Source organism: Emys orbicularis, chromosome 1, assembly GCF_028017835.1.
Source record: "Emys orbicularis isolate rEmyOrb1 chromosome 1, rEmyOrb1.hap1, whole genome shotgun sequence".
In the NCBI taxonomy this organism is placed as follows: Eukaryota; Metazoa; Chordata; order Testudines; family Emydidae; genus Emys; species Emys orbicularis.
Genome location: NC_088683.1, coordinates 84837276 through 84909364, shown reverse-complemented (window position 1 = coordinate 84909364; position 72089 = coordinate 84837276).

Sequence of the window (72089 nt, the reverse complement as noted above, 5' to 3'; positions counted from 1 at the left end):
GGAGTACTTGTGGCACCTTAGAGACTAACAAATTTATTTGAGCATAAGCTTTCGTGGGCTAAAAAAAAGCTTGTGCTCAAATAAATTTGTTAGTCTCTAAGGTGCCACAAGTACTCCTGTTCTTTTTGCGGATACAGACTAACACGGCTGCTACTCTGAAATTAGAACATACAGTTAATCATTTTGGCAGTATTTCAAATATCATTGCAATTTTTTATTCGCTATTCATTAAATCACATGATTGATTTTTTGCCATGTGCGTCACTAAGTTTACATGAATGGCAAGGAACTTGCTCCTTCAGAATTTACGCTGAAATTTGCATGAAGAAAGTGTGTGAGACTTTTCCAAGTATCACACAGTATGTCAACATACCCTCTAGAAAGCTTGGATATATTTCCTATTGTGGTTTGATTTAAAAAAAAAAAGCTATAAAGAAGCCCTGTGTCTCTGTAATTATCTTCATGTATTCCTTCACCATGTGCTTTTGGTTACTAGTTTATACTTAGACACCCACACTCAGCAGTAAGATTAGTTATTTCAATATTCCTTCCCAGCAGAATCCTTTTATAATCCTTGTTGTTTTCCAGTAAAATATCCAGTCTTAATCCACTGAGACACAGCTTCTATCTGATTTTCTTCCCCACTGTACCATTAAATGTTTGCAAGGCAAGTTCAGTGCTGGTTGCAGTTAGACGTGCAATTTTATTTCCCAGCCAAGGCACTATTTTTTGGTACTATCAAAATCAGAAACTGTACAAGGCTGTTGCCCAGCTTCTGGTCCTGCTTTCCCAATGCCCAACTATCAATGGGAGCTCACTGAGTCTTAGGCAGCATCAAGAACCCCTTCCTTTAGCCTTCCTGCCACAGACATCAGTAGTAAGCACTGAGGCATTATTCATTTCCATCTGCATCTGCCATTTCCATCACAGACCAATGTTAATTTTGGATGTGGTGATGGAGAGGTTACTGATCTCCTTACTGATTGATCAGTTAATCTTCGGTTTGTCTGCCTCATTAATGCTAACTTTAAAAACAAAACATAATGGGCACTTAGATTTTAATAATTAAAACATAAGTTAGACCAAGATCTTCAAAATGGGTGCCTAAAGTGAAGCTTCTAAGGACATATATAGGCAACTAAATAGGGGGCCTGGTTTCAGTGCAGCTGCTGGGTGCTCAAAGCCTTTGAAAATCAGGCATATATTCAGATTCTGAAATATGGGCTTAGTAGTGTTAACTTTAGGCTCCTATTTTGGAAAATCTTGCCCTAAGGAAAGAGAAACTTAAGGTAAAACTACAGAGATCTTGACTTGAGATAACATCAGCACTGTGGTTTATATGCAAATTCTTGTTTTCAATCAATTTTTTGTAGAGACAGTGGGTATTTCAGTTTTGAAATTGTCCTCTTGTTTTCATTTAAAAAATCCTTCCATGTACTTGAATTTAATGGAAGAAATTCACCCCCCGTCTAGAGGGCCAGTCTAGTGCTATGAACTACTTAAGTTCCACTTCACTACCTAAAATAGGGCTTGAGTGAACTTTAAGTAGTGCACAGGTCTTGTGCTGGCCCTCTGCACAAGGGTGAATTTCACTCTGCAGGAATAATTTAATGTTGGCACCTAAAGCATAACTTTTTGCAATGACACTCTTGTTGTTTGGTTCTGGCTTCCCACCCTTCTGTTCTTGCTGTGAGGGAATATTTTGTATATTTGACAGTATTAAGAACTCGTATCAGTGTGTGGGGGGGAAATTAAATAGTAAAGATGCAGTTTATACTTAGCTGTACTATGACTTTCAGCTCTCTTTCCTTCAAGGAAAATGGCAATTCCCAGCAAATTGCATTATCATGCACTATTACGGTGGAAAGTGATTCTTTTTAATCATCACCCAATGAATAAATCACTCTCAAATGCAGATGGGATAATTAAAGCAGAACAATACTGTCTTTTGCTCCCCAGGGTTTACCAATATCACTGCAGGCTTTTGTTCCCATCTATTGTACTAACTCTGAAGTAAAGAAATTTATCTGTAACAAAAACTTGTAATCATGGGCTTTCTATTTTGTACTTCCTTACAAGAGCTTGTTCATTGGAATAATAGAAGCTAAAAAGGACATACTAGCATTGAAAACAGCTCATCATTTTTTCTAATAGGCAATATAGTTGTAAGAAAGGTTTTGGGTTAGACCCTAAATTAACACAGTCAATTGGAGTTTTCCCACCACCTTGAATGGGCTTTTGTTTATCCCCTTAGCATGTAAACTCCTGAGGGTCTACACTTGGCATTATATCATGCAAGTCAATGGCATATTAAATAAACACCAATAATATCAACACAAACTGAAATTCAACTGCAGTTGAACAAGTGAAGTTGTATTGGTTTAAAGAAGAAAGTCATAAATTGTATGTACTATATATATTGCAAATTGTCTAAGGACTGTAAAATGGTAGGACAGTTTTACCTAGCATCACAATTTAAAATTCTGTTCAGCGATTAGGTAATGGACATTCATAGTGAATGGATTTATATGGATTTAGATCCTAGCGCTGTGAAAAGCCAGAGCAAATGTGCCTTACACAGAAGTTTTCTACTGGGGGCCAAAGGGGATTAGTATAGCTGTTGCTAGAGTCCAATTCTGCACCAAATGACTTAACTATTCAAGGATCAGGCCTCTAGAGCAGTGGTTTTCAACCTGTGGTCCACAGATCCCTGGGGAATCCAAGCACCCACGCCCTGAGATGCAGCCTTCTCATTTATCATGACTTTTAAAAAAATTAAATCCTTACACCTGTGACTTTTACTGTGTCTGCTCCATGATTTTTGCCTTTTTTTTTTTTTTTTTTTTAATGCTGTGACAAATCTGCAGCCCTGGTAGGTCAGTAGGTTTGTATTGTATTACTGTGGTACCCAAGAGCCTCAGTCATCAACCAGGACCTCATTGTGCTAGGCACTCTACAAACATGGAACAAAAACTCCTTCAACCTTTCTTTTGCTGCCCCAGTTTGACAATGTCAAAATAAAACTAAAAACCTCCAAATCTTATAGAGAACATACAACATTTTTAAAAGCCTATCGAAACATTTTTAGGCTAACACCGATATTAAACGTATATTATCATGTCCCCACAAACTTCTGAGTTCTTTCCAGCTATATCTGAAACAGAAAAAGCGTTTGCTGGCACTTAATTCACTGACCCATGAAAAATGAGTTGTGGTTTTACCTAGTCTGTTGTAGTTTAATGGCCTAAATGTAGCCACCCACATGTTTCATGAATCTACCCTGTCATTTTAGATACAGTATTGTATATTTCAATAGCTTCCTGGATATGATCATTTTTCTTGTTAAGTATTTTCACTGACACTTTTATTTTTTTCCCCTTCACTTTTTTCTTCTTTTAGACTAAGCCCTCTCATTCACCTTTAGTTATTCTCATTCAGTAATCATTAGAAGAAACGGCGTAAGGATGGCAGAATCAGAACATAAGAATGGCCATAGTGGGTCAGACCAAAGGTCCATCTAGCCCAGTATCCTGTTTTCCTACAGTGGCCAATGCCATGTGCCCCAGAGGGAATGAAAAGAACAGGTAATCATTAAGTGATCCATTCCCTATAGCCCATTCTCAGCTTCTGGCAAACAGAGGCTAGGGACACCATCCCTGCCCATCCTGGCTAATAGCCATTGATGGACCTATCCTCCATGAATTTATCCAGTTCTTTTTTGAACCCTGTTATAGTCTTGGCCTTCACAACATCCTCTGGCAGAGAGTTCCACAGACGACTGACTGCGTTGTGTGAAAAAATACTTACTTTTGTTTGTTTTAAACCTGCTGCCTATTAATTTCATTTGGTGACCCTTAGTTCTTGTGTTATAAGAAGGAGTAAATAACGCTTCCTTATTTACTTTCTCCACACCAGTCATGATTTTATAGACCTCTATCATATCCCCTCTTAGTCGTCTCTTTTCCAAGCTAAAAAGTCCCATACGGAAGCCGTTCCATACCCCTAATAATTTTTGTTGCCCTTTTCTGAACTTTTTCCAATTCCAATATATCTTTTTTGAGATGGGGCAACCACATCTGCATGCAGTATTCAGGATTACCGTGGATTTATATAGAGGCAGTATGATATTTTCTGTCTTATTATTTATCCCTTTCTTAACGATTCCCAACATTCTGTTAGCTTTTTTGCCTGCAGCTGCACATTGAGTGGATATTTTCAGAGAACTATCTGCAATGACTCCAAGAGCTCTTTCTTGAGTGGCAACAGCTCATTTAGACCCCATCATTCTATATGTATAAGTTGGGATTATGTTTTCCAATGTGCATTAACTTGCATTTATCAACATTGAATTTCATCTGCCATTTTGATGCCCAGTCACCTAGTTTTGAGAAATCCTTTTGTAGCTCTTTGCAGTCTGCCTGGGACTTAACTATCTTGAGCAATTTTGTATCATCTGCAACTTTTGCCACCTTACTGTTTACCCCGTTTTCAAGATCATGTATGAATATGTTGAATAGGACTGGTCCCTGTACAGACCCCTGGGGGACACCACTATTTACCCTTCTCCATTCTGAAAACTGACCATTTATTCCTACCCTTTGTTTCTTATCTTTTAACCAGGTACCAATCCATTAGAGGACCTCCCCTCTAATACCATGACAGCTTACTTTCCTTAAGAGCCTTTGGTGAGGGACCTTGCCAAAGGCTTTCTGAAAATCTAAGTACACTAATCCACTGGAACCCCCTTGTCCACATGCTTGTTGACCCCCCTCAAAAAATTCTAGTAGATTGGTGAGGCATGATTTCCCTTTACAAAAACCATGTTGACTCTTTCCCAACAAATTATGTTCATCTATGTGTCTGACAATTCTGTTCTTTACTATAGTTTCAACCAGTTTGCTCGGTACTGAAGAGAGGCTTACCAGCCTGTAATTGCCGGGAACACCTCTGGAGCCCTTTTTAAAAATTAGTGTCACATTAGCTATTAGTCATTTGGTACAGAAGCTGATGTAAATGATAGGTTACTCACATTTGAGTTCCTTCAGAACTCTTGGTGAATACCATTTGGTCGTGGTAATTTATTACTGTTTAGTTTATCAATTTGTTCCGAAACCTCCTCTAATGACACCTCAATCTGGGAGAGTTCCTCAGATTTGTCACCTAAAAAGAATGTCTCAGGTTTGTGAATCTCCCACACATCCTCAGCTGTGAAGACCGATGCAAAGAATTCATTTAATTTCTCTGCAATGGCCATATCGTCCTTGAGTGCTCCTTTAGCATCTTGATTGTCCAGTGGCCCCACTGGTTGTTTAGCAGGCTTCCTGCTTCTCGTGTACTTAAAAAAAAATTTTTTGCTAGTACTTTTTGAGTCTTTGGCTAGCTGTTCTTCAAATTCTTTTTTGGCCTTCCTAATTATATTTTTACACTTAGTTTGCCAGAGTTTATGCTCCTTTCTATTTTCCTCACTAGGATTTAACTTCCACCTTTTAAAGGATGACTTTTTGTCTCTCACTGCTTCTTTTACTTTGTTGCCTGTAATATTTGTCTAATAACTACCCTCCATGCATCAGGCACAAAATTTAGTGAGCTTTGTAGCTTGCCTTGATTGCTAAATCCGGGCTCTGTTGTACAGGCACGTGGAACACATTTCACAGTAAAAGACTCTCTATAGACAATAGCTTACTACCAGCCCTTGCCTGTATAAATAAGTCTGGTGGTATTAGCTCATGTGATGGCTCCTCTAATGATATCAGGTGGGGGGGATTCCTCTGTCAGTCAGATCCCAAACCATTCAGGGCTTTCATCAGCACCAGCAACTTAAACCCCAGCTAGAAGGGAGGTCAGAATTCCATTTAAATGGAGGGTGACGGGAGGGGGAAATAAAAACTGGACCTCAGAGAGAAGTTAAAACCTGACTATTAACAAGCGACATGCAGTACTCAAATTCTATCACTATAACAAATGGTCATGCCAGGATCTGGGCACAGACTCAGAAAGCATAACCATGGCCAGGTTGTCCCCATTCCCTTCTACTGAGATTTGCATACATAGTGGTCTCCATGTACCGATCTCCCCTTCCACATGGAACTGGGGGCTCAGCTACCTTTCTAGCACTGCCCCCCAAACCTACTTGGACCCAGCAAAGGCCTGTCCATGTGGTTTGGGGACCACACTGGGTGAAGCAGTGTAGACTGGGTGGCGCAAGAGGCAGGAAAAGGATTTAGGTGATAGGCCCTTCAACCCCCCCCACCACCCCGACCTCACTCTTGGCCAAAAGGAACATACTTAGGAAAGGTAGAAGGATCCAGACTGTATTGTATTCTCTGTATAGCCACTCCTGATGGGACTGGGGGCTGCTGCAGCCTAGGGACATCCCACTGTTTACCAGAGCTGTTGCAGAGGCACATAGTCTCAACATAGATGGCCTTGGCCTCCTGTTAGACTTGAAGGTAGGCTCCACACCCTTTTCTAGGGGTAAATGTCACCACCACCTCCTCCTCTCCCCCCACCAAATGATGTGGTAGAATCGCTGTGAGGAAATTCTCTTGAGGCATAATCTCTCCTGGTGTTTCCTCAAGGCAGGGCAGCTCCACATGGGCCCCTGTGCTGTGCTTCCTTCAAATTGTGTGATCTAGCCCGCAGCAGGGTGCAGCAGATTCTAGTCCTCTCACCTTGGCCTTGTGGTGCTGGCCCACGTGAAGACGGCTGGGACTTTATCCCATTCCTCCCTGTCTTTAAGTAGGTTCTGTGCTGCTGCCAACCTTAGATTCCCCCAAAACTTGCTGTACAGAAGTGGAAGGAACAGGATTGCACTGGCCACTGCCCACAAGAAGAAGGGGGAGTTGGTGGGAAGGGCTGCTGCACCCTTTCCTTCCCTGCAACACTAGGCAAAATATTATGCATAATTCAGAAGAGGTAGGAAGCAATACTACATGTTTTGTTCTGTGCAGCAGAGCATCCAATTGCCCATGTGCAAGTCTAGCGTTATGAGTGTTCTTAGTCATATTAAATTAATCTGAAATATGGGCAAATAGATGATTTTAACATCATCATACAGTTCCTTTCCTTGTAATATAGCAGCAAATGCTAGTGTGTGATTCAGTGATAAAAACCACATAGTGGAAAATTGCAAAGCTAACTGAAAATTGAAAGTATGTCACGTAGAAAAAATATTATTTACCATGTGGGTACATCTTTCATTTCTTGGTCATTTGAGTGATTTTTAAAGCATGAAATTCTGTGTTTATTTTTACTTTCTATTTTTGTGATGGGTTTCCCTTCCCTCTGTCAAGCATCTGAGCATGTTTTTCTCTTTCTCTCCCCTTGATGCAACTGGGTGGTCCAGATGAGGTCTTTCTACCTTTCCCCTCTGCCTAAGCCTTATAGCTGATTTCTCTGTTACTCTACAGTTATATGTGGCTGAGAACACAGGGCTTACCTTTTGCCCTGAAGGCAAACATGTATTTCTTATCTGGGACATTAATTATGGAACTTGGCTGGCACTAAGAAGTGAGGTGTCACTGATCACAAGGCATCACTGGAAATTAAACATGTCACTTTTGTAACTCATTTGAGCTTAATTGATCCAGTGAGCAAAGTATCACATCCTTGTCTTCCATGTGGCACTGCAACATTTCATGAATTTTAGCACAAATGATCATTCATCTGCAAAAACTTACTGTATATGTATTCAGTGTTTGATGGCCATTATTCAGTGTGTGATCTTCTGCTTTAGATGTTTGTCATCCAATCAGGGAAAAGAAACAATTCCATGCGACTTACCACACAGTGCAAATGATGAATAGCAAATAGCCGGAGTCAGGTATTAGCAAATAACACACAAACTGAAAATAATTTGTCCAGGTATTTGACTTGGCATACAGATAATGAATACATTTGAAGAAAATAAGGATGTTTGTGAACAATTTGCTACCATAAGTGAGGCTAAATTTGTAGCACATACAATTCATAATGAATATTTCCACTAGCTCTAATTAGAAACTTAATGTCAACTGATTTTTGCCCATGTGAGAAATCAATGTGAATTTAAGTGGTAGGAGTACTACTATACCTGGGCTGTGAGGAGGTGGGCAGAAGGGGAGAAGCATCTAAGGGCCAGATCCTTCACTGATGTAAATCAGGATAGATTGGTGTAGCTCCACTGATGTCAATGGACCTACCCCAATCTACAGAACCTGAGTATCTAGGCCTGTGTTCAGAGAGATTTGAACTTTCAAACAAAAATAGTGCTTTATTAGTAGAAATTAACCAAGCTAAGAAAAGCTGGGCATATGTGGGATGAAATAGGCAAATGCTTTGGAGGCAAAAGAATCTGATTAAAGTATACAAAAACCTGTAGGAGAACACTTCAACCTCCCTGGCCACACAATAGCAGATGTAAAGGTAGCCATATTACAGCAAAAAAACGTCAGGACCAGACTCCAAAGAGAAACTGCTGAGCTCCAGTTTATTTGCAAATTTGACACCATCAGATCAGGATTAAACAAAGACTGTGAATGGCTATCCAACTACAGAAGCAGTTTCTCCTCCCTTGGTGTTCACACCTCAACTGCTAGCAGAGCACCTCACCCTCCCTGATTGAACTAACCTCGTTATCTCCATACTGATTTATACCTGCCTCTGGAGATTTCCATTACTTGCATCTGAAGAAGTGAGGTTCTTACCCACGAAAGCTTATGCTCCCAATACTTCTGTTAGTCTTAAAGGTGCCACAGGACCCTTTGTTGCTTTTTACTGATTAAAGTATGTAAAGTAGTGATCACCAAGGCTGTAAGTGAAGACAAAGCAGTTTTGTCCTGAAATCGCTTAATGAAGGCAGGGCTGACTAAACAGAAGCATTGGTTTTCAGTGACCTTTAATAAAGAAAAGGCTGTCTGTCTGTCATTATGCAAATTGAAGAACATCTGTTCCATGAAACTCTGTTAATAATGCCTGAGGTCAGTATAGTACTAGAGGAAAAACTGTTTTGACAATGGTTCACAGAAAATACTTGTATTAACCAGCCAGCTTTCTCCTCTAGTCCTCCTACTCTCCCTAACTCAGTACTAGGGCACAGATCCTCAGCTGGTATAAATTGATGTAGCACAATGGATCTTGTTCTTCAGAATGCAACACAACGTGGTAAGAATTGTCAAAGTCTAAAAGGTAAATTAAATCTACAAGTATGTTACCAGAGCATTACTATTTCATTAATAAGGAAATCACAATCCAGATGGCATCTGATCTGGGATGCAAGGTGAAGTATTTATAGCAAAACTGAAATGTTTCCATATAATCCACACATAAGAAGTAGCAAACTTTGTTTTAATGAGGATGCTGCCACTGGCTAGCATGGGATTGCAGTTTATTAAATGAAAGCAAAAGACATCCAGTAATTGTTTTGCAGTTACTTTCATTGTATCTGTTTTGATACTTGATAAACATCAGCAAATGCCTATTAAAATCTATTGCTGTAATAGGTTAGCAAAAAAGCAACTGAATTATAAAATCTAGATTATGGCGTTGAGCACTGTGGCGTACTGGGGGATTTGAATAGTCACTGGGCCAGAGAACGAGTGAGAGTGACTGTAGCCTGGTGGCTAGGGCATTCAGCTGGGAGCGAGGAGGCCTACATTTGAATCCCTGATCTGGAGCAGGAACTTTAACCCAGCTCTCTCTCCTCCTCATGTGTGTCCTAACTACTAAGCTATTGAGTATAAGATGGGTGGCTGCTGCTTCTCCTCCTCAGCTTTTGGGAATCTAGCCCTTCATTTCCTTTGCTCTCTTTCAAAATAAGAGGTTTCATTTGTCCCAAAACAAACATTTTTCCAACTTTTTTTTAAAATTACCTGAAATTTTTAAAAAATCTGTTGCAGTTTGACCCAAATGTTCCCTCCCCCCCCCCCAGAACTGCCAGCAAACTGAAAAATGAACTGTGAATAGCTATTCTGTGGTCTCTGCATTGTAGCTTTCTTGTTTGTCAGCCGTAATATCTGATTTAGGTCCTAGAAACCTGTACAAAGGTGTATGGAATGACAGCTCCATTTTCGATTCCAGCTGAATACTGTTATAGGTGGTGATGTTTTTTGCCTCGGGCATAGTATCCATTTTATGAGCTATAAGTAATGTACTTTGGAAAAGTGTAGGTCAGGAAATTGTTGGAAGTTTGCAAAAACTGTAATGGTGCCAGAGAAGAGGATGAGTGGCCAGGTTTTCAAAAGGGCTTCGCACCTTTTGAGATCTATGGGAGCTGCTGGTTGCTATTTTCTTTTGAAAATCTGACCCTAAGTTGTCCAAGAAGCAGGATGTGAATACCTAAGCACACTAGAACCATTGAGTCATAAACCAGCAGGGTTTACTTAATGTAATGTATTTATTTCAATTTTTTTTCCAGAAATGCCTATCTAGACTGTACAAGAACCCAAGGAAAAACCACACCTATTGCAGATCCCTTATGCCACCAGAACTGTTGCACAATAATATTAACAGCCCCAATCAAAGCTTAGAACTTCTCCACATACAGTAAACAAAGGCTCACAGTAAACTAGCTTAGTGCCCTCAGCCCACCCGACCTGAAAAATGATGAGGCTTGCCACATGCTATCAAGGCCAGCATATTGGGGCTCTGTCAGAGAAAGGGGAGAAGTCAGTTCCAGAGTCAATGACTCCTCACAGAAGGCTCTTGACAATGTGCTTTTCATCTTTTTAACCGAGACGGGGCATACTAACTTAAGCACCTTCAGTTATTGCAACTGCCGTGGTATCTCACAGGGAGAGAGATGGTCTCTCGGATAGCCAGGACCCAAACAACTTAACACCTTCACTTCTACCTGGGAACTAACTGGCAGCCAGTGCTAATCGTAAGGCACCAGTGTGTAATAGGCTTTCTGCATCCATACCCACTTAACTCTGAGCACGAAACCGGAGTAATCAGGCTTTATAAGGGGAGGCATGAATTTCAGCAATAACTTTACACAGAGCACACTCTCAGCCATGCCATTCATGAGATGGAACAATTGTTACATAAAAGGTACCATCCATGGCATTCATTACTAATTATTGAACTAGATGCTGGGGTTCATTGATCTGCATGCAACACGGGGATGAAGTGACATAAAGCTCTCCTTTAAGCCCAATCAAGGATCCAAAACCCCACAGCCAGTGATTACTGCAATGTGGGGTGGGGAGGAGGGACGGGGTCTGTGTGTCGTGGCCACCTCCGCTTTACTCCAGGCACATCCCTTCACTTTCACCAAGGACAGTTGGGTCAGTGTAGAAGTCTCCATTCCAAAACTGTGCCCTTGGAGGATTCTCCTTGCTCTAGAGGAATCTTCCTAGGGCTGGCCCGCCAGCAATTAGACACAAAGTGGGGCCTTGCACCACAGAATCTGGCCAGCTACCATGTCTTGATGAAAGTACTGCTAGCCAAGTTTTTGCGGATAGCAAACAGGGATTGAGTAACTTTTCTCTGTAGTGGTTGTAATCACAATCTGGTAGGCATCCAATATGACTTTTCCTCCACTGTGCAGTTTTGGAGGTGGGAGGAGTAGGGATTGCTGTTGGTTTGTGATCTAGCTATTTTTTAGTAAAATATTTCTTCATGAACTAATTTAACCCCTGGCAGAGAGCTCAGCATGCTTTGGCTTGGGAAACTTGCATTTCTTTATTTATGAATATCAAGGATCTCTTTTTCTCTTACAAATATGTTTTCACTTCAGTTATTATTTAAATAAGCCTACCACCAATCCTATACACTTCCATACTGTGTGTTTGCAATTTGTAGTAAGGCACAGGGGGAAAATCGCAGAATAAAATCAAGGCTATGCTTTGATGTAATTATCTTGCTCGTATTTTTAAAAATAAACTATACACTAGATTAAAGATATAGCTGTAGATGTATAATTCAGTTCAGAATAGGTGAAGCTACTGCTCTAAATTACAGATCAGCAGCTTCATAGTTAAAGTTGCAACTGAGTTTCCATGATCCTAACTTTTCTCTGTCTTCCAGAATTCACATAAGTCATATCAGCCTCAAAACTGGTGTTAGGTCTAGAGCCCCAGGAGATTTTTTTTCTGCCAAATGTGACATGAACTGGACAAGCAGTTCCTGAATTCACACCTAATGGATAACACAGCAAGAGTTTCTTATTTCCTCAAGCTGTCGTCACAAAGTGAGAATTACACTGAGGTGGTCAGTTTTTTGTATTTTTTTTTTTAATTGAAGAAAATCTTTTTGCAGAAACATTTACCATCCCTTACTCCTCCTTTCTTCCATTAATGGAATAATGGAAAAAGGGGGTGGAGGGACCAAAAAAAAAAAAAGAGAATTTTCTAAACCAAAAATTCACCACAAACTTCAAACGAATTAAAAATTATTTTAGAAATTTGTGGAGCAAAAACAATATTGAATTTTAAAAAATGTCTCAATCTCTTTAACTTTTCAACCAGCTCTACAATTAATACAGTTGAAGTAACTTGTTTGAGAAATGCAATCTTAACTCTATCATTTTGAAAAAAATAGAAATACAGGAAATGAAATATTATTGAAAGGCAATATACACTCATCAGTAATATATGCCTGTGGCCTTACGTTCATTTTAACGATGTTTTTTGTGTGATTATTATATAATGCATCAGAAATGACTTCTCATTTATTATTTTAATTACTATGATTAACTTAGCTTCCTTCTTCAAAGGTCTAATTCTGCATCTTTTTCTTTCTTTCTTTTTAAATCCCTAGGGAACTATATTCAAATCTGAAGCATGCCAGAACAAAACAGATAAATTATGTCATTGACACATTTATTATTGGTTGCACATCAAGTTTGCATTCTGTGGTGGATATGTCCACATCATGGAAGTAAATAAACTTGTTTGGTCAGGCAGTCTGTACGGAGTGAATAACACACTCCCTTAACTGATTTTTTTCTATCTGAAGACTGAGGGAGACAGGGGAGGGATCATTTATTTATACTATGATTCATATTTTAAAGGCATCATTTATTTACACTGTTGATGTAGGTTTTTTTTTACCAGCTTTGTATTACAGTTGACCATACTTCCAAATAGCACAGGGCTGTGTATATTCCAAAGACAAAGCACCAATAGTCACATGACTGTTAGTGCTACATACCCTGCACAACATACCCTGCACAAACATGCAGCAGGATTTCAGAACATCAGAGCTAAATAATACTTCATGCATAATTCACACTTCCAGTCCCTGCATGCTTTATGCACTGATGAATTGCTGGGCTGAGCTGAGGTAATTCCGAATGAACTAAAAAGCAAATTATGGAATGTGTGCATTGTAACATTTTTCATTTTTTGCCAGTCTAGATTCTGAAATTAATTACTCTGAGGCTGATTCTGAAGAATAGTTTAAGCTTTCATGATACATCACCCACTGCAAAGTGATATTCTGAGGTGTCCATAAACTCAGATGTGGGCTTATGCAGCATGAAAACTTGACTAATTTTCTTCACCTTTGGCTATTTACCCCACACTTTCCCTGAGAGGGTTAATGCAGACTGAGAAGACAGCTAATTAACCTAACAGGCTACAGCTGAGGGGAATCAGGTGGCCAAGTAATCCCCTGGTTGAGTGAGGGAGATCAGTTTAGGAGGCATGAGCTGGGTTGGTGCTATAAAGGCAGTAAGGTCTAAAAGGGAACATATCTTGACTGCTGGCTAAAGGGTCCCTGAGCTGGAACACAGAATAGAGGGCAGGTCCAGGTTCTCCTGCCAACCACTGAGGTAGTGGCATCGTGGGGCAGTGAATGGGAAGACTTCCTGAAGCCTCTAGTGTGGAGCAAGACTTTGAAATCCTTTGGTTCCCCATAAGGGGAAAATATTTAGAGTGATCTGGCTGGAGAGCCAAGTCATGAAGAGGGAGCAACAGCTTGTGGAGCGAGTGAGGGGCTGCTGACCCAGAGAGTGAGGCAGAGAGATGGTGTGCAACTATGGGAAGGGGCATTGACCTCTCAAGCTATTCCCCAGAGTGACCAAGAAGAGGCCGTATCCTAGCAGTGAGTGCAGCACCCTGTCACAGTGAGCTATAAAATGATTAAATGCAATATTAAGCCTTAGCAAAATGCACAATTTTTACAGATACTTAGAAAAAGACATGGAAACTTGGAATTGATCCTGCTACCTTATTACCCCTAAAACTTCCATTCATTTCAGTGGGAGTTTTAAGTGTTCAAGGCATTCAGACTCAGGCTCCTGGTGTATTAAGTGCACTAAAAGAATAATTATGGGTCTGCCAGCATTTCCATTATCTGCATATGAGAGCAAGGGAGCAGACCGTTGTTTTCAATGAAATTGGCTTTAATCGGCTTTACTCACACAAATAAGGGTTTGTTGGATGCAGGCCTAAGCAAACACTTCTATCATTCTCATGGTTTTCCATGAAGCAGCTGCTTTTATACTTGGGGCACAATCTGAGGGGAAATAATGACATGAGTACTGCATTGTAAGACAAAACAGGATGCAGATCACACATATGATGTGCAATCTTACATACAACATGCAGCATCAGCACCTTTTTAGAAGCCTTCCGTTAACTTCACACCAAAAGTAGCTGATGACAACATCGGAGAAAAAGCAATAATGCTATAAAAGGGAGCAACTGTGAAATGAACATCTTGCCTTTGTTCAGTATGTTATCATCTGAATGCCCCTGAGAGCATCTCAAGTTTCTTAAAAGAAACAATTCAAGCGTTCACTAAGAGTGTGATTCAGAACCAATTAAAGTAAATGGAAAGATTCATTGATTTCATTTGGCATTGGACAGAGCTCTAAGGCTTCCATTTCATTAAATGGGAAGAGGGTTGGGCCCTAAGATCTGCTCTTCCCTATAACTTGCAGCTATATACTCCCTTGCCCTACTGGCAATGCTGTAGCAATTCCTGATAGGCCCTCAAACTACAATGATGTTGCTACAGAATTGCACTGTATATGTATTACCCAGATTCATCCCTGCCCTGGCACAGGGACCAAAAGGCAACATTGCCAACTCTCATTATTTTATCACAACTCTTGCAATATTTGATGATATGCTTAAAGCCCCAGTTCCTGAAGACAATTGATTACATGGAAATCTCAACTTTCATTTTTTTAAAAAAGCGTCTAGCTCTCCTGGTGGCACAGAAGAGCTTGAAAACATGACCCAAATGTACCCTGAATGCTCAAAAACCAGAAATGCAAAGAAACCGACCCCAAATGTACAATTTAAAAAAAAGTGATTTTCCAGAGCCTGACTCATGATTTTTGAATGCTTACACATTCTCAGATTCCTTTGTTACCGTCACATCTGAAATTGCATCCACAAAAAAGGGTGTAGTTTGACCTAATATAGGTGGCTTATGTCAAACCCTGGAGATCTTTGCATGCTACCATCTGAAACAGGAAGCCCTTGAGCTAACTCCATACAACATGGCTGACGTTAGCTGGAATAACATGGGAGGCCCCCAAGATGTGTAGCCAAAGGTGAAAAGTGTTTAATAATGAATCATATCAAATGGATTTAGGGGAAGTGAAGACTGTTAAACATTTTAATAACAGGGCAAGCTTGTCCTAACTAAGGCTTTGATCCTGGAAACTCATGCATTTGCTTAGTTTTATTTCCATGAATATTCCCACTGAATCAATTAAGAGCAGGGTAAAAAAATGGGTGGTCAGACACTACACACAAGTATGCTAATGTCCAGTTATAGGTAGCTGGAATAAAAAGGAATTGTGAATTAATGGCCAGCACTTACTTGACTGGAAACAATTTGCCTGTCATGAGGAAGAGGTGTATTATGCTAGTGCTTGTTGGTACATCTTACAGCTGATATCTGACAGTGCACCTGTGTCCTGTACTTGGCCTTCTCCTACATAATTGTCAGCTGACTGCTATTTTTAGTGCATTGTGGTTTGTTGGGCTGTGCCCCTTGTGGCTTTTGTGCTGCTTTCCTGGCTTGCTGTCCGTTAACCTCAATCACCCACCGTCTATTTTGTTCCCACTCCTCCTAACATCTACACCTCACTGACTGAATTGCTTATGCCGTGGGTGGTGATTGACTGCTGTGAGATGTGCCACTGAAACTGTCAGGTGCTGCCTTGTGAAGTATCGGCGTGTCAGTTAGCAACCGTCACTGCCTATGTTTACCTCTGTCTCTGAGGCACGGGTTGGGATCTGCTTTGCTACTGTGGCCCCCTAATCTGCAGTGTACTTTAACATGCTAGTCACCATATGATTTCCCCATGATTTTTTCACTGCCTTGCTGGAGCTAAACCCACCCCAAAATAATTCCTCACATCTGAGTTTCTGCAGAAGAGAAGATACCGTGCCTTGGGATCAACAGGCTTTTAGTTCCTTGTTCATTTAGGCCCTGATCCAGTGCCTATAGTTGACATGAGAGAGATTACTCATGTGCTTAAAGTTAAGCATGTGCATAGATGCTTTGCTGGATCAGAGCCTTAATCTGTGACAACAGATTTACTGGAAATGGTATGACTCAGGTTAAAAAAAAATGTGGCCATCTTCCATCAAACCATACACCTTTTAACAAGTTTAAATTGAAATTAGCACCAGTTTAAATTGAAACACAGTTAGGATTTAAAGGCATTTTCTGAAATGCTTGCTGAGTAACTTTAACAGATCAAAAATCTTGTGTTTGCAATTCTTTGGTAAAGGCTGTGACAAAAGGACCCTGACTACCTAAGAGAAACCCCATTTATAATGAATATAAATATATTTTCCTTGATAAAGTTAAATGAAGAATTCTATAAAAGTGGTGAGTGAATTTTACCCAATGAAGACTGCATTTGGAACTTGCTAACAACCCTTGGCCTACAACAACTCCGTATAACAGAAGAGATTGCAGCTAGTCTAATTTTTATAACAATGCTTGGAAATTGTATATTCTACCATAGAATCCTAGAATATCAGGGTTGGAAGGGACCTCAGGAGGTCATGTAGTCCTCCACCTTCATCCAGGAAGCTTCTTCTGCGATCAAGTTGGAGTACTGAATATTAGGATTTGTCATTTCTGCAGGCCACATGTCCATATCAAGGGTAGCTACAAGCTGCATTGTGGAACTCAGTGGCCAGTGAGTCACGTTCTCCGTGGGCAAAAATTAAAACAAAATTGGAAATATCAGTAACTAACAGCTGGAGCAAACATCTCAGTCACAGGCTTAATAGTGTGGAGAGCAAGATGGGTGGTTGGGAAATGGGCCAAAGGAGGAGCAGGGCTGGTGGCATGACTTCAATCTACTGGGCATCCCTCTCCCACAGACTGGGGATGGAGGGACTACTCAGGAGTGCAGGGGAAGCTGTGGAACTCCCTAGGAACTGTGGGTGGGATTTTTCCCCTAATGGCATAATAATATGCTGTACATCTATACATGGATACTTATTTAAAGAGTAATTTAGAAAGTACATATGTTATAATTTTAAGGAAGACTGTTGATTAAGTGTAGAGATGGGTGAATAGTTAGAAATAACTTATTCAATGAGCTTCACTTTAACTGATTGCAAATTTTCTGAACAGATGAGAATTAACTCATTTGACATTCACTAAATTTTTGCAAGTAATTCTGGGGCTGTAGCTTGCTAAAGAGGAGTTCTTTGAGTATTTGAAAGACAAGCTGTTTTTACTATACATGTTGATCACATAATATTTTTCTGTTCCTTGACTGAATGAGTTTGACTTTTAGAATTGGGTTTTTCATGTGAACAATTGAGTAATAATTTAATATTCTGCAATATTTTCATAAAATCTTGTGTTTTATAGAACATTTGTGCAAGAGAACTTGCCTAGAAAATTGTGAAAAGCGCAAACGAAGGAAATGTGAATGTAGTTAAAACAAATTCTTTTAAAAAGTCAAATAGATATTACTCTTTTTGCAGTATTTGCAGCTCAAGTTAACTGACCAGGGAAATACTCATCTATAACTTAAACTGGATCTTCATTGACCTCTATCATAATGCATACACACAAGGGAGCTGAATTAAAGTTGCATGGAGAACTTTAATTCTGGCATTTCCCAACTTTTTTTGAGTTCTTTTAATGTATTCTTTTTTGTGCTGACATTCTGAAAATGAAGCAGTTCAGAACATGAATATTTTACTTATCAATTTTCTTATTTGTTAGTACTGCATGTCCTAACAATTCATCAGCTAGACACTTAAAATTAGTGTAGGTTGGGAAAAATATTTGATCATGAACATCGCTGTTTTTCATAGCAGCTGGTAATGCCAGCTGTAGTTAAAATGCATTTTTGCTCTACAAAAGTGGTGGGTTGTGGGTGTCTTTTTTTTTTTTTTTTTAAGTGGTATTGAGGGGTTCCATATTCCCTGTCTCAGTTATTTCTTTATCAAATTTGCTCAGTTTGCAAGAGAAACAATGCTTTTTATCTAAGCTCATACCCAGCAAATTCACTCTTGGCTTTTGCAGCCAAACTGGGTTCTTCTATCTTGTGCATCATCACCAGCAATAAAGTTTCTACAAGACCGATTAGGCCCTCAATCACACCTTTGCAAATCCATTGTTTTCAAATTCTGCCCTCAGTGACACCCATGTAAACCCATCGGATTTAAACAGGTTATGCATAGATGTCAAGAAAAACATAATCCAAAACCGATAGGTTTACACAGGTGTCTGAGGGCATAATTTGGCCTGCAGACCCTGTATTACTGTTGATGTGCAAGATGGTCCCTGTTTTGCTCTGTTCCCGTATATGTGCTTGAACACGGAAAGGGGCTCCCTGTATTGTCTCCCATGTACCAAGTATACCAATACGAGAGGGCAGAATTTTTTCCTCAGGTAGTTTAGACCTTGTGCAGGTTCTTGGAATAAAAACATGTATTCAGACTCACTATAAATGAGAATGGCCTACCTATAACTCATTTCTTCTCCTAATACCCAGGGTCAATCGATCTGGGTTTAAAATAGAGTAGATAGATTTCATATTGATTAATGCCAAAGGAATGCATATGAACCAATTTTAAAAAAATAGTGCTGTTATTAGTATTTAGGAAAAGTTAAGGTTACGGGCTGACTGCTATACAACGAATTTAGAAAGTCATCTAGACTCTATGTAAAATATTTTTAGAATATGGTCACATTGTTAAGCTTTTATAATCTCTCTCAGCATAGGCACAATATCCCCACCCATTTGATGGCATCCTCATCAGCCAGGCAGAGAGCCGGTTGCCCACCATCAAAATAAATCAGTGGGCACTCGTCCAGGATATGCAACATAGCCTGAAGTTGATGGCAGCTGCATCGGGGCTCATTAGAAAAACCCCATTTAAAGAGATTACTGCATAGTTGCCCTGTCCTGCTTGAAAATGGTTCAGAGATGACCACAGGTGCCTTGGCAGATCAAAACCTGGTGGATAGATGGTTGGGTCAGTGACAAGAGAGTGATTAACAACTGTCATTGCTTGGCACAATGAGTGGTGAGCACATTCCACTGTCATGTCCTGTTGTGACATAAATAACCATAAAAAGTGTCTAGAAACCAGGCAAGCTGGTGGGTGGTTGAAGAGGTCTGCGTACAAAGGCAGATCGCTGTTCTCACGAATCTTGGGCAGCAGCATGACAGATCCTTCTCACAACGAATATGGGATAGTGCTATGTTACTAAGTATTGGCAGCCATGGCAACAGAGTTGCACGTGAAGTCCCAGTAACTATGCGCCTAGCTTCGAGATCTACATTGACCAGCCTCATGTGCTAGAGTAGGTCTCAGATTTTTGTGTGCTTCACTTTTTAATTACCTAAATGAAAACGTGGTGCTTTGTAGTTTTGCTAAAATGTATATCTATCCTATATTCATATGTATGATCTATACATTTTGATTTTGTAGTACACTGCATGTTGCTTTGCCAGAGACTAAAAGAAAGGCACTTTGATAGCTTGCAAGTGCTCAGTATGTACCTTTATCTGACTCACTATTAGCATCTGTCTTCCAGATCATAACAGCTCTTGTTCCACATAATACTATAATCACCTCCGAAACCTCATTTCTTCAGGCACTGACATTGCAGGCTCTTTGGGGTTGTAGCAAATAAAAACTTAAATGGAAGTTTTAAGTCTAAAGGATAAAAATGCTTAAGTTGCAAAGTGTTCTGATTGCAGTCTTTTTAATAAACCCTTCATGCTGTGGGAATACATGAGAACCTTTTGAACAACTTATACAGTAACAGATAATACCCACTCTACTTACTAGTATGGTCTCACAAGATGTAACACCTTGTATTCTGGGGTAGGGTTAGTAAGAACACATTTCCATTAAACCTATATTTTCCAAAAAAATGAACTTTATTTAACTTTAAATGATTTTTTTAGCACAATCTTTGTCTCAGCTGAAGGAGGGGGATACAAGATCACATTTTTTTACATACTGAGCTTCCCATACTTAATTTTAAAATCCTAAGTCACCTTAAGCATAAATATGATTCTCCCCACCACCTTACATAGAAGTAGGAGCAGCATATGTTTTGGGCCAGAACTTGCTCTGTTACATTGGTGTAAATCTTTATAATCTATTATATATTGTAACAGCACCTAGAGGCCAAATCCAAGATACTACTATCTTTGTTGCTTCGCTCATTTAACATCATGCTCAATGGAGGACAGTTCTGCGGAGATTAAAGATGACTAAATAAAATATTCTCATGCTGAATCTAGAGAAGAGTAAAAGCCAGGCATAGGTAACAGAAGTGGATTGTCATTTCCATATTAACCATAGGAGCACTACTAGAAATTAAAACTAGAAAAGGTTTATTAGTATAGTTTGTCCATACATATGCTGCCCCCTGCCAGTTATAGGACTGTGGCCTTCAGCATACCTTGGAGGGCTTTTTTTATCTTTTCAGGAAAGATAACTACCTCTACTGAAAACAGACTTTTTCCCCCTAGGGGATGGGGGGTGAGGGAATCCCAACTCATAAATAACTCATCACAAAAAATGAAGAAATACAGCTAGGGGAAAACTAGTATCAGAACTTACAAATAGAAAGGGATTGTTTGTTATACAGAAAATGATTTTGCCACCCAGTGAAGATATGAGACACCCAAAGTGTGGTGGTTTTTTTTCTTCTTGTTCTCCAGAGGAGAAAACTATGGGGTTTTGCTCCCTTCTGCTCTGTGCTATAAATATTTTAAGAGGAGAAAATTCTTATAGGGTCTTCCACTGATTCAGACTTTGAATGTGAAAAAAGGGGTTTTGTTACTTAGAGCGCATGAACAAAAGCTTTAGGAAAAATAGGGGGCCTAATTCTGATCTCCCTCTATTTTTACACTGGTATAATTGCATTGACTCAAATGGAATTACTCCTGATTTCATTCATTGTAAGTAAAAGAAGAACCAGGTCTTATGTTTTTAATCAATCCACAGGGAAATCCATGGGAACAGAAGCGGGGGAAAAACACATTTCCAATATCAATCTCACCATGTAACTTTTACAGTTTTGCATAATGCCCAGTACTTCCTTCTTCGGTCTGATACTGAAAATAAAATAATCTCATATGGAAGGATTAATAAATGTTGAGGATTATGTATGTTCTTGAAACTCCCATTTCTATTTGCTTTTTCTTTGGGAATATTTACTGAATTCCAGTCAATGCTGTGTTGTTCTTCTGAGTAGTTCATTTTATTGACAGTCCAAGGCTCAGACTGTGTGTTGGATAATTTATGAATGATGCAGATTCACATCTTGCCTTACTTTTGCAAGACTTTGTTTTTGCAGATGCTTGGGCAAGGGCACTAAAAATCTGAACTCTTGCAAACCGTGTTGCAATTAAAAAACAACAACAAAAAGTCCAAAGGTGTTTAGAAACTCACAGCACCTCACCTTTTGAAAAGACATTCATTTGTGTAGCTTAAAAATCCACAAACACTAAGCACCTCTGCATTGGTGTACTTGATGTGCACAATAAAGGTTGCCAAAAGTGCTATCCTGAATTTTAATGTCCTAGATTTTCATCCTCTGTCATTCATCCCAGGTTGCTTGATAGGACTGAAAATTTATATTTTAACCATCGCTGCATCTCTTTCAGGAACCACTCCCCTTTCCTTTATTTTAAAGACTTTCAGTCCCTCATTAGCCATCTTTAAGCTCTCCTGAATTCTTACTCTACATGTACGCCAGATAACATGAATGTTTGTATTATGGTAGCATCCAAGTTTGCATCTCTTGACACAGCTTTCTGAAACCCTTGTGGTTTTACATCTCTACAGAATTGGTTCACAAAGCCATTGCTTGCTTAGCGGTTGGAACTGTGGTCTCTTCAATATTTTGGAAGACTGAAGTATTAAGAGGAAAATTGAGTTGCTTTTTTTTTAATAATCCCAGAAACAGAACAAGAATCCCTGCCAGAGGCAAACATAAATGTGTGTCAGGACACTTAGCTAAGACAGGGATGATTTATCTTTACAATATTTTTTCTGCCATTCTTTTATATTGTAAAGAACTGCTATGCTGTGCAGATCAATGGAATGCAATGTGCATTTAAAATAAATCCCATATATGTATGAAAGAACATCATTCTGCTAAGGCATTTAACAATTTCCAGTGGCCTTCCCTAAATAAATGGTCCCTCCTTTTCGAGTCAGTAGTAAAGAGAGAATTTACTATCAGACCTTTTTGTATTCTTCTCCCAATATGTTTTATAAATAAATTACATACCAGGAACTACGTAAAAGTATAACATTGCAAAGTCAAGCACTCATAAATTAGTAAGCACCAGATTTAAGGTTTCAGTTGCAATATTAATTTAGCCCCCTTATCCGTATGCATTGTTCCACACACTATCTTTTTTTTTTCCATAAGATTTCTGCCTCATTCAGTGCACAGAATGGACAGTGCTCACTTAACTGATTCAATATTTTGTTTTATCCTGATCATTCAGCAAGCCTTATTTGCTACACACTATTCAAACACTCCTCTGGAGACAGAATTCTTAATTTCCTCATGGGCTTTTTTGTGGCACTCATGACTATAGCATTGAGTGCTTCACTGGCATTAATTCATCTTCACAGCGCCCCTGATGTGAGATGATGATGTTCCTCCCCTTTCACATCTGGGGCACAGAAACATTAACGTCAAATGTACCCATGAATTTGGGGTGCCCAATTTGAGATGCTTATAGTATAATTTTTCAGTGAACTGGGATGCTTCCTTTGAATACCCATAATTGCAAGGCAGTTCGCCACCACCTGCTCTTGGCATAAGGAAGTTTTGTCTGTCCCTCCTGTCGACCAGCTCCCTGAAGCCACCAGCCTCTGGCAACACATGCACTTCCAGGCCTCCAAAGGCCTTGTTCGCTCTGTACTGGTTAGCGACAGGCATATACCAACCCCTGCATCCTCCAGCTGTGCCTCTGGAGTGCCCAGCCCCCAGGTACACTGAATATTCACAGAACTCTTAGATGTGCTATTCCCCAGAGAATAGTATACCCAAGTTGTAAGTTTCAGCTCATGATCACCGCTCTGCTTAATGCACAAAACTTGGAGGTAGGGGTGTGTGTGTGTGTGTGTGTATATATATATATATATATATATATATATATATATATATATATATATATATATATATATATAGTGAAAACAAGAATATGTGTATCAAAGAACAGAGATTCAAGCGACAGAAAGTAAGAATATTGGAAACAAATGGTTACATATAAAACAAAATCATAATGTGCTTTCTAGAACCTAAACTTAACTCACAAGGCATTTCCCATATCCCCGAGATAGCTGACCCCAAGTCATTGTCCCAACATTTTTAACCCCTGCTCTTCCTGTTTTTTTTCCCCTCTAGCCCCCATAATCTATCAGTTAGCATTTCACTCTGACTGTAAATGGGCAGTCATTGTTAACAATACAATACTCAATATGCATATGACCAGGCAGAGTAAGAGAAGCGACTCTTCCCCTCTGCTTGCCAGGAGTATGTGGATTACATTTTGGTGACCTGTCTTAATTCATACACCTGGAGAACACAGAGAGTGTGTGTATGTATGTGCGTAATCTTCACATTTTCTGTACATACATCTCACAATAAGTTATGATGTCCAGTGTGATGCAGGCTTTCATTAGAGACCTTACATGACATTCTTTGTTGGACTAGTGTGTATATTTAGATCCATGGGATTGCTGTACCCCTTATGTACCCCTGTGCCCTCTGCCTGTTGGCATCAAGAGGTCCTTGGGTCACAAACTCTTCTGCAAATCGGACTCCAAGGTCTCTAGCTGGGCACCCAGAAAATGATTCACACAATTAGTGACCACCTGCGAAAAGTTTGGATTAAGTATTTTGCCTGCATCATATAGGAATTATGTGGCAGAAGGAATCCAGTTCTTCAGAGCAACATTCAACTGTCTTGACCATGAGGTTACCCTTTCTCTGCCTCATTCACTATATATCTTCCCGCACCTGAAATAAATGAGATGGGGGTTTACAGCCTTACTGACTAGACAATCCTGATTCATCCCTGAATATTGTCTATCCTGCGCACTGAATGAGGCGGGACCTGTGGAAAAAATAATATGATTGTGATTACAAACTGTATTATAATGCATACTCACAAGGGGGCTGAATTAAGGTTATATGGGACTAACCTTTGAGTACTTGAGTTTGCAACCTTAAATTTCTTTTGTGTGTGTGTGTGATAGAGAGATTTCCTAGCTTTTTGAAAAGGCAAATGGGGAAAAAAACAGAAATTCCTTCATATGGAACAATACTGACTCCCACAGAGGTCAGCAGCAGTGTTAGAAGCTTTAGATCCACTGCACAGAGCTTTGTCACTTGAGCTAACAGATTATCTAATAGTAATAGGTTGTCCTCCCACTAGTGGCTAGCCCACACAGAGGACATGAGGCGAACATTTTTCCAGCAGCAGCAGAATGTTGAGACTCAGGAATAATAACTTCTCTTCCAGCTTGTGAGGGAGTGGTCTCTAATGGCTACAGACCCGTCTGCCTCTAGCTCCTCCAGCATGCCCTTGCCACAGTCACTGTCTTCTCACACTGACTCCACCTCCACAACCCTTTTCCAACTTCTCATCCTACACCTAGGTCCCCTCTCCCTCCCTCACTTTGGCTCCATTTCCCAGCCACCTCCCGCATATCCTCATCACAGTCCCCTGCCCCTCATCAGCACCTGTGGCCCCAGCCTCCCAGGTGCTCTGGTGTACATGGGGATCTGGCCTTCTGTGTATTCAGTTCCTTTAAATGATTAGACATGCTCATGTCTATGGCTTGTCCATTTGCTTTAGGAAGTACATAGTTTGTGTTACCAGCTGAGCAAACCAAGAAAAAAACTATATAGCAAAGGAGGAAAAAAGTATGTGCTTGTTTGGGGGTGGACATGATGGCATGTTCCTGACAGACTAAAGAAAACCCAGAGGCTCTTTCAAATAATTTCTTATGAGACTTATTAAACTTTGGGCCTTAACTATGCAGCATCAGCAAGCTCTCACAGGTGGTTTTGATAATTATAAGGCATTGTTAATTTAAAAGAATGCTGAAACCCCTGAGGGATGTGGTTTCATGATATGGTATAATTCTACTTACTTCACATGAAGCAAAAGTATTTGTTTCCCATAGCTGTCTAGAGTGGATCCATAAACCTTGTTCCAAAAAACATTTGTAAGCACAGGAGTAGACCTACTGACTTTAATCAGACTGCTCACATGCTTAAGTGCTTTGCTAGACTGGGCTCATAAAGAGCAAATGAGAACAACCATGTAAGGAAAAATGAAAACACTCTGTTTAGAATATACAAGTTATAGGCCTGGGTTAGTTTTGTATGTGAAATATAAGATGGTTTAGCTACTTATTTCTTATTTCTACTTATTTAGAAAATTCGGGTTAGAAATGAGCACAGTTGGCCAACTATAAAGATTGCAGTTACTTGTGTATCATGTAGACCAGCTCTATGCTACAAAGCTTTGTTGACATAACTGTGTTGGATATCCCGTAGCTGACATAGCTATGCTGGCAAAGCCCTCAGTGCAGAGGCAAGCTATGCTGACAAAGTGCTTCTGTTGACCATAACTAATGTCGTTCAGGGAGGTTGTATTATGCTGACAGAAACATTCCTTCTGGTGTCATAAGCTGTGTTTACACTTGGGTTCTGCCAGTTTAACTATACCTGCAAAGCATTTGTAGTGTAGACAAGGCTTAAAATATCATCTACACTGTGGAGTTTGAAACCTGTTCTCGGTGTACTCAGAAACCAGAGAAAGGATTGGCCCTCCTAAGGCACAAGCTGTCCTGGAGCTGCCTCCACGATAGCACAGCTCCCAATTTAGGCCTGTTGCTAAATATCACAGTCTGGCTCTTAATCAGCTTCTTGTATGAAACTGTATAATTAATAACTGGAAAGGGTGGCGTCCTCTAAAAACCATGGGTGTGACTAGAACCTCAGGGCTCTTCCTTCATGTTCCAGTGGGCTGGTACTTCTGACAGTGAATATCCGAGTGATCTAGCAAGAACTGTTCTGTAAAGCTTCATCACTTCCCCGTTTATTTCATTTATGTTCTAGAGGATTATGAACCTGATCCAAAACCCATTGAGTCTTTTCCAATAATCTATATTGGACCTGTAAAACAATTTCTGTTCAGGAGTTTTCCTTTCTAAACATTTTTCTTTATGGGCATTTTTAACCAAAAACTTTCAAGATAGAGAAGACATCACATAACGGGGGTCCTGCTACACAAATGGAACTGGAAGAAGAGGGAAAAACAAAACAGAAAAATAACAGAAATGACAACATTCTGCAATTCCTTTGTTGTTATGAGAAGGAGACAACTGCTGTCTCCTGGATACAATTAACAACATGGTGATCAAATCCATTTATTAAAAAAAACCCAAATGTTGCTCAAAGTAAAAATGATATGCCCTAATAGAAAATCTTGAGAGACTCTGAATCTTCACAGGATATTAAATTTCTAGTTAAACTGGAGCTGTACAACACCAGTGTAAGCATAATAAAAAAAAGGATAAAAACTTAGTTACCCAATTTACCATTAATAATAATAATAATAATAAATCTGTCACATAAGAGTTTTTGAAGAGTTCAGCCAGTTGGTCTACACTACCAGTTTGTGTTGACAAAAATTATGATTGTACTCAAAAGTTGACATAATAAAAATCGCAATTTCATGTTCACAGTTGCTCCCTCTGTCAGCAGATCGCATCCACAGTGGGGGCACGATCATCGACAGTGTGAGCAATGCACTGTGGGTACCTATCCCACAGTCCTGTCACTAGGGGTTGTGGGATGACGGAGCAGATCACGGCCCATCTTGGGACAGTGCTAAATGTCCCGTGATGCATTGCTTTCTGTCCCAGCACTCCATGGGCTTCTAGCTTTCTTTCATGGCATTTTTTCAACGGCCCTTCTGTGCACCCCGGCATCTTTGTGAGAAGAGATGGATCCCGCACTGCTCTCCTTTGCTCTAACTGTCATGAAGACATCGCAGATGGCAGTGAAGAAGACTCGTAGGTGCCCGACATTCTGCGTGATATGGATAGGAGCAACTTTAGATTGCTTTTGGCATTCACAGAGCAGGTGCATAGGGTAGACCATTGCTTTTGGGCTAGTGAAACAAGCACTGAATGGTGGGATCATCTCATCATACAGGTGTGGGATGACGAGTAGTGGCTACAGAACTTTCAGATGTGGAAAGCCACTTCCTGGAACTGCATGGAGCTTGCCCCTGACCTGCGGCGCAAGAACACCAGAATGAGAGCTGCCCTCTCGGTAGAGAAGCGTGTGGCAATTGCTCTGTGGAAGCTGGCAACTCCAGACTGCTCCTGGTTGGTCGCAAATCAATTTGGAGTGAGGAAGTCGACTGTTGGGACTCCGTTAATACAAGTGTTCAGGGCCCTAAATCGCATCCTGCTACGAAGGACTGTGACTCTGGGAAATGTGCGTGAAATAGTGGATGGCTTTGCAGAAATGGGTTTCTCTTACTGTGAAGGGGTGATAGATGGCACACACATTCCAATTTTGGCATAGACCTCCTTGCGACAGAGTACATCAATAGGAAGGGGTACTTCTCCATAGTATAGCAGGCGCTTGTGGACCATCTTCAGGAACACCAGCCTGTACAGAAATCTGCAAGCAGGGACTTTCTTTCCTAACTAGAAGATTACAGTGGGGGGTGTTGAAATGCCTATAGTGATCCTGGGGGACTCTGTGTACCCGTTACAGCCGTGGCTCATGAAACCTTACACGGGGACACCTGGACAGCAGTAAGGAGTGGTTCAACCACAGGCTCAGTAGGTGCCGGATGACAGTTGAATGTGCCTTTGGCAGATTAAAGGCGGGCTGGCGATGCCTTTATGGCAGGTTGGACCTCACTGAGGATAATATTCCTATGGTTATAGCTGCGTGCTGTACATTGCATAATCTCTGTGAAGCTAAGGGTGAAAGGTTTTCTCGGGGGTGGAATGCTGAGGCAGACCGCTTGGCCACTGATTTGGAGCAGCCAGATACCAGGGCTGTCAGAGGAGCCCAGAGGGGAGCTATTTGAATCAAGGAGGCTTTGAGGCAGCACTTTGACAATGACCACCAATAACATACTGTATATCTCTGTCTGAATTGCTTCAATATTACATGACATGTAGTTTTCCTAGAGGGTAATGGTGACATTTGGGGCTTTATATTCCTGTAATAAAGTTATTAAAATACCTGTGCATGTATTGGCAGTGCCTGCAATCTCACCGAGTCGAAAAAATAAAGATGATTTACCATTATAAAAGGTTGCTTTTATTTCACAAGAAACAGCACACACAGATGCTTGGCGGGAAAGGAGGAACCAGGGAAGGGCAGACTTTTACAGCTGTGTGCAGGTCCAACTATCATTGTGAAAGTTGTCCGAGGGGGTGGAGTGAAAGGGAAACCGAGAAGTCCTGGAAGGTGGAAAGGAATGTGCGGTTGGAGTTGAACAGGGGACATGGAAAAGAGTTCTGAATGTGCTGCAGTGAAGGTCGAGCACTGATCTGCTCAGTCTGCAGAATTATTAAGGCCTTCAGCATCTGTGTTCGCTCCTTAACAAACGTGTGATTTTATTTTCTGTCCTGCCGTTTGGCTTCCCAGCACTCCTTTCATTCCCTTTTTTCTGCACTGGAACACTGCAGGACCCCTCAGAACATCTCTTCTTTGCTGCATCTTGGGTGCTTTCTTATCGGTGGAGATGCTCAGCTGGGGTGTGTGAGGTGTTCCTGAAGGCCACATCTGGTGAAGCCTGGGGGACAATGCACAGTGGTGGGATTGTAAAATTCATGCACAGCATTGAAACATTTCTGTTAAATACACCTTTTGCAACATTGCCATCACTTTCTCACTGACCCTACCTAGGCACACATCTCTGCGAACACCCAAAGCATGGCGAGTGTTGGCAGGGGTGGGGAGGTGGGTGCTCCACATGGGGAAAAGAGCACACACTCTTTGCAAGGGTCGTGGTGCAGCATTCTAGGGAACAAATTCTAAAATTCTCCCACACTTTTCCACAGGTGGGGGTAATTCTAGCAGACATCTCACTGCTAAGGGTAAGCAGGGAAACGAGGGTAAACCTATTCCATGCTTGTGGCTTCCACCCTGCTCCCTGTGCTGCTCGCCTATGTGCTGCTTTGGTCCCTGCGCAAGTGATTGCCGAATGGCATGTGAAAGTTTCCTACAATGGGGGAAGAAACAAAGCTGCTCTGCCACGAAACCGTTGGCAGAGGATTACCGAGTACCTCCAGGAAACTTTCCTGGAGATCTCTCTGGAGGATTCCTGTGAGATCTCGGCGTGCATCAACACCCTGTTCCACCGTACTGATTAGCTACACAGGGAAATGTCCAGCGCACAGAAACACAGCCAGCCTCCCACATTTCTATGCCCTGAACCCACCTCCGCACTACACAAGCCACAGCCACTTTACCAGGAGTCTCGTCTCATCTGCGTCTTCCTCACCAGAGAGCAACTGCTGAGACTGGCTAGACACCTCTGGAGTGGAGAACAGTTCCTGGTTGCCTGCCCCACCGGGAGCTGCACATCCTCATCTAACTCCACCTCTTCATCAATAACTTCGTCTTCTGGGTTACATCCTCTTTCCGCTTCCTCTGTGTCCTCCAAAGTATCCACAGGGCTCTTGGCGATGGAGGTGGGGTTGCCACTGAGGATAGCATCCAGCTCCTTATAGAACCGGCAGGTCTTATGTGAAGCAGCTGAGCGATGGTTTGCCTCCCTTGCCTTATGGTATGCCTGCCTAAAGAAATCTGCCCTTAGGTATCCCAATTCCTATGGCTCAAGTGCAGCTGGAACTGCACAGCCTCCTCTCCCCATATACTGAGCAGACCCAACAGCTCTGCAGTGGTCCAAGTGGGAGAGTGTTTGCTGCGATAACCCGCCATGGTCTAATCTCAAATAGAAGTTCAGTTAAATCCCAAACCTCAACTGCCTTCCCATTTTCATTTCAGGCCTCATCCAAATCAATGGAAAGACTCATTGATTCAGTGGGCTTTGGATGGATCAGTGTTTTCACGAATCCCAATTATCCTGAGGTTTCTATATTTGAGCAGTTGCTCCATTATCCCAATTTTTCATTATAGGGCAGCATCTTCTTTGACTATCAGGGATGGAAAGGTTTTTAATACTGTTGAGTTCAGTTCTTTCCCTACAACACAGGGCACTGATAGAAATCGATTCCCTTCCATTTTCTCCATGTTAGTCTTCAGTTTTTGAAACATGAGGCTGGATTGATTCTTAGTGTGACTCCACTGACCAGTTACATCAGTGAGGAATTTGGCCCATGGTGCAAAAGCCCCTAATTTTCCATTAAACTTTTGTTACATTACTTTAGTGCAGATTAACAGATCAAATTGCAAGCACCAGGCATTTCAAGATCTGAAGGGAATCTGATTTTAGAACCATAGTGATAGTTTTCTCACCTCTAATTTTGTGTAATGCATGCAGCTTTTCTCAGCCCGAAAGGTGTAAGATTGTTTCCTCTGTCTGATACCACCACAATAAAAATCCTTTGTTTTTTCCCACTTCCTATGTATGTGTTTTCCCACTAAACCTATTATTGTGAGTTAAGCACTTTGTACAGTTTGAAGTTATTCCAACTCCTACTAAAAACATTTCATGTAGTTTGTTGTAATTTTGTTCACTTCATCAGGGTAAAATATATTTAGGCTCAGATTCTGCACAATCTTCTATGTGGGCAGATCCCTGTTCCTGGGCAGAGCCACAAAACAATGGCCCAGATGAAGAGGTCTGCTTGCAGCATTGGGGGATTTATGGGGTTTATATTTGTTAATCCCATATTTATGCCTCCACTTAATGTTTTAAATGAAGAGGGGGAAAAGCCCACCAACCTGGAAAAAACAAACAACCCTAAAAAGTTAAAACATATGTAAAACAATGTATCCTAATTTCTGACCATTCTGTGAATGCCAAGCATTTTCTGAATGAGCATATTATAACCTTCAACCAATTAGCCTTCCCCATTTGGAGGATTTACTTGCAGCTTTTTTTTTTTTTTTTTTTTTTTTTTTTAGTGTTCAAGCCCCAGTACCTCCAGAGGGACAATAAAAACGAGGAGTCCTTGTGGCACCTTAGAGACTAACAAATGTAACCTACTGAGCTCTGGCCTTTGTGAAAGTTACTGTTCTTGATTGTAGTTCAACCATGAACCATATAGTGAAATTCAAAATTAATATATTTGAAACAATATATCCCTACCTTGGTTCTCCGGGACAGAATCTTGTCTTGTTTTCTTATATACCAGGGTTATTTTAGTCCACAAAGCTGAAGAGAGAAGAAATACATGCATAAATCTTTCCCTCCCTTTTCTGGGAAACACAAGGAACACACAGTAATAATGATGGTAGTGAAGATTAACATTTTCTTGAATCCAAAGCAAAGTAGCAAAACTGCTTTCTCTAAGAAAAACTCAACTCACTTGAAATAGTCATGTTAAATTATGTTCAGCATTTCTACTTTTTCTCTGATGAGGTACTCAAAGTTTCACTGTAACAATCAGTGTCTCCTTGTGTCTTTTCACTTTTGGGCTATCCTGAGACTACAGTTACTGTTACCGAAATGACCTGCATTTGCCTCGTTTTCGTATTCATTGTGGAATCTTGCAGTCAGAGTCGGTCCTTAGATGTGGGGGAGCATCTCCCTTTGAAGCAATGAATGCTCCATGTGCACCCCAGACCTAAGTTTGCCCCAGAGTCTGCAGGTGTATTCTGCATGCTAAAACAAAGAGAAGTTGTTGGGGGTTTTTTTGGTTAGCAAAATTAGGAGAAAAGATATGATTTACAAAGTGAAAATCAAGCCAGGAAATAGAATGGACCATCTAGAGCTCTGCCTGCTAAGAACATGAGGTTCTTTGCTAAGAGTAGTCCTTTTGGTTAGAACCTTCTTGTTTAGAACATTCTTTTTGAAAATTATACGGTTTTCTTCTACATTCTCCCCCCTGTGCTGATTTACTGTGACATGTAGCATGTTAACTCTGCTCTGGACAGAAGGGAGGTGAGATTGGCTCTCAAAGATCTGGGACAGAGAGGGTAGACCTGCTGGGGTCTAGGAGAAAGGAGAACCTGCTGGGGAAACTCTATGAGCCGGCAAACTTGAGGGAAAAGTTTAGGTTGAGGTTTATATTTTTGGGTGGTGGTATTGGGGTTGTCAATACAGCTAAGCTCCAGAAGGGGGATAATTTTTTAGTCTCATTAAAATGTGTGTACATTCTATTCACATGGCAGTAAGCCTCAGAGCCCAGGTCAACTGACTCAGGCTTGCGGGGCTCACACTACAGGGTTGAAAATAGTAGTGTAGATGTTACAGCCTTGGCTGGAGCCTGGACTCTGAAATCCAAGTCTTTGTCTCAGAGCTCCAATCTGAGTGGGAACATCTACACTGTTATTTTGAGCCCCATAGCATGAGCCCTATGAGCCTTAGTCTGTTGACCTGGGCTCTGAGACACGCTGTCAGGTGTTTTTTGTTTTGTTTTGTTTTTTGGGTTTTTTTGTTTGTTTTTTGCAGTGTAGATGTACCCTCTATCTACACTACCCCATGAAGGTTACGTGATGAGGCTAATTCCCATCATCTGTTAGACAAGTGATTAAGAGCCAATTAGTGTACCTCCAATTGACTGGGGCAGTGGGCAGAGCTAGGTAAGGATCACTAGGTACCTGAGCCCTTATAAGGAAGCTGAGAGAACTCCGTAGAGGAGGAGACTGTAGAGGAGAAAGGATTCTTTGTGATACCCACAGAGGTTAAGTCAGACTCCTGTGGAATGGGGAGGGGGGAAACTCTGAAAAGGGGCTTAAACCGACAAGAAGGCAGGTAGGAGAATCCACAGGGAATGGGTTAGACTCCTGTGGGGGATGCCTTGAGGTCAGAGTCAGTAAAAGTACTTTAGGGGAGCCTGAGAGGGGCAGAAGAGTGGTTAGTTCAACAGGGAAAGGAGAAGCCAGAGGCTTGAGAACCAAAGGGAGGCTGTGTGAAGCAGCCTGAGAGGGGTTGGAGGTAGGAACTGGAAACAGATGCACATCTGAAGAAGCAGGCCTATCTGTTAATATAGGGTCCCTGAGCCCAACCCAGAGTGGAGGGTTCCCCTATCAGGGCCTGAGGAAGCCCAACAGAAGCAATGCTGAGCCCAAGGTGGGGCTGGAGCCTGACCCCACAGGCCAGGCTGAGCAGCAGCCCAAAAGGCGGCTGAAGGCTTTTTTGTGTTGGGAGGTTTTGTGAACTTTTAGTTGGACTATCTTAACTTTCTGTGACTGGGCTGGAGGACTGAGCCACAGAAGACCTGTCAAGAGGCAGATGGTCAGCAGGAGGTGCTGGAGATAAGGACCCCTTGCAGCATCACACCCTGACACAAGGGGATGCTATGGGTGATGAGTACACTACCTTATAAGGTATATCCCTGTCAGAGTAGCACGTGAACTGGAAATAGTTATGTTAACCTGTAAATATTGACACCTGTATAGTCTAACAACTCAAATCCACAAATTATTAAGGTGACTAATATGTTGAGTGCATATGCAAAAATGTTATGCTAATTAATCCTCAGAGATGTTTGGATGGCATAAAATGCCCATAAAGCCTGCTTTGCTAGCTAGCTGGCTGAGGAGTCCATCGGCACGAGGGGATTGCCAGGTGAAGTGGAGCCCTTGCCCTGAGATTGTCCACAGAGTAGTTTTGAATAATGCCACATAGAAACTGCCCTGAGCTGCAAATGGCTTCTTTGTCCCAGCTGCTCCCAGAAAACCCTGGGCACAGCTGAGAACATGGGTTTTTATTTTTCATGAGACTAGTCTTTGCCTGGATAAGCAATGTTTCATAACTTAGAATTTTATGGGTAGACAAATGACTCCAAGAGGCTTGATGATCATTGTTAAGAGAAGATGTTAGCAAGAGTGAATGATCAAAGGACATGAAAAGAGAATTTATTTGGAGGAAAGGATGGATAAAAAATAATAATAATAATAAAAGACTTGGACAAGGCTGATATTTATATTTGAAATATGATAAGCATTTGCCACTACTTAGGAAGTGTTCACCTGGCAGCACGTTTTAAAAAAAACTGAGGGCAAGATACGCAACTAGTGCAAATCAGTAATGCTCTAGATCTGGCTCTGTATATTTTGCTCACTCCCCTGTGCATTGCATCACATATATTTTCAACAAACCTGGCAAAAAATGCTTGATCTTTAACACTTCACTGTAAATTGAACTGACTTACACCTACGTGACTTTTGAGCCAGACAAAGTTTCTCTTGATTTACAATCCTATTTACTGTGCAAACTTAAGGGAAGACTTATCAGATGAGTTTACACTTCTGATGCTGATTCAAATACTAGGTGCAAGACAAGGTATAAAAGGTTATTGAAGTTTCCTAGATGGAATGAAAGATGGAATGAAAGAAAATAGGTTTCCAAGCTGAAAACATTGTATCCTGGTCTGGTGTTTTGGCAGGGGATGCAGTTTTTCAGCTGAATACAATACATCAAAATGGTACACTTTTATGGATACCTCCCAAATGTTTAATGTAGTATACACCTATTTTGGGAATTTGGAAAGCCATTGTTCCAGTATTGTAATCTGTATTTCGGATAATACGATGTGCCTGACAAGCAAGGCAGAAAATGGAGCAAACACTAATTATCTTCATCTTCCATTTCAATGCTATTTGACAGTGCTTTCTTCTGTAATTCTGCTGGTTCCCCATTCCTGCATGAAAAGATATTTTAAGAGTTGTGTGAGGCCCTGAGTAGCTTAACTTCCTGGTTTTGCTAATGCCACAAATATATGAATTATTAAGATAGAGGAGAAGCAAAATGAAAATGTATATTTCCACGCAAGCCGTGTAAGTCACATATTGTCTTCCTTACATTTTGCCCGTTCTCTGGGGCCAAAACCCAAGGCTGACAGGAGATCATTGATCACTGTTCTTGAACATCCTACATTTTCTCCAATATATTTGTGGAAGCAGGGTCAAATTGGGGGAAAATGTCTGCAACGGAGCTTTGCCTGTCAGGGAAGGCTAAAGGAATTGCATGTCCTCAACAGTTGTGAGAATAACCGGTTGTACCCAAATATGGAGAGGTGAACCATACATGTGTGTTCACACATACTGAATCCACCTTAGCATCATCATCGTGGGTTAGCACACATACTGTAATGGTACAGTTTTTAAATGCAACATGTCCCTAGTCAGGTTTTGGCTAGAACATGGCAGTATGACACGCTTCTCTTGAGGTGTTGTCTTGCTCTCCAGAATCTCAGGTTTCAGTTTAAGAAAAAAAAAATTACAAGCTGTTATGGTTACAAAGAAAAGGATGTGAACTGAGTGTAACCAATGCAGAGATCTCCGGGGTGTGTGTGTGTCTTGGGAGAGCCTGGAACAATAGCTCTGAGCAAATGTAAACTGCCCTATTCATTTAAGTGAGATGTTAATTCAAATGCCCAGTGGTGATGATTTAAATTGTGAACATGGTTATTATTTCATTCTTCATGTAAGAAAGGCTCTGCGCAATTTACTGTGAAGGACAGGGGTGCTGGAACAATTTATATAATGGGGGTGCTGAGAGCTATTGAACCAAACTGTAAACCCTGTATATAATGGAAACCACTTCAAGCCAGGGGGTGCTTCAGCACCCCCCGGATCCCTAGTTCCAGCACCTATGGTGAAGGATGTCCCATTTGGCTGCCACAAGTGGCTGGTTTATTGGGAGATACCGCCATCTCCTTCCCTGCCCCCCCAGATCAAACAGAAGTCAAGCCCAAGGAGCCTATTTTGGGGGGAGGGATGGGGTAGAGGAGGTGGGAATGACTTGGTACCATGAGTGACAGCAGCCATCAGCCCCCAGGTACCCTGCTTCTCTCCATCTGGGTGAAGGTGGCATGTGCCAGCAGATTTGCGGTTTATTTTCAGTACAGGACCTGGGGGTGTGCATGATGATGATGGTCCCCTTCTCAGCAAGAGTCTGTTTGGCCATGCATAAGTACAGATTTTTAGCTGTCTTAAACCCTGGAGTGACATACAGTACATGGGTTTTTTTTTTTTTTTTTTTTTTCTTTTTTTTGGCGGGGGTGATATCAGAGACTCAAAGACGCACAGGTCATCTAACTATTTTTGATAAGTTTGACTTCTCGGATCAATGTAGAGAGTTTAAAATCAGCAGAGAAGCTGGAGGCTTCTCAGAGACTAGTGTATCCTCATAGTTCGTACTCTCTCCCCACTATTCCCATTTACCCAGGCAGGCCCAGTTTTGTCTGTAGGTTTGGCTTCTTTTGCATCTGGAGAGGAGGATAATGCTTTAAACGCTGTGGGTCAAATTCTTGATCCAACTATTGTTCCATTCAAGCAAAAAAGTACCATAACTTGGCTTGAATGTCTCCCTGAGAATTCCTCTTGCACGGGGGGAAATTCTGGGTAGTGGAGAGTCAGTATGAAGGCTCTATGCCACTCTTTACCTCTCAGCTGCTGGTGAAGGGCATGTTCTTGGGAAAAGTGAACATGTCCAAATGCACAGTGATGCTGCACTCCAGCAATACCCGCTACTGGAATGGCCCCTGGAGATCACAGGCAGCTCAGTGCTATTTAGAGTTGACCTCAAAGCACTCCTGAAGGCTACTCTAAGTGACATCCAAAATTAAACCGGCCATAAGATAGCCCTAGATCAAGGGAAGACAGCTCATTTGTACCAGAGAATCTAAGACATTTCATTTCTTCCTCCCCCCCGAAAATGGAGTTAGTTTGGATATCTTTCTTCCTAAGATTCAGAAGTTGGAAACTTCCGTAGAACAGGTGGGGGAGTGGGGTAGGGAATTGAAAGGATATAATTAAGGATCAAGATAAAACTAATCTGGATTTAAATAGCTTTAATATGCTATTGAATTCATTAGCACAAGAGAACGCTGTACTGCAGTGCAGGTTGGAGGCTCTGGGAAAGAAGCCGAAGACTTCAACCTGTGAGTAATAGTATTTGAAAGAAGGTGCCTAGGGAGATAATCATGTACTTTAGTGCCAAAATTATTTCAGGAATTTTTGATTTAAATACTTGACCCTAAGTTATTCAATAAAAAAGACTTTTTGTTTATCTCCCCCTGAAGCCCCTCTTAGGCCACAATTCAGCAAAGCACTTAAGAGCATTTTTTAACATGAAAATCAAAGGGAGTTGAACACACACACAGACACAACTTTAACCACATGCTCAAGTGCTTTGCTGAGTAGAGATGGTTTGCTGTAAAATCTTTTGGTTTTAGTTCTCTCAAAGATAGTGAGCAAATCTGGAAAGTCATCATCATCATTAATAGTCATGTACAAAGGATAGCAAAGTCTGATATTTCTTGATGATGCCCGTGAGACACAGTCCTGGATCCTCAAAGGTATTTAGGTAACAAACTGCCCTTTAAATACCTTTTGAGGATATGGACTTCACTCCTGCAGAACACCGGCCTGATCCAAAGATCTGTGTGAGAAGCTACTGTGCCAGTGTGGCGTTCCACTGACTTCTATAGGGTTCTTCCCACACCAATCTTATTGGAGGCTCAGGGCCTAGAGTAAAATCCTGGCCCCATTAGCAGACAATGTCAAAAGTCCCCATTGATTGCAATGGGGCCAGGATTTCACCCGTAATATTAAATCTTTGAAATAAGATGAGGCCAAAACAGGGGCTTGATCCTGCTCCCCCTGATGTCAATGGGGGTGTGTGGAAGGAAACAAATTCCCACTGATCTCAGTGATGCAGGATCAAGCCCTAAATGCTCAGTTCACTATATTTTATTCAGCAAAAGATCATCTTATATAAGATACTGAAAATATAGGGCAACATTTACAAAAGTGGCTGCCTAATTGAGGCTTCTAAATCTGTATGTAGACACCTCACTAAGTGACCAGATTGTCAGAGGTATTGAGTACCTACTAGCTCTCATTGACTATCAATGGTACAGAATCAGGTCTTCAGCTGGGTACCTAAATGTGAATCGAGGTGCCTAACGTTAAGCCCCCGGGGCAAGATCCTCAAAGGATATTTAGGCACCTAACTTCAGTGAAATTAATGGGAGTTTAGGCACCTAACTCCCATAGATTTCAATGGAAACTAGGTGCCTTAGTGGATCTGGGCTCCAATTTTGAAAATGTTGGTCATATTCTTTAGGTTATGGTCAGGATCATAACTTTTTGTTCTCCAGGCTTCCTTCTCAAATTTAAACATAAACTAATCTGGATTTAAATAGTTTTAATATGCTATTGAATTCATTATCACAAGAGAATGCTGTCAGTGCTCTCAAAATCATTATGCAATGCGAACTCCCTGATTTCTAACTAAAGTTTAGCCTAAATTCAGATTTTATTGGACTTTACAGCATTTTGTTTTCTATAGGACTGGTCTAATGAATGTTATAAGCAGTCACAATTGGTTGTTTGATTTACTTAACACCCTGACACTTGTGTGTGTGTGTGTGTGTGTGTGTGTGTGTGTGTGTGTGGAGTTCGGGGGGATAGTTAGCTTTTGTCTTTATGGGGCTTGTTGAGGAGAAAAGGACAATGATTTATTTATTTTGTAATGTGTTTTATGGCCTCATTGGGTAAGATTATGTTCAGTAGTTTGAATTTTAAAATGATAGATGAGAAAAAATGTTTCACACCTTATCCTGTGTGTTTAATAAAATGCCAGTTTAATAATTCTGAACATATGGCAATTATAAGTGATGGATCAGAGATAGTATCCAAGTGCAATAAACTGCAATGTAAACTGTGATTAAGCAACATCATAATAACACCTATCTATTCTATTAGAAAGCTGCTTTTGCAACTTATACTAGTTAGGTAATGTCTCAAAAGATCACTAAATGCCTTGTGATATAAATATAAGAGTTTAAAATTGCAAAACACAAAAAGCAAGAAAATGTTATTTATATGGTTTAAATGGTTTAAGAGCATTTAGAATATAATCTAATTTATCTATCCCATTTTTCAAAATGTCATTTGTCAAGTCAGTGGTGAGGATGCAAACTGCTGACAGGAGAATAGTGTGCACGTGAACCACCGCTTTAATTACTGCGGTGGCTGTATGCCAACGTAGCTTAAGTCGACATAATATTGTAGTTTAGATGAAGCCAACATAGAAAAAAAATGTACAAGCCCAACACAACGAGGTGCAGAAGAAGATGAACAAAACATACACTGGCAGTGAAGTTATTGAGTATATGGCTCATTCCTTCAAGTTGAGGAGTGCTGAGAGGTCAGGGCCGGTGGAAGGATGTTTCGCGCTCTAGGCGAAACTTCCACCTTGCGCCCATCCCCGTCCCCCCGCCCTGAGGCGCCCCCCCCCCGTGGCAGCTCTCCCCTCTGTCCTGAGGTGCCCCCCTCTGCGGCAGCTCCCCCCCCACCCGGAGGCACCCTCCCCACCCCAGCTCACCCCTGCCCCGCCTCCTCCCCGAGCATGCTGTCGCTGCTTCACTTCTCCCGCCTCCCAGGCTTGCGGCGCCTAAGCTGATTGGCGCCGCAAGCCTGGGAGGCGGGAGAAGTGAAGCAGCCACGGCGTGCTCGGGGAGGAGGCAGGGCAGGGGTGAGCTGGGGTGGGGAGTTCCCCTGCGTGCCGCCCTCCCCCCCTTGCTGCAGGCAGCCCTCCCCGTGCTCCACTGCCCCAGCTCCCTCCGCCTAAATGCCGGTGGCGACTGGGTCGGCCGAAGATCCGGCCGCTGCGGTCGCTGCCGAAGAAAATGGCGCCCCCCAAATCCTAGTGCCTTAGGCGACCGCCTAGGTCGCCTAAATGGTTGCACCGGCCCTCGGAGGGGTGCCGCATGCCCTCAACTCCTATTGAATTCTGTGAGAGTTGGTGACCCCGTGGAAGAGTTAAGCACCAGTACCTTGCAGGATTGAGCCTACTGTGAACTGGGGAAGATCAAGCACAGGAACCCCAAGAACTCTCTTTAAGTAGAATAAAATATTTTCTCGCAGAGTAGGCCTGGAAACTCTCTAATGGATTGTCAGCCCAGGATATTTAAATAAGTGCTGCTTGAGGCAAAGGAAAAAAATAATTTCCAGGAGGAAGGTTTTATAAACCTGTTTGTTTTTTCTTGGAAGGATTTAAGGTACCATGCAGTCTCTTTCCCTCGCCAGATATTTTAAAAAAGTAAATAGTAGTTGAAGTAGGAGAACAATTTGCACAGCTACCTAATATATTTTCATGATGAGTATAAAATTGAACCAGTATAGTATCATATGCTGCCTTTTGCCAGTACTCAGTAACTAGGTATGATAGTTGCCAATAGAAACAATATTCAGATGCATAAATCTGTAACAAAATCCCATGTTACCTGAGGACAATAATTCTGAGCATTACGGTTTGCTTGACGATAGCTTAATTTGTGCCAATATGTTTGGCACTTCGGTAGCAATTATCTATTCATTTGGATTAAAAGAGTGATTGCTGCCATCAACAACTGATACTAAACAACAAAAAAGCAATATTAATACTGGATTTTATGTAAGCAATGTTCCAGAGGGAAAAAGAAGGTATGAGATAGGAAAATTGAGAAGACATCTGTCACGGTAGCCGAGCCTCTATCAAGCTTGATAATGATTATGAATCCATTACCTCTTATATATTGCATAAAGCTGGGAGAATAGAAAGCTTTTCATATTACATGGGGAATAATCAACATCCAGAACAAGGAGTCCACCCCCACCCCCCATGCTGCGTGTCTCACATCAGAATATGTTGTTTGCTAAGTGCTATTGGTATGGCAGAAGGCGTCAGACAAATAATTAGATTTGCTTAGTAGCTATTTTATTCAACTGCTAATGAGGTTTTCTAGTCACAAAACAAACAGCTGGTTAGTTGCATATATACCCCAGTATGGGATGACATGGACAATTTAGTTAATATATTTTAAAGACAGCCCAGTGATGTTTGCATACTGTTTCTTACTAGGTAGGTCCAACTGCTTTAATAGAAGTTCAGATTTTTTCGTGTGTGTGTGTGTGTGTGTACGTAACTTACTCTGTATGTATATCAATATACAAGGAAAACTGAGAGCCTGTTCTGAGCTTTTACATATGCTCTAGAACTTCTAGATTTGCAAAACCTTTTCACATTATGTAAAATATTGTTGTCTCTATGTAGACAATATATTTTACATATCCCATTTAATGAAATTAAATATGTTTTGTGTAAAAGGGAACCTATACTATGAAGACAAGACAGATTCTTCTTGGATTCTTGTCTTTGCTTCTAAGACTAAGAAGGGAAATAAGGTGAGAGAAACAAGATGCAGCCTAGGATGTCCTTTTTGCCAAGACAAAGGGAACGTAACTCTTAGAAGGTTTAATTTCTATTCTAAAACCACAAACTGTGACTTTTAAGTGGCTTCTAAATTTGGCAAAATGAGTTTCTCAACCCTAAAATACAGTACACACAGTTATTTGTTTCAACAACTGTTTTAATCCTTTTTGCCTACCATGCAGCCTCATGTTTCACAGACATGTCACAAATGTAGGTGGTTTGAACCAGATTTCAGTGTGATTTAATATTACGGCAGTAGGCATTATCAACCCTCAGCCCATATCATAATGTTGGACCTTGAGAGTATATCTAACTACTGGCTTCATTTACACAACTCTCTTTTCTTTATATGATTTTTGTAGGTTGTAATAAGTGAAAAACAAGAAACATGCATAAAGCAAGGAAATGGGCTTTTACAAATTGAGACCACAAAGGTTGAATCATATGTACCAGAAAAAAACCACCAAACACAACAGCTTTTAAAGAATAATAAGCAACTAACCAAAGAACCAATATGAAAATAGAGGGTGAAACATAGCCCAAGAAATGACCCACTAAATAACAGTTTAGGCTTAACATTCTGTTTCTAGATATAGTAGCAGTCTTTACTTGAAGTGAAAATGAATAAATAAACAGTGCTTCCTTTCCAGTTTACCATAGTCAGCCAGGGTCAAAGAAAAAGCCTATAATTATCACTATTATATATAGGAGAAAATACTTTGTGACAGGGGAAATGAATTGTAAATTGGTCCGTATGGGGCAAGTGAGGTTGGCTTTTCTCTCACTCTCGCTCTCTGGACTTCCTCAGCATAATCTGAAAAGGGTTATCAGATTTCAAGGTACCACTGCACATCTTCTCTTTTAATGGAAGTCATTTTTCCCATATAGAATTTCCAGATTTTATAGAACCAACTGCTTCTCTCCTTCCCCTTCCGAATCCTAAACTCAAAGTGCTTTCAAGATAGGTGTGTGACCTCTTCCATTGCAAAACACTCATATGATAATACATTCACATGAGTAGTTGTGAGACTTTCTGCAGACATCCTTGAGAACAAAATGTCCCTCACATGGATGTTATGGAATGTTAATGACATTAAAGAAAAATTTTATCTTTTATTTGCAAAATAAAATTATTTGCTAATATGCCACCCTTACTGACACTGAGTAGTACCTTACACAGCTTGGTTGATCCCATTGAAATGAATAGGTCTACTCAAGGAGTAAAGTTCTGATTAGTGTGAGTAACTATGGCATAATCTAACCTTTTAAGAATACTTTTTGCACCCTCTTCAAATTCATTGTCTCACTCCATTAGTTCATGCCTGGAAAAATCCTGAAGTTTGTATTAGTGATATCAAGCTATGGGCTTAACCCCAAACCCATTAAAGTTAGTGGAAAGGCTCTTGGTTACTTAGTGGGCTTTCAATGATGCTCAATGTGTTGTATGAAGACACATAAAATGAGGATGAATTCTTTTAGAAAGGGGGTGGTGGGGAGAGAATTTCTGTTCCTCTAAACATGAGGTACACTCTTTGGAGGAAAAAAATACAAAGAAGCAAAACCAGTGTGGCTTTGGCTCCTAAAACTGTACCTCAGATGTTCAGGAATTCATATGTTGGACTTGAAATCAATGGGAATTTTACCAATAACTTCAATGAGGCCAGGATTATACCCATTAAATTTAACTGATGAAAGGGTTTAACTGATGCCTACTACTACCTAGAGGAGGTCTGGGTGTTCTGTACATGTATGTCTGTTTTTATGATACAAGTACCCTAAGGTAAAATTAAGTGCTTTGATTTCTCCATATTTTCTCCACTTCAGGCAGATAGCAACTAATAAGATGTTTTTTCCTTGAGAGTTTCAATTATCATCATGCATTGTCTGTTATAGATGGTACTTTTACTTAAAACAGCATTGATAAAAAGAACCTTTAAAAATAACATTGTGGAGTACAGCCAAGCACTAACGTTTGCTTAATAAAAGGGAATGTAAATGCATGCATTTGTTGAGTTTTTGGTAATTACGGTGGTGATATAATTTGTCAAAAGAACATACTGAATGTCATTTTTAGATTGTTTCCTGGTGATTCACTTACCAAAGGAGTTAGGTTCTTTGATACATGAATATCCAGTTGAATTGGTCCAGAGCGTTTGATGTCTGTTCAAAAGGTCAAGCTTTTGTGAAAATTGCTTCTATACAAAAACATTTGTGCAAAAATATGAGACTCTAAATGCTCATTTTCAGTGTCTGTGTTATTAGAACATGCACATTATGGTGTATTTTTGAAAAGACAAATTAGTGTGATGTCTACAATTTGGAAACTGAGTAAAATAATCCCTTGTGGAAAAGCATTATAGAATTCAATAGAAAAAAGTAACTTTTCCATAGGTTTTGAGACTATTTTGTTGAATTTAATAAAAATTCTCCATTACTACAGTATTCTAAAGGTTAATGTAAAGCTATGGAAAGGGTATCAGTCTCTCTCAGTCAATTCTCTAGAAAGCCATTAAATTTCTATAGAACCTTACTGGTTTAATCTTTTTAAAATTGTGTAAGACTTTAAGATTCTAAGAGTGTTGATCCTGAATTTATTTAATTGTAATACTAAAGATAAATAAAACAGGACAAATATCTTAATTCAGGGGAAATCTAATGAAAAACATAATTATCTCTAGTTTTAGGCAGCAATACTGATGGGAGTAGATGACAAATATGGCATGACGTAGTATTAATATTTCCCAATCCTCATAAATGAATGTCCTTGAGGGACAGCCAATATCTTTGGTATCAGTGCCCAAACTCTGTGATCAACATCCGGTGCTCCACCCTCTGCTGAGACTGCAGAAGATCTGTTTCCTGAAAATATATACCTTATTATTAAGGCTGCAAGTCTGTCATGGAAGTCACGGATTCTGTGACTTCTGCAGCAGCTGGTGCTGGCTCAGGGGCTGCTCCCACTGGCATGGCCCTGCAGCTCCTAGCTGCAGTTCCCAGCCAATGTGAGCTGTGGCAGCTGGTGCTTAGGCGGGAGCAGCGGAGCCCCTGCCCTGGCCCCTCTGCCCCCTAGGAGCTGCAGGGATGCGGAGCTGGGTAGGAAGCCCCTGCCAACCCTCCCCCCTCCCCCCCCCCCACCAGCACCAGCAGGGGTTCCATGCCCGCGCCACAGCCCGGCCACCCCATCAGCACCAATGGGTCCCGGGCCACCTCCCCCAGCACCTGCAGTGCCCCCAGACACCCCCCCCCCCCGAGCACCAGCAGACCCCCACCCAAGTTTTAGTCACGGCGGGTATTTTTAGTAAAAGTTGTGGACAGGTCATGGGCCTGTGAATTTTTGTTTATGGCCCGTGACTTGTCCATGAAATTTACTAAAAATACCCATGACTAAAATGTAGCCTTACTTATTATTAATTACTTGTATTACCCATAGTGCCTAAGCAGCCTGGTTGTGGACCAGGATCCTATCGTGCTAGGCCCTGTACAAAAGAGACAATCCTTGCCCCAAAGAATTTACAATCTAAATAGTGTATAAACTGTTACCTGCTTCAGAGTCTCCCAATTCCATAGCAAGGGTCTCTTCTCTGTAGCTTCTATTTCACCACCCATCTATAACTGTCTCCCATTCTATTGGTGGCCGACTAACTTCAGTTTGCAACCATCGTTGCTTTATTTTTCTCTCCCCATAGCAGTTTGTGGGACCTTCTGTATGACTTAGGTCTTCTCCAAATCTAAAAGTCCCATGGCTGTTCCAATGCACTCTTAAGAGAATTCATCTCAAACTCTATGATAAATCACCCCTCCTGATAGTCTACAAATCTTCTAGTCAATTTATATTTATGATAAAATGTTTATAATAAACAGGGCCTTGCACCATCTTTGGATGACTACATTACATCCGTCTGATTCCTCTTCAAGTTAATGGAAATCATGCAGACAAACCACCAAGCATTGCTGTGGAAATTTACCCCACACCGCATAGTGCACCTGCTTGAGACTGTTAAAGGTCAAACAGTGATATCAAGGCTGCTGAAAAAAGTCTTCAATTTAAAACTAACCGGTGCAACCATTATTAAGACATGAATTAAAATTAATACAAACTAGCATAATATAACTGATGTGAAAATGTGATTGGATCCTGAGATGCGTGGTCCTCTAAGAAAAGAAGATGCTTATAGATGCAGAAGAACAGCTTGGCTTAAAATTAAAATGGCGAGAAATAAATATATATATATTTTTTTAAATCCCACCAGGAAAATATCTGAGAAACAGCAAAGTTTAGTGGAGATTACCAGGGAAAACATACACAGCTCAGTACTGATGGTTTATTACAAGGATTTTTTTTTTCTTGCACTAGAGAGCAACAATGATGTGCTGCCAATATTTTAATAACTCTCATTCAAAAATGTTGTCCCTTCACCTGTGATGAACCCCATGTACCAAGTTTATATGAGCTCAGAGAGAGGCGGGTTGAGAGGCAGGGGTAGGGTGACCATATTTTCTCAAAGGGAAAATGGGACATCGCATGGGACTGGCCCAAGGCTTTCCCCACCCAGTATGGGGCCAGCCCAAGCCCCTCCCCCGCCTCCTACCCATGTGGGGCCAGCATGAGCCTCTCCTGCCACCCGCCCCCGGCCTGGCCCCAGCTGCTCTCCTGAGCCCTCCCTCCTGTGCAGGGATGGCGTTGCTGCTCATCCCCTCCCTGCCCTCCATGCCCCACAGTCAGCAAGAGCAAATGGGACGAATGCATGTTTTGCCAAAAACGTCAGGACAGCCAGGACAGGGCTTAAAAAAGGGAATGTCCCAGCCAAAAGGGGATGTATGGTCACACTAGGCAGGGGAATCTATGCATTTGCTTGCCTGTTAAAACAGAAAGCTTTTCTCATAACTGTCGTCATTATCCCCTTCCTTGGACTTACCATAGCAAATTTAGCTTAAGTGCATTTGCTGGAGAGACTAATGCTGTGTGCCTCTTTCTTGAAAAACATACTGCGTGTGAAATAGCACAGCCACTGGAGCGGATACCATTCAGATTTTGTTTTGACGGAACATGACTTTGGGTTCAATATGCTGCATGCGTTACCAAGGCAAAAGGATGTTCTTCTGAAGAATACTTATGAACCTTACTTTTTATTTACTCTATCTTTGGCCCTCACGGTTTAGCAATATGTGGGGAGGGTTGATCTTCATCAGTTGGTGTGAGGACTAATTCAGTATATAACTGTGTAGCAGCCAAGAAGGTTAATTAAGGAGTTCAGGATTTTGTCCTCTGATCCTCACCAGTCCTTGTTCAACCAAAATTCCCATTGATTTCTAGTAGAACTTTCACCTGAATGAGACCTCAATATTAGGCTCATTGGCTGAGTTTTATATACTATTAGAAATGCTCATCCTAACTTACTGGGATGTGTCTTTGACTGAAATGGCAGGGGGCACTGTGGTCCATGGATCTCTTGCCTGGTTCAATCCATGGGGACATGCTATTTCAAGGGCTGCCCTGTTGATCTCTGCAGTGGCCTGGGGAGAATAATTGACTGCTGGGACTGGAAACTTTGTTGTAGCTTCCAGCAGATGAAGTGTCCCTGTCCTGTTTCCCCACTGCATAGTTTTTGTGGTTGTGGTGTATAATACAGTTTTGTGAGTTGGATTTTCAAAAGTGCTCAGTGTTGACCCACCCACTTTACCATTGACTTCAGTGGAAACAATTAGGCCGACGCTGAGTACGTTTTGAAATCCCTACTCCACAACATGAAGGTTTTGTTCTGGGTTTCCTGGTTTGCTTTGGGACATGGCTGGTCATTCACTGGGAGTGACATGAGCCACTGAGGGTTTTTTCTTTGCCTTCCCTAAAGCATTTGGTAGGTTCATCTATAAAGGGTAGAAAGTTGCAGGAATTTGACTGAGGAAGACAGTCAATTCAGTTATGTGCTAGTAGGAAGTAGTTTTATTGTAGCAACTTCTTTGGCTGGAGTTCTGTGATAAGTGGCCCTTTTGGGATAAATCTCAAACACAAGGTGAGGAGTGAATGAAGCCTGAATCAGATGTTCAACTTCGGTGCTGACCATGGATTAAAGTGCCCAAATTCTTTGCCTAAGGAAAAAGCAGAGTGAAGCATTTTGGTCTGAAGCTAAATCTGGCTTGGCTGATTGGGGGTGAGGGGATGAATGTAGGTGGCCTCCTTCCCATGAATAAAGGGCCTTTTTGGTCAGCTGTTAATTATGGCGCACCCCTTTAGGCAGGTTTGTTGGGGAGTAACATAACTGGAAACGCTATTAGTTGTGAACATTTAACTGTTAAAGTTAGGTAGACTGGTTAGTAAAGTTGTATCCATCCATTTAAACCATGACCATCCCAGAGAGTCTCATTTCTTCACTTGCGATGTCCAGGCAAAAGGGCTGGGAAGTATGGAAATGCCACCAGTACTCTACACGACAAGTGGAAAGCTGATTAAGATGGGGAAATAAGTCTGAGTTCTCATGTCTCATAGTTCTCTCAGTTCTCATAGTCAAGAAGTAGAAGGTTTTTTTATGGTGAGAAATGGCTGTGGCTATTTCAGACAAGGTCCCCTTTTATATTTCAACAGGAGGGGGGAACAGGTAGGACATGTATATATATCCTAGTTGAAACTGCAAGAAAATGTAATTGTTCAACCCATTGATTTCAAAGACCAAATCCTTTGTTCTAGCTGCAGTCCAGTTTAATTGTATCAGTAACCACCAATTTTTTCATCACTCCACTGGCTTCATGGAAATTTTACTCAATGCTCCATCACCTCCCCTGGGGCTAAGCAATATTTTTCACTCCCCCTTCCCCCCCACAAGAGAGATGCAGGCTACTATTTAGCTGAACTCTCTGCTCAAGACGGAAAAGTCAAAATTTGATTTTCTCCTAACTCCAGTGTCTGTTGGACTCTGGCAGGCAGCGATCTGGTGCATTATTATCTTATGCAGTTCCCTCATTTGCTGGGAACTCCCATGTTTTGGCTGACCTAATTATAGCCCAGTTTCAGAGGGGGAACTTGTTTCTTTGAGACCAGAGTTCGGTTGTTGTAACTGAGCAGAGGCTTATACTCAGTTATGGGTCAGTACACCAGAAGCTGATGTGAACTCATGTGAACAGGCAATAATTTATTAAATCTGAACTTTGCTAGTGGGTTCACAACAAAATTTGACCCCAGCTTGAATGCAAAGCTTTAGCAACTCTAGAGCCTGTGAACCAATATGAACTGGGTTTTGCACAAAAATTCCTGAGTCTGTTGTTGTGAGTCAAACTTGGAAGAGGTGTTTTTTTTTTTTTTCAAGATCCGGTGACTTATTGTTCTGTTTTCAAAGCACTTTCAGCTATGGTTTTCCTCCATGAGCAATACATGTAATTTATATGTTATTATTTATAAGTTAAAACATTTGTTGAATTGAGCTACTGAGCCCCAGTTTTCAGAACTAGTGGAGAGTGGCAACTGCAAGAAGCCGGTTGCTCCATCTCAGAGGAAATTAGAGCCGCCGGTTGCTCTAATTTCTGCTGCTAAGGCCAGCAGGAGAGTAGGTTTAGAGGAACTCAGCTCCCCAAACACACACGTCTGCCCCCAGCTTGCCCTCAACTCACCCCCAACATACCCTCATCTTCCACTCTGCAGCAATGGGTGTGTGTGTGTGACATGTGAAGATGCTGGGATAGGAGTCAACTTTGTAGGAGCTTTAGGCTGGCAGAGATTCTCTAGTAGATCTCCAGTACAAATCTCCACACAGGTTACGTTCATTCACATGGCACAAAGTGAACTTTGACAGACTGAGGCTGATGAGAATCCAGCCCAATCAGTTTAACTACATGATGGCTAGCTGTTTCATTCCAACAGAAGCTTTATGATACAGATAGCAAATTACAGCTTGAAATCTAATGTTAAGATGCTCTTTGAAGTCTGAGTCCTTAAGCTTTGAATCCATTTTTTATTATAGATTTTTTTAAACCTATTTTTATGGCACAAATCAACAAACAAATTAATCTTTCAAAGGAAACATTTACAATGTTGTAAACATGATAATAAAAGGAAAACACACTATTTAAAACTCTAGTATTGTATGCAATACTGAGAATGAAATCCTGACCGAATTGAAGTCAATGGGAGTTTTGCTATTGACTTCAATAGGGCCAGGATTTCATCTGGAATCTCTGCCGGACAATGCCAAAGACCTAAAGTGAAGAGATTTTAAAAAGTTCAGAAGATAATATGATCTTAGTTTTAATTAAGACACACACTCCCTTTTTTGTCTTTCTCTCTTCTCTCTTGGTGAATGTAATGCAGTAGGTGATGTTTACTGGCATATATAACTTTCTGTTCTATGATCTTAACTTCTTAGGTAAACCTGTCGAGAACAGATGAGAAATCAAAGCAGGTATGGAAGCTTTGCAATCCCCCACTGCTGGAACTGCATTGCTTAAGAGGCTATGAGTGTGGAATCTTAAGATTGTCCACTGTATCAGAGATTAGGTGACCTTTGCACCATTTCCTTTTCTTGTTAGAATTACTGTCTCAAGGATGGACAAATGGGTTCATGCTGTGACATTTCCTTTCTCCCCCTTGCCCCCTTACAATCTTTGCCACAAAAAGAAAGAGGTCTGAATTTAGTGGCTATGGAACTGGAGTGCACTGACATTTTAATATTCTCTAATTTGTTTGGTTGGCCAGTGCTTCCCTACTTTATAGCTCCAGTGTTCTGCAAAGCAGATGTTAGCTGCTGGAAATACAGAACATCACGAAGGTTAAACTAGGCCAATGCTCTCATTGCTTGCAATATTAAAACTCTTAAGGTGTCATCCTTGTGAGAAGTGGGGGGAAAAGAAATGAACAGTAAATGGCCCATCAGCATGAATCCATTCACATGAGAATGGCTCGAGAGAGAATGGGAAATAGTACAAAATCTAATCCATTCCCATTACACACTGGAAATTGTAATCTCCTGGATGCTGAGACCAGGAAAGAATGCTTTCCACAATATGCATCACCGGGTTGCTTTAGAAATGGTGATGTGGGCTGGAAGGAGGCGGCACTGGTTATATAACATGCAATTTAAGATAATGGCCTTTGAGAAGGAGAAATTAATTTAAGGAGAACAGACCTACAAAGCCTCAGTCGTTTGGAAGGCAGTTTCAGTCACCACTGACATTAAATAATCTCACACCTACTGAGTCCCAACTATGTTTATTATCATTTAATTTCTTGCCAAAACCCACATTCTCTTATCATGGCATCCCAGAGCTTGGAAACTGTTGCTGAAATTAGTAGAAAACAAGATTTATTTATCCAGGTTAATAATAAAATTACAAGGCTCTAAAATACTGAACCTGGAGCAAAATAATATATCACAATTTATTGCTCTAAATTTTCCACAAAAATCATTAGGAGTTGCAACACTCTCTCTCAACATTTAACTGATCAGATCTTTGCTTTGTGCTTTATAAAGATGAAATTTATGTTTTTAATGGCAGCTACATTGTTTACTGAACTAGAGTTTTGAGGGCTTTCAAATTGTTCAGATTCCATAATCTGTGGCTAGTACAGACTATTTCCTGAAACATTTTTACAAATCATTAACTGAATTTCAAAGAGGATCATTTTATCTCTCTCCATCTTTTCTACCTTTATTTTATTTACAGCTTGGTGAGACAGGGATGATTTTGCAATAGTTGAAAAACTGTGTTTCTTTAATAACTTGACTGTGTATTTGGGGGTTAGGGGAAGAGGATGAAGCATTTAAAAACTCTGCTTCCCACTGCATCTTAGACTCGACAGGATGAATTCAAGACAGTACTTGGATAAGTGTCAGAACTGCAGTGATTCAGAATCTTAATATACTGTTGAGCTACCAGCCAGAAACCACCTCTGCTCCCCCCATAAAAACAAACACTTCCCCTCCCCCAATACATTTATGCATTCTCATATTTCTCATGAAAAATACCTGTTAGATATTCCATTAGGAAAAATATCAGTTGTATAGAAAACAAAGAAAATGTTAATGTTGCATATCAGAGGGGCTTCAAGTTTTACAGCAGATCAACAAAGAAAATATAGGTAGACCATGTGCTTGGAAATATAGTCTGCGGTGTGATTGTGAGACGTATTTTCTCCCCAGATTATACTGACACTGCAAAGAATCCACACAAGGGGTATTTTTAACCATACAAGGAAAAGTGGACAGAGATTTCATAAGATCACATATTTCATGGTGCTGGTAAATCAAATGAAAGTAGTTCCCAGAATAGTATTTATAGCAGCAGATGAAAGCTACCAGAAACCAGTTTACTTTAAGGTTATTTTAGTAGCCAACACAATTTTCAGAGAGAACACAGACACACATGCAGAGGGGGGAAAAAAGCAAAAGCAAAACTGTCTGAGAAAGCCAGTCACAAACTGAGATGCCAGTACTTTCCTTTTGTATCCCTTTCATTTATTTATTAAAATGCCTAAGCCTCGAGTGCATCTATATGAAAATAAAACCATACTTTTAATGAAAGCTAGCAACATAGAAACTATCCCCAAAGATTTTTCCAGATGTGATGCAACCATAAAGAATCTGAGCAAAATCCCCACTCGGATACCTAGACGAATCCATATAAAACGGGTCAAATCGATTCATTGAAAATTCATCTGGTAGCTCCTTTTCTCTGTTCTTCCTTTGGCTAATTATTCATGAACAGACTTGGATTTTTACTAATTAGCCTACAGTTTGCCATTGCTCATGGACTATTTTAAGGAAACAAAAAATTGTTCACTTTGGGAATATGGTATTTGTTATTTAGAATGTCTGATCAATCTCCCTTAAATCAGCCCATTGGCTTATTCTAAACAGGATGATCAAATAGTGAAAATTCATGTTCATGAAACAATCTCTTTAATAATTTTTAACTCAACACTATTCAGATATTAAACTATTAATTCTCGTAACAAAAAAGTACATATATAATATAATATTTCAGGGCTGGCCTTTAGTTTCATAAAGTTTACAAGTGAAATTCTGACCCCATTTAAGTCAATGGAACTTTTGCAATTTGCCTGTGCAAAGTAAGAAACATGGGCTAGATTCACAAAGGGACTTAGCACCTACTTAACTACCACTTTAGGCACCTAAATCCCAGAATCAGGCCCCACTGGATTCACAAAAACCCCACTCAGCTGCCACCAAACCAGGTAGGTGCTAAACTTGCTTGACACCTACATTTTTATAGTAAAAATTCCCTATGTGTCTATGTTTGTACCTCTGAGCATGCTCAGTGCAGCCCCATTCTAGGTGTCCAGATGCCTATGCACTAGAGCAGGGATCGGCAACGTTTGGCACGCGGCTCGCCAGGGGCCGGGCCAGTTTATTTACCTGCTGACGCGGCAGGTTCGGCAGATTGCGGTCCCCACTCGCCGCGGTTCGCCGTCCTGGGCCAATGGGGGCTGCGGGAAGCGGCGCGGGCGAGGGATGTGCTGGCCACGGCTTCCCGCCACCCCCATTGGCCCGGGATGGCGAACCGCGACTAGTGGGGGCCGCGATCTGCCGAACCTGCCGCGTCAGCAGGTAGATAAACTGGCCCGGTCCGCCAGGGTGCTTACCCTGGCGAGCCGCGTGCCAAACGTTGCCGATCCCTGCTCTAGTGTGATGCACAAATCAGAGAAAGATAGGCATTCCTCCACCTAACTGGCCTGTGGGGCCAATCTTGTAAGCATGCTCAGAACTCACCTACTGGATTGGGCCCCACAGGTGAACTTGCAAAAAAATAGTGCAGAGATGGGGAAGAATCTCCCGCACAACTTTTAGGCCAGTGCTTAGAATACTCCTCTGGGATATGGGAAATCCTTGGTTCAAGTCCGCTGTCCACCTATGGGGGAGAAGGGATTTGAGAGGGCTCGGGCACCTCTCTGGAGAATAACATAACTGCTGGGCTATGGGGTATTCTGATGTGGAGCTCCTTCAGTTTCTCCTGGTGAAGCCATTCCACTGTGGATCAATACATTTACAAGTCATATGAATAGGGCTCTGGATCTGCCACTTCCCCAGTAAGTGCTCTAACCACCAGGCTACAGGTCATGCTTCTTGTCTCTGTGGCCCAATGATGAAAAATTATTTAGCCCGAGTGGAACAGCTCCTGAAAGCGAGATTGCGGTTGCTGTTTTGCATAAGCCCCCTACTGGGGCCTGTTCCGGAAGGCAAGTTCAGAATATGCTTATTGGATTGGATGCCATAAGTGAGTTACATGGAGGAATACTTCTCTTCCTCCAGTTCACACATTGCTATGGGGCTTAGGCGTCTGGACTCCCAGTATGGTTCTGGGGTGCGCATGCTCAGATGCAGAAACATAGGTTCTTAGAGAACTTTTACTGGAAAATATCAGGCATTGCATGAGTTTAGGTTTGGCGGCAGCCGTGCAGGGGCCTGATTCTGGGGATTTAGGCAGTTAGGAACTCAAGGCCTTTTATGAATTTAACCCTTAATGTTACATTAGGGAAGAAATACAGATGGAAGCTGTGTCTCAGTGGATTGAGACTGGATATTTTACTGGAAAACAAAACAAGAGCAGAGGAGAATCCTGCTGGGAAGGAATACTGAAATAACTGTAATCTTACTGCTGAGTGTGGGGGCAAATCTCTCTCTCCACACTAATTGTATGGGGAGCCTAGGCACCTAACTCTGGCTTTGGGTTAGTGATTTTCTGGGTGCCTGAGCATCACCACACCTAAATTCCTTTGTAAAACTAGCACATTGAGCTTTCTGTTACTTCCTTTAATCCAGAGAAGGCTGGTGTGCTGGGAGCGATGAAAATCCATATGATCAGTATTTATTCTTGGCATTGTTTCTTTTGGCTACTTAGTGTTACAGCAAACTAATTTCTTTAAAAAAAAAAAATGCAATGTCATGGTTTTAGAAAACTAATTGAATTGCAGCCCACAACCTCTCTCCAAAATAAAATAATAGTAACAAACCCATGATCAAACAAAACCAAATATAGTCTGAATGATAACAAGACCTGTATACCTTCCCAGGAGGAAATCAATATAAAATAAATCTAGAAAGGGGGCAGTTGAGAATTTACATTTTTTTCCCTCCCAGAGAATTCATGCCACTGTTTTTAAGAGGACAGTTTGTTCAACAAGTAATTTACTTTCATTGTCTGATGTACTAATATCTTTACCCCCCCCCCCAAATATTGAGTTGATATAAATCCAATTAAGAGAAAGGTAGACATGCAACAATAACAACAAAGTATGTCTTCTACACACTTAGTCTAAGGTGTGCATTATATAAAGAATGAGAGAGAGAGAGAGAGAGAGAGAGAGAGAGGGGAGGGAAAAACAAACAAACTCGGGTATCTGAGATATGAATACCCTCCAAAGACTAGGAAAGTCTGCATTTAAATCTGAATTTTGTGGCTGACCGCTATCTCAAATCAAATGACTAGAGTCAAACACCCATCCAGATTAGAATCTGAATTCAGTGTCTCAGGTCCTTGTCTAGTTTCAATGTCTCCTGATGACAGAGAGACACTTTTCTTGTTACTGATCTTGATCTTTTGGAAAGCTTACTTTTGCTCTTTTAACAAATACAGTGCTAGAACTTCAGCTGGTGTAAATTGGAGAACTCTATTAGCTCCATTGAAGCTATTTACAACAGCTGAGGATCTGGTCCAATAAGTTTACAGAGCTATTGGATGTTATTTTATGTACTCTTGCTCCAACGTTGCTTTGTAATCTCCTGCTAAATCATTTCACCCTCCCTACTAAAGTCTCACTTCCTAGCCTCCTTCTCAGGTGGTTCACAGAAGTGTCATGGAATAATCCAGCCTTGCAGATACATGCACAGTAGTACACAACTCCTTCTAAAAGATGAGCTGCAGGCAGACCTAACCTTTGAATGGAAGGAAAAGGCTTATTGTCTAACTAGATCTTATTCAGAAAACTAGTAGAAGTAATCTCTCTTGAACTGAGTAGAGGCACATTGGCAACAAAAGATGGAGGAAATTGCATCAGTGTTGTCCTTGTTGTGTCCCTTCTGTGGGTAAATGAAGGTCTTTAGGGGTGTCCGTCTGACCCCTTTTCTGAGCACTCAGTGCACACGCCAATAAGTAAGAACAAGAGGGTAAAAAGAAATTACTTTTCCTAGTCTCGTGAAAGGCTGCAAAGCACTGGGTAAGATTGTGGCCGCAGTACTCAATTTTGCAATACAGTATGAAGGAAATTCTTCTGCTCTTTTTAAAGATAAAAATGTTAGGAAATTCAACAGCTTTGAAAAAAACGTTTATTTCCTTGGAGCAGTGTGGGCCACTGACTTTCCTATTCTAAGAAGCAACTGGGACATCAGGTCAAAAGCGTAATTAACTTTATATGTGAGTAACTCAGCAACAGAAATCAGGGAGCTGGCACAGAATAGAAGATGCTTGCTAAGTTGATCAGGGAAGCACTTGTGGGAAGAAAAAAAATCCATTGAGCTATAAACTTGTCCCTTTTTATAATTTAAGCAGCTAAGCATAATAAATGTTTTCAGCTGTTAGCTGCTCTTTGTAGATTAGTCTGACTTTGTTGCCTTTGTTTTACAGTCACAAAATGATTACCTAAGCATAAATGGAGGAAGCAAATCTGTATGCTCATATATTTTATTTCAAGAGACCAAAATGTCTAAGCAAATTCATCTTCATGCTGGCAGAAGAAAGGAAGGAATAGATAATGGAGGCTTCTAAGCAGTTTCTTTCTTTTTTTAAAAGACCTTTAAAAAGCTAAGATCACTTGTGTATTAGTGAAAAAATGGGATCAAGAGATCATTTCTCATCACTGTTTACAAGCTGACCTCTGCTCTGCAACATCCTCACAAGTCTTGTCCTCCAAATGGCCATTGTCTTATTCAAATCCCTCCTTAAATCTCACTTCTCAAAGGAAGTCTTCCTACCTTGTTTTCTTCAGCATCCTCCCATGCATGAACTGTTGTCCTGTGCTTTATCTTGTCTACATTGGCTTATATGACTGGTGGAGCCAGACTAGGGCCAAATTCTGATCTTATTTCACTGCTGTAACTCTGAAGCCAATGAAGTTGCTCCAAATTTACATCATTATAAATGAGAGCAGATTTTGGCCCCAGTTCTTATTCTGTCATTTGTGAAGTATGTCAAGTTTGTAAAGTGCATTCATGACATTGCAAAAATAAATATTAATAGTGGGCCAGATTCACAGATGGTTTAAATATGTATAGTTCCATTGAAAATACACCAATTTACACTAGCTGAGAATCTGGCCCACAGTGATTTTACTGTAAGCTGAAAGAGTTGGCTGCCACATCTTAAAATCACTAATAAGGAAGGGGGCATTACAATGCACCTAATGTAAATATTTCTAGAAGTCTGTGGAAGCATTTGGCCCACAGTCTGTCCATTTATCCTTCAGGTCAAAAGTAATTCCTCTTAATGTGTTCAGCAGATGCTCCTTCCATCTATTGTTTCTAAATACTGAAGACTATATTGCATAAATTTACATGTATATATTTTCATATACATATATGGGAACGCCTCTCCTTTTGCTTCATTTGTTGTGACTGAAATATTCAGTTCTACTAAATAAAATGCTTGCAATAACCAATATCAGGGTCTTCCATGTGCTCAGTCATTTGTCATTCTTTTGTGAGCAGCATAATTTCCCATGTTTGCCTCCAACAATACTTTAACAGATAACATGCTGCCAAGAACAGAACAAAAGCTTTCCAATCTTCTAGGCAGCATTACTGATGACAAACACTACTTTCACATTCTTCAGAAACAGCATTAGGAATTATACTACACGTCTATCACTTTGTGCTGTGATCCTTTCACACCTCACAAGCCACACAGGATTGAGCTGGGACAATAGACTTTCAAGGAAAAGAATTAGTGCTGTCTCTCTGCAACAAAGGGATCTGGCAGCAACCATGCATATTTGATGGCAAATAGAGCCTTAATGAGGGGCATGGAATGATAGATTTCCTGTGGCTACTTGGTCAGTACCAAATTCTATCACCCTTTACCCACAATGATTATTGGCACCTTACTTTGCAAATAGCTTCACTAATTTAAATCACACCACTTGTGGCGTTAAGGTATTACTCAGCATCAGTATGGATTGGGGAATCCACTCCTTAATTAGGGCTTTATAAAGTAGGTCTTTTTCTATAAACTGGGCATGGCTGTACAAAAGTTAGAGTTTGGTGAACCTCTGTATGACTCAGAGTAAAAAACTCTAGCATTTGTAATCACTAATAAGATGAAAGTATGTGTTGTGGATGGATAGTCTGTCTGTTATTTTGGTTTGGTTTTCCTCCTTTCTCAGAACATCATTATAGGAGCAGACCTAGGGTTGGTTGTTTGGGTGCCTAAACTGAATTTTCACACTAACAAGTGTTTGGGTGTCTTTTGTACTTAATCTTAACTGTGAATTTTCTGACGCTTGATGTGTTTGGTTTTTTGGTAACTATATTGAACCAGTATTTCGGAAGATTGCAAAATAATGCTGGAAAGAGATGTTATGGTTTGTACTCAATGAAAAAGACTGACTGCCTATACTACTTGATGAAATAAGATGGTTTCACTTGTGCAAATGTAACATCCAGTTTCAATCTGTGTGGACTATATACCATATACAGTATGTGATGGTTATAATCCATGTGAGAAATTATCATGTACCTTTGACCACCTTACCTGAGCTCTGCCCACTAATCCATCACTGCCGGGAATGCATCTAATATTCCAAACTTTGGAGCAATTTCAAATAGTCATCATTTAAAAAAATATATTGTCTGAGGTGCTAGATGGGCAATATTCAGTCTTGGAATAGGGGCAAAATTAAGAATCAGTATATTGCAACCTGTTATTGTTAGAAATGTGTGTTTATTCTTCTGGGGAGACTTTTTGATGTGGAAGCTTCTGGCTGTACTATTGCTTGGCAGCTGCTCTGGCTTTAATTGAAATTTGTGGAATATTCCCTTTTTGTAGGTTTTTTTTATAGCTATGATTAAGGAAATAGAAGCAACTTTAAAATGTGATTCTTCTGCGTGTACCAATATTTGCAGTTGCAAAAATATCCCATTTTGTTTAGAGAAATATTATGCAGTGTTAGTCATTGCTCTATTTATGTAGGTTGAATTTTAACTTTCTGTACACTGACTAGAACAAGGGGAAGTTGTGTTATAATGTGTGTGCATGTGGATGTGCACCAGATTTGGAGTAATGCATGTGTACTTTGTGTACACCTGACTTGCACTTGTGCACACAGGAAAGTGTGTGAGTATATGTATATTCAAACCAGGTGTGCATTTTAGTTTGCATACTCAAACCTTGCATATGCAGAAAAGTGCCTGCACATTTTTGCGTTACCCTTTTTGAAGTCCATCTCTCACTGCTTTTGGTCATGGTAAGTGCATTCTAATTTCACTGCCTGGGGTGACTGAAGTGTAAATAGTAATACAAAGAGCATAAATGGGGAGAAGTAAATTAGATTTTTATTGCCAAACGTTTTCCTTGGTTACACACACAAACACACCGTCCAGGAAAGACAATAAAAGTTGGACGTGTGTGTAACCAAAGAGAGAATTTGGCTCTTAAAATTGAAGGCATTCAAATTTTATTGCTGGTTCTGTCCTCTTGCATTGTTTTTTAATGTAAAGCTTATTTCTAGAACAGTAAGTTCCTTTGTACTTTTTGTATCTGTCTTTGCCACTGCCATAGTCAAGGTGTCCATTTTCTTATATTGAGTAAAATGTTCAACAAATATATAATATTTATACTTTGACAATATGCCTTCAGATATCTCTAATGCTACTAGTACAAAAATACCTAAATATATAACAGATGACGGGTGGACTATATAATGAATGTAGATCCAGCTACATCCCTTCCTGGAAGAATGATAGTTCATTAATCTCCTCATGTGGTGTGCACTTGTGGTATGTTACTGATGCACTTGGATACACTATAGGAAAGGAAGCCTTGCATAATTGTTCCCTAATTCGTAGTCTCTTAAGAGTTTCTCCTAGAGTTTACATGGTCTTTATGTGATTTGATAATTATTTTAAAAATTACATTTTCCCCCATGTTAAAGATTATGAAAATGCTTTCATTCATCTTCTTCCAGTCAGTTCAATGGGAGTTTCGTTACAATCAGATTCAGATAGTAGCAAACAGATATACAATTAAAAACATGCTAAAGGATAATAATAGTTATGGTCCAATCCTGTGATTGATAGAATGATGGGAGGACTGCTGTGCCCATACAAATTCCCATTGAAATCAATGGAGCTTCTTCTGGGTCCCTGTATACTATCAGTTGCAGGACTGGGGCCTTTATTAGCCCTTACACATAGCGTGACCAGACAGCAAGTGTGAAAAATCAGGACAGGGGGTGGGGTAATAGGATCCTATATAAGAAAAAGACCCCAAAATCGGGACTGTCCTTATAAAATCGGGACATCTGGTCACCCTACTTACACAGCACTTTTAATCTATGTTCACAAAATGCTTTGCAAGGCTGTGTCTGTATTATCGTTACCATTTGACAGGTGGAGCGGCTGTGGGATTGACAGGTCAAAGATAAACATTTTCAAAAACGAATATTTGAGGGGGAGGGAGTCTTAACATCCAGCATCCAAAAAAAGAGGCACCAAAATTAGAAGCCACTTTTGAAAATGTGGACCTGAGCCCTTAATCCTGAAAACACTTATACGCATGCTGAACTTTACATAGATGAGTAATTCCATTGGCTTCCATGGCACTGCTTGCAAAAGTAAAGGTACGCTCATCCCTAAATGTTTGTAGGTTTGGGACTTAAGTGACTTAAATCACACAATGGATCAATGTCCCAGGGTCACAGGTTGACTCAGTATCACAGCTGGTAACAGAAACCAGCTCTCTTCATTCCCAGTCATTTGATCTTTCTGCTGGACCATACATTGCTTCCCCAATTGAGTCCTGTGCTGACTCAGCACTGGTTCAGGGGTAATCTCAGCCCCATATGTGCTCCTGGCATCTGCAAACTTAATGCTCCCATCTACTACCACCCAAGTGGAGCAACTCTTCCCCAGCATGTCTGTTGCTCTATTAGTTAAAATTAAGCCTTTAATATTTGTCAAGTGTTTTGAAGTTGAAAAGAGATGAATAAGTGCTAAGTATTATTATCATCTCCATCACCTGCATCATTTGAATCTGATTGTGCAGATACTTTTACATTTTTTAAAAGTACAATGTAGGGGATGTATGTTCAAGACTGCTGGTAGTATGTCACACTCACCTTAAATTCACATTGACTAGAGCCTAACTAAAAGAAAAATACTGAATACATATTGCTTTGAATCAATCAGAAGGCATGAATTCATGCCAGATCCAGTCACCAGGTTCTTTTGATGATCAGCCAATAACTTAATAGAAATTTAAAGTACATAAAAAACCCAACACTATGATCTTCTTGGAGGATCACAGTTTGTCAAGCCATAAGCAACAACTCACTCATTAAACATGAAATAAGGCTTTATTTTCATATTGATTGTCTTCCAAAATAGATTGAGGTGGGATTACAGCTGAAAAAAAGTATATTAAAAGTATGGGAGTACTAGAAATTATTTTAAAAAGCTCATAAATCATTTAACTCAAATATAAACACCCTGGGCAGATTATTATTATTACTTTTATTTCCATTTTTTCCTCCCCAAAGCTGAATGTGCACCAAACTTTCAAGCACAGTTTAGAGTTTAAAATGAAAATCATACTTTGTCTGGGAAGCATCGACACAAGCTTAAAACACTTTTATCTGGTCAAAAACAGCATGGACAAAACAATCCAAGTTAGACCAGAAAAATGTCAGCCATGGAAAGCTGGAATATTTTCACACTGAGCCTTTTTGAAAGCCAGGTTTAAAAAGATCAGGGCCTTGTTTTAGAAAAGTTTAGCACTGCCCATATGGAAGGCAGGGCCGCCCAGAGGATTCAGGGGGCCTGGGGTCTTCGGTGACGGGGGCCCCCACCGCCGAATTGCCGCCGAAGACCCGGCACTTCGGCAGCGGGTCCCGGGGCTGAAGGACCCCCCGCCGCGGGTCTTCAGGGCACTTCGGCGGCGGGTCCCGGAGCGGAAGGACCCCCCGCCACCGAAGACCGGCAGTGGAAGAAGCTCCGGGGGCCCGGGCCCCGCGAGAGTTTTCTGGGGCCCCCGGAGCGAGTGAAGGACCCCGCTCCACGTGCCCCGAAAAACTCTCGTGGGGGTCTGGGGCAAATTGCCCCACTTGCCCCCCCTGGGCGGCCCTGATGGAATGTCATAGCATTGGAAGAGAGATCTTAGAAGGGAAGTATCACAATCTGGTTTCTGATTTTTCCCCCTCATGCCCCAGGCCTATATGTAGCATAGATCACCTCACTTGGTTCCATCACGCCCCACACCTACCCACTCAATCCAGTCATATGTGCAGGAGGGGGAGTAGCAGCCCTGTGGAGGCTGAGGTCCTTGCTATGATGCAGGTACTAAAAGCAGAGGAATAAGGGAGTACCTTTATGTCCCCTTATATTTGCAGAAATATCAGACTGCCCAAAATATGGCCCTAAGTAAAAAGAAAATGAATGAATACATCACAGTGCACAATGATGTTTAGTAGCATACAAGCAAGCTAAACAGATCCTGCTGGATTGTGACCTGCCACACCATTATGACACCATACCATTAGCAGGACAAAGGTAATGAATAGTTAATACCTTGGCTCCACCCACCTAATGCACAGTCAGCAGAGCTAAATTAGCACAGAGAGGGAAGTAATCGCTGTTGGTACAACCAGTAGCAGATTAGTGCTGCTTTGGAGAAAAAGGGGGACCAAGGAAGCAATCCTGACCAAGAGCCACAATTCCCTCTCTGATCTGCTTCTGGGGTGGTGCTGCTATGTGTTGTCCCTTGCTCAGGACAGATTGCGTCATTACAATCTAGCCCTTAATTGTCAGCTAGAAGCAAAGCATTACAAAAATGTGGTAGAAAGAGAGCCCCAGTCAAAAGAGACAAATGATGTCCTGTCATCATAAATGTGGAACGCACATGGTTTTGGTCTTTAGATAACTTCTATTTTGTGGGGCAAGAAAACGAGGCAGAAAAAACTACAGTGTTAAATTCAGTCTTGGACCATAGTAGCTTTTTCCTTCTAGCCTACATAACTTTTGAAATGTCTGGATTCCAGTTTTGTTAGATTGTAAGGCCTTTTGGGGAGGGATTGTCACTTTCTATGTGTCTAGCACAATAGAGCCTGACCTGGTTGGCCTCTTGGCCAAATAGGAACAAGCATAATATTAAACAAAATATCATTCATTCATTCTTCCAGGCACACAACACAACTCTTCTTCAATCACAGGAAGATGCAATAATAGAAATCAGTCTGCTAGAACACAGATTTCATCTATTTACAGACAAAGATATAGAGCCTGTACTGAATGCCCAAAAAACTTCTGTCTCTTAAGGGAGGATCTGAATGATACAGTAACAGAGATGCAATTAAAAAGTCTGCGTCCAAGTATGGATTTGATCCTACTTCCACTGAAATTAATGGGAGTCTTTCATGTACATTATCCTCCCACTAGACCTGTGCAGATAAGGCCAGAAAAATAATCACATGCAGAAGGCCCTACTCAAACTGTGGGATGATTGTCAAATAATTGCACCTGAGTTGTGGACAAGACATGGAAAATCACAGAAAAGTAACAACAGATCTTTATTAATTACGGTAATTTGGAAATGCCGGCCACCCAGAGCTGACAGAGGGAGCTGTGCATGGGGCTGATTGTTAAAATGTAACTTACATACCCCTGAATTCAGCATCAAAATTGCAGTGGAAGCTTAATATTGTGGGATCCACAATTTCTGCAATATTGCAAATTAAGTTGGGCCTTACACATACATTATCTTGCAGCCAGGCTCCCCACTGCAATGGGGATCCTCAGGGTAGCTGCCAGCTGCAGGAGCCTGGACAGGACTGCTAGTATGGTGCTGTACTAGTAAGCAAGTGATGGAGGAGGCTTCTGGGAGATCTGCACAGGTGCCTCTGGCCTCCTGCTGATCCTCCAGATCCCTGAGATTTGCATGGATTCTGCAGGCTGTTCATAGAGCAGAGCCCTGCTTCCTGAACAGGAGAAATGTGCAGATATTTCCCCCCCTCAAAACTCTGTTGGGTGGGTTTTCCACCAATGGATCAATTCTATTAGAAAAGAGAAGCTTATTAAACATTCCAATACACTGGTAAGGTGCCAGCACTGGGACTCGAAGCTTCAGTTATTGATATTTGGCTGGTCATCATCCTCTGGCTTGGAAAGCCTCACCATAACCATGTTCCCTACTCTAATGATGATTTTGAAGCCAGCCTTGTGCTGAGACCGTACATTAGTGCTGCCTGTCTCCTAGTCTGTTGTACCTACTCTAACCTGAATTGAGTTAGAGCATCTCAATCTGCTTTTTTCTGGGATTTGAAGTCTGAGGAGGTTGCTGACTGTTCTGCTCCATAAAAGGAACAAAGAGGTCCCTGGCTGGTACAGCAAAGATTTATATGAGAGAGAGAGAGAGAGAGAGAGTGAAAACCATTGTTTTGGTTCACACTACTAACTCCATATGCTTAAGCACAATAAGGATGATCCAAAGCCCACTGAAGTCAGAGGGAGTCTTTCTACTGTCAGTGGGCTTTAGCTCAGGTTCAGTCTCATGTAAATGAGACTGAATTTGCTGTGTTTTGCTGCTCCAAAAAATGTACAGCCAAATAACAACTTTTTTCAGGAATTTGGCTCTATATTTCTTTGTTAATGGACCATCTGTTAACAATTTGGGGTCCATAATATTAGAGGAATCAGTTTGTATATAACTACAACAACAAAGAATAAAGAGTGCAAGTTCCTCAGGACTGTCTGTGAATGTGTTTGTGCAGCACTCTGTACAACAGGAACCTGATCTTGATTGTGGCTTCTGGGCACTACTGTAATATGAATGTTAAATCATCAGAAGAATGAGTTCTAAGCATCAGTAAATCTGAGGCCTGGCTTTGATTATTCCACACCATCTAAAACTCATTTTGAATGTTGGTTTCTGGCTATAGAGAAATATGTTCTGTTCAAGGAGTGTCGGTTTGAGGTTTTTTGTTGTTGTTTTTAATTTAGAAAATTGAGCTTTAACATCCTGCCAGATGACTGGGTAAGAAGAACTGGCTGATACATTTATGATAAGCAAATATAATCATGCGGCCAGGCCTTCAGAGAGAGAGATGAATCAGATACAGAACAGACTTTCAAAATAAATCAGTATAATTTGCAACAGCAAGCTAGAACATTTTTGCACAAATGCTTTAATTGTTAAAATGGAGATAGATTTGGGATAGGTTGACTATATAAGAAGAAAACTTTGTATTTTTGGGTATTCCTAGCTATACTGTGTCACTTTCACATTCCTCGAAACTACACCACACAGTGTTTCCACTGCATGTAGATCCACTCATGTCAAGAATTTATAGAGGGTGGGGATGGAAGAAAAGTTGATGTTCAATAGTGTGTTTTGAAGGCTTTAATTGATCACAGATGCAGCAGATAATGCAAATGATTTGCGTAGGTGAAACCTGTCAACCTTTTGAAGCTTGCAATTATTCAAATTACTCACAGCTATTGAGTTTGCAGAGATAAAACCAACATTAGTGCTATCAATCCTGTTTCCCCAATATTCCATGGATTTCCCAAATTCTGTCATATCTAAAGTCTCTTAAACCTTGAACTTAAATGGGGAGTATGGTTTGACAGTTTGCTAATGCTTTCATGATTTATTTAAAAAGTTGATTTTTCCCCTAAAGCCATGTTTAATATTCCAGTGTTCAACATGCTCTGCAGACCAATTCTGTTTTCAAGTGTTACATGGTTGGTTTCACACTATACTGATTTTTGAGATGGATTTCAGCAAGTAGAGCTAGTACAATCAGGTACCTTTTTCATTTTTGGTCTTTACATTTACATTATTCTCATTATCTAGAATGACAGAGAATGGGAGAATATAATTAACTTTTGACTTCTTCACCTCTAGACAATACCTTCACAACTCCAGATCTATTAGTGTAATGAATTATCAATCAGAGGCAGACTTAGTTCGGTTTCAGCTAGTAAGCTGTTCTCAACATAAGTTCCTTGGGGGGAAAAACTCCTTATATGATAATCCATTTGTCCCACAATGTGGGTTCTATGTCATAAATTTTAGTAAAATATCAATAGAAGCATTTTTGCATTTCTACTGCAAACGCTGCAAGAACAGAGTACATTGAATTCTGCTTGCAAAGGGCCATATTCCCACAATGGGATTTATTAAAGAACTGCCTTTTTTTAAAAAGTGCAGCCTAAATCTCCTCTGCAATGCTCATCCTGAGTAACTGGGCTGGACAGCTTCAAGCAGGGCAGGAAACCTCCCTCCCAAGTTGTGCAGCTTCTATATAGGGGCTATATAGTGGCCTCAGTACACCTTGCCATAGGAGAGAGGCCCATCACAGATCCTCTGGCTTTATCCTCCAAGTGTTGTTGCACAAGGAAGTTCTGCAAAGTGGGTTATGTGCTGTGCAGAAGGTTGACATTTCTTGGAAAACCCACCCCAAACCCAGCCCCCTTCTGTTCGTGGACCTAACTCTGCTGCCAGAGGAGTAGGCTTGCAGAGGCAAGAGCGGGAGTCATTTCTAACAGATCTGTAACCATCAAAAGCCTCAGCTTCAGGCTAGCTCCAAAGGAAAAGACTTTTTTAATTAAACTATTTAAGATACAGACCCACCCTGTGGGAGTTCCCTGTGCTCGTATAGAAAGAAGTGATGCTATCATTAATGGTTTCAGAGAAAACTGGGGAACATGGACCTCAGGACTTGGCATGTAACCATAGGCGTGAGTGCTTTTAAAATTATTAGCCTATATCTTCAGATACCCTGAGCTCACATTTCGTTCATCTCGGTAGCAAGGGGAGACATAGATGGCTAGAGGTTGGTGGAAAGTTTTCCATCAAAACTCTTTTTTGGGATGGAAAATTTGGGTTTTTGATTAAATGAGAGGTGGGTTTTTGGTTTTTATGTTGGTTTTTTGTGTGTGTATGGAAGTGTCTGCTTTTCTTGAAAATATTTTTTCCATCAGAAAACTGAACATCCAAACACCAAAAATTTTCAACAGAAAAGGTTTTCAGGCTCTTTTTTGTGTGTGACAAAGTTGCAATTTCCTGTTAAGGTTCGAGGAGGGGGAACCTCTCTTTTCAAGCAGCTCTACCAGTGGCTGCAAATCCTCTTTTCACCTCACTCAGTCTGAGGACTGGTCAGGGGACCAAACTGGCTCCCCCAGGGTAAATTAAAGCAGCCAAGGGATGACTCAGAGTCTATGGCCCCCAATAGAGCAGCAGACTGGGTAGATCATTGCAGCTGCAAATTCCTCAGCTCCACGACTGTCCCTTCTGCAGACTATCCAGGCCCTGTCCCCTCTAGCTGATGCTGTGCAGTAATGGAAGGGGAGACAGTGGAGCTGAGTTCTATGCTGATGGTGGTGCGGGGGGGGGGGGGGGGGGCATTCCCTGTGTGTCACCCCACATCCAATCTCCTCCCAGTGCAGAGGAACCATGGTAGTTGTATTGCTTGGGGAACCTTTGGAGGAAGCAGTGGATTTGACTTTAATGATTCTGAATCTTGAAAAGGGTCGTGGTTGTTTTGTTTTAATCTGTCTTAAATGACTCTCCAAGAAACTGGCAAAAATGGGTTGTGTAATGGAGATGGCCTAATAAAAACAGAGCAGAATTGAAGCTACTTTTGAGTTGTCTCCTTAAATAGGAGGTTGCCTAAGAATAACAACTACTATGTAACAGGTTTCAGAGTGGTAGCCATGCTAGTTTGTATCAGCAAAAACAATGAGGAGTCCTTGTGGCACCTTAGAGACTAAGAAATTTATTTGGGCATAAGCTTTCGTGGGCTAAAACCCACTTCATCAGATGCATGGAGTGGAAAATACAGTAGAGAGGTATAAATACACAGCATATGAAAAGATGGCAGTTGCCTGGGCAACTGCCATCTTTTCATATGCTGTGTATTTATACCTCTCTACTGTATTTTCCACTCCATGCATCTGATGAAGTGGGTTTTAGCCCACGAAAGCTTATGCCCAAATAAATTTCTTAGTCTCTAAGGTGCCACAAGGACTCCTCGTTTTAACTAACTACTATGTATTCTGTCTCTTGCAAACTACTAGCACTATCTAATTCTGCAACCAACAGAGAAGGAGCTACATTTTCTATCACCAGAGATACCCTCTTAGTTTCAAGAAACTCATTCAAACCCAGTGTTGCTCAGGGGAGGCTGTAAAAATGGTTTGGGTTATTAAACATTTTTTAAAAATCTGAACAAACTAAGTGTCCTGACCATGAAAATCTCCTTGAAATAAATAGGAATTCTATGGGTGGAATGTGTGGGATCAGGTCCTTAAGTGAAGCTATTTTATGAACCTGAGAAAGTCTAGCCATTAAAAATCCTTCTCCTTGCCCCATAACAATTTGCATGTGTTGTATGATTAATACACTTGATTGGATAAAGTATTAGATGGGCAATGTGTTCAAGGACACAGAACAAAGTGTATTTTAAAGATTAACACAGCTTTGAATTAGAAGCTGCTACTTCTGTTGGTGATAGTGGTGGGGATTCTTCTTTTTGGAATTTTTCAACAACATGTACAGTGATGAGAATGTGGGTGGGAAGACTTTTTGTGACTATAACCACTCGTGACTCTGCCATTATGGTTCCTGGAATACAGTTGCTAACTTCCTGCAGTCCCGATGGGCTGTTTCATTAAGACTCTGCAAGTTTATACATCTATTAACTTGATTTTTTTAAAATAATAATCAGCCCAAAATATCAAAACATATGGAATTCTTGATTCCTGCACTCTCCAAAAAAAACATTCATTGTAAGTTTGCATGATAGATCAGAAAATCCTGGGAAAATTCAAGTAAGTCAACTGAGAAAATGAAATGACCAGAATTTCCCCCCTCTTTTTCTTCAAGATACTTGCTAATAAGTATCACATGAAACTGCTTTCCATTACTCACATGAATTGTGCCACTGAAGTCAATGGGTCTACTTATGTGAATACAGGTTTGCAAGATTAGGCCCTAAAATAGCCAATATTTACTTCTGTTCTCTCTGGAGTGTTTGGGGATGGGAGAAAATATCATCAGTCTGGGAAGGTCATCTCAATAAATCATAACTAATAAGACATCTGCCTTTAAAATCATCATCACTTTGTCACTGTGCAATTTCCCACTAAATTAGTTTCCAGATGGGACATCAGGCCTAATCTTTTCCTACCAGCACTGATGCTTTGTGATTGCAAAATGGGAGCATTGGAAGGATAAAAATGCTCAGTGTGCATTAGTAATCAGATAAGGGCTCTGTTTAAAAAAAAAAAAAAAAAAAAGACATTTTTGAAAAAGCACTGATCATTGCATGTTCTCATCCCTGTGGACATTTATGCTACATAAAATAAACAGTCAACTAATACTTTTGCACTCTCAGCAAGATAGTTTTAGTTCTTCAAATAAGAGGTTAATTATTGTATTTTTGTTCCTAAAAGCTATTAGGAAAAAAATAATATAGCAAAAGTTGCCAATCAGAGAATTTCAGAGAAATCTAACAATTTTATCTTAATTAAAATGTTTCCCCAGAGGGATTAATTTTCCCTCAACATGCTGTTCATATGTGCTGGATGTTATCATCATCATAATAATAATTAAACAAAATGCTGTCAATACAGTTGTCTTACCAGGTAATTTATTGTCATCTCCACATAAAACCTGTTCCCTGATGTCTTTATCACAGGTTTCCTATTTCATTTAGAATTACATTTTGCTAAACCATAACTATCAGTTATATAAGGGGAATAATTCCAGTTAGGTCTACTGCTGTTCTTTTCAGTACTAATTCATCCATGATTTTTTTTCTATGGGCCAAAAGCTACTCAGTTACAAATGGGGCTTATTCTGGATTTATACCAGTTGCACCCAAGAGCAGAATTTGGTTTTCCGTAGCGTACCTGTGTTTAACTGCTAGAAATGTGACACTGATAAAAACATTGGACATGTTAATGTGAACAATAGAGCACTGCTTGATTAAATATACTGAAGTCTGTCATATACCTTGTGTAGCTGAAATAGTGATTGTAGAGAGGCTTCTTGATGTTCCCTGTTTCAAGCTACTAAGGGTATGTCTATACAACCACTGGGAGGTGTGGTTACAGCACACCTGAGCATACTTGAACAAACTATTAAAAAAGGCAAATTGTGGACTAAGCATCAGAAAGGCCAGCTTGACAGTTTTCAAAACTACAGCCATCTCCACTATAACATACTTATCTAAGCAACCCAACTTGTGTTTTTTCCCACTGTGAGAATTCAGGACAGCTGTGCTCTTATCCTTTGAACTAGGTTTCCTGGGCTATGTCCACACTACAAACTAGGGCTGTGATTTCCCCTGCTCATGTGCATGTACTCATGCTATCTCTCATTGAGCTAGTGCAGATATAAATAGCAGTGTAGCTGTGGTAGCATGGGTAGCACCAGTGGAGACATGGCTTAGCTGTGCTAAATATGTACCCACTGGTTTCAGGCAGGTTTACACTCAGCACAGCTAAGCAGTGCCACTGCCTGTGCTACTGCAGCTACACTACTATTTATACTCGTGCCAGCTTGACGAGAGCTAGTGTTTGCGAACAGGGGAACCACTCCCCAAGTCCCTAGTGTAGACATAACCCTGCAGTGCTTTGCTTTCAAAAGTAACTTCCTTTTTTAAAGTGCTTAAAACTGCTTGGGCTTCATAGATCCAAAGTGAGAAATTCTGTTCTTGCCCAAAACTCTCAGTGGAGCTCCCTTGCCTGTGTTCCAGCAAAAGTTATTTCTTGACACGTGCCTTCCCAGTTCTACATGGAACATTGAAAGTTGAGCTGATCATCAGATGGAATTTCTGTCCCATGGGAAATTCCAATATTTCCGCATTTGTTTTCATCCCAAATTAGGACAAAAAGTTGAAACATCAAAATTTGTAATGAAACAAAAACAATCAAAACATTGCATTCCAGATCAGATCAACATTAATCCGTGTCTATCTGAGCCATTGTAGTGCTTCATGGGAGTTGTAGCTGTAGTCTTGTGCCCCTATTTTTTTGTCTGGACTGAGCTCCCTGGCCATAGCTCATAGCTCAGCCAGAGGCAGGGGCGGCTCTATGTTTTTTGCCGCCCCAAGCACGGCAGTCACGCGGATTCGGTGGCGTTTCTGCGGGTGATCTGCCGGTCCCGCGCCGAATTGCCGCCGAAGTTGCGCTGGTGCCTGGAGCCGCCCCTGGCCAGAGGGGGAGAAAACAGTGCATCCTGAGACATGTAGTCCAGCCTAGGACCCCAACCCATTGGCAAAAGTGGGGAGAGGAGGCACCTGAATTACAACTCCAATGAGGTACTACAGGGCTCAGGCAGGTACAGATTAATGTCGAACCAATCCCAAACTAAATGTTTCCATTAGATCTTCCTGATGGAAGATTGAACATTTTTCAGCAAAAAATCAGCATTTTTCCATGGAAAATTTCAGTTTTTCAAAACCCCCATCTTTTACCCCCCCCCCTTCCCAAAAAATCAACAGAAAATCCCCAACCAGCTCTAATGGAATGTTGTCTCAAAGCAATAACTCCAGCTGGGACCGGCAACTTGCACAAGCATAGAGGAGATATGATTTGGTTATATAATTCTCTCTGCTATGACTGTCCTCAATATTCAGCCCTGCTACTCAGGCTAGGCACTGGGGTTTGAAGATTTACTTCTTAATTCCTGCCTCTGTTTCACTCACTGTATCCAAGTCTCATATTATATGAGTGTATGGTGTAATCTGGTGCTGAAGCAAGATTGGTGGTCTCACACTGTGCAATAAGACATAGATCTTTGTGAGCAAATAGTTCAGTCTCCACACACTTAATATAGTGAAGTACTGTACAAACATATTACTGCAGAGTTTGGAGTATAACCCACTAAGGTTGACTGGATTGCTTGTTTTATGATGTTCCCAGAGGTTGTGTTTTGTTTAGTTTGTTTGGTATTAAGTGGTTTAATTGTGCCTGTAGGTGGGGGGTCTTTTTCATTTGCATAATTTTCTCATGGGACTACAGCTGCTAATTTGGTGATTAATTATCCATATTACACACTGTTTATTTGGCTATCACTAGATTAATTTCTTTTTCCAAGCAAATCACTGTTAGATATGAATTTGCATATCTTGATTACA